We start from the raw sequence: 72,089 nt of genomic DNA on the forward strand, positions 1-72,089 counted from the left end.
GATTTGATGAATCTCTAATATGAATGGATCTATCTCACATTGATGAATGAGATGATTGATTAATTCTTGTAACTGCTTGTTTTGTTTTTGCTTCAAAGAGTTTAGCTGCAAAACTCAAACAGTCAGTCCTACCAAGTGGTGAATTGCATGTATGTTTCAAAAAAAACACTTGTAGGCGTAGATATTAGATATATTTTTTTAGACCAAAAGGTTAAGTATATAAAGTAAAATAAAAAAAAGATACTATAAAAATTTGAGAACAATAGACCAAACTCAGATACAACCAAATCAGAAATACATCGTGATAATATAAATGGAGTGGACCAGTCCTAATCAATCATAACAAAATAAGCACTTCTTACACGCACAACCTAACAAACTTGTGTACAAGCGTGAAACCAAGTTATAACAAAAGATGGAGAGGGAGCATCCGTGCAAATCAAAATGGATTAAAGTTGACGAATGGATCAACCGTCAATACGATATCTAGATCCACGAACCTTCTGAACAAAACATCAGGCATATTAGCTCTTTCAAGCAAGCATATAACTAGTTATTATATAAGTTGTACTCATAAGACAATCCTTAATTTTATTTTTTAAGGTGAAGAATTTGGATACATATGAATCTCCCCTTTGTTACAAAAATAACATCATAAAATCAAGGCTAAAATATGGTATTGGTCCCTGCAAAATAGGCCAGTTTTGGTTTTTAGTCCCTACAATTTTTTTTTATAGTTTTTGGTCCCTGGAAAAATAGGCCAGTTTTGGTTTTAGTCCCTGCAATTTTTTTTTTTATAGTTTTTGGTCCCTGCAAAAAATTTTGTTTTTGGAAATAGCCCCTGACCCCAGTTATGTGATGATTTGTCACTTTTATAAATTAAAAAAATAATTATTGTATCTGTTTTATTATCATTTTTAATTAAAAAATAATTATTGCTATATAAATTATAAAAAATAATATTCTTTGTATTAAGTAAGCACATATGCCACATATGCACAAAAGTGACAAATCATCACATAATTGGGGTAAGGGACTATTTCCAAAAACAAAAATTTTGCAGGGACGAAAAACTATAAAAAAAAAAATTTGCAGGGACTAAAACCAAAACTGACCTATTTTTGCAGGGACCAAAAACTATAAAAAAAATTTGCAGGGATTAAAACCAAAACTGACCTATTTTTGCAGGGACCAAAAACTATAAAAAAAAAAATTGCAGGGACTAAAACCAAAACTGACCTATTTTGCAGGGACCAATACCATATTTTAGCCTAAAATCAATTACTAACCCAAACACTCATCTAAAGAAAATGTCATTATTACGTCACTAATTCATAGAAAACGATGGAATTTGATGCAAACACATGATTTTGCACTGGTTGCAAGCCAAATATGATGCTACCACTTGAGTAAAGTTGGTGGTTAATTATGTGTTGTGTATGATTAACTTTTACTAACATTCTCTCATCACTTTTAGTCATCTTCTTTTTGTAAAGCCAATCATTTGAATTAGCAAATTAATGCAAAGAATGTTTGTAGGGAAATGGAAAACAAAATAACATAACAATAATTATTACTAATAATTAGTCATTGTCAGTCCAATTAAGTTGCCTACATGACACTTGTCAAGTTAGGAACAACTCTTGACTAAAAACAGAAATAAACCAACTACATTAATTTTTACATTCAATAAAATATACTATAACCTTAACACATACCCTAAATTCATTATATATATGTAGCATACTATTATATATATAAGATAAGATAAATTAAGCTTGATCTTCAAATCTTCAAACTTAGCAAATTTAATTAGCATAATCTGGTGACCTACAACCGTAAGAGTTGAGGCTAAGTTCCAAGGAAGTAGTACGAGAACCATACATGAATCCTGCATCTTCAGCTTGATACCAACCACCATAGTTAGATGAATTTGATTTGAGGTTACAATAGCCACCATGAATGTCTTCAGCATGCATAGGGAATAAAGGGAGGGTTTCAATTTCAGGTGAACCATTTTCTTGTCCTTGTTCATATTCTTCCATGATTTCTTCATTTGGTCTTATTTTTTCAAATAAGTTTGCATAAGCTGAAGAATATGGATCAACATGATGATGGCCAATCCATCCTAAGTGAGGGTTTATGGTACTTCCAACTTGACTACTGCTACATCCAGCTGATATTGTGCACTCCTAAGAAGAAGACGAAAAAAATCAAAACTTTTAAATTAAAATTAAAATGGTTCAACATTTTGCAGAAGAAAATAAATATATGTGACATGTCTAAAGCTATACCTAAAAAAAGTAGAGTTTTAATAATCTATAAAAGCATTAACTCTCTTGTTGGTGGATTCAATACAAGTGTTACTTTCACTTCATAAATTAAAGTTTTATTTTTAATTCTTAGTTTATGAGGTTGTTCTTCTTATTATGGAAATTTTCTGGATTGTCCTTTTGGTTATTAAATAAAAGATCATGACTATGATCACTTGCTTGTGTATCAAATCTCACATGGATGCATGAACCATGATGGATCATGGATTGAATGCATTGCAAAGCTACATACACATTAGACAAAGGAAAAAAAACATAGATATGAAAATATTAAAGGGAAAGAAAGCTTAAAATAATATAAAGTTTTTCATGTTCATAACTTACCCTAAAACTCTTTTCCATTGGGACAGATCCATATCCATAGTTACCAATCTGGCCTACAGTAACCATCTCAGCAGAAGAACATGAAGCAGAAGAAAGCCCTACATAAACACACACACAAAAATTAATATAGGATATACTATATAATATTTAATCAATTAGTTACTTTTTTTTTCTTGTATCAAAAAGGAACTAGAATATATACCAGCAGATGAAATGTTGTAATTAGAAAGGTTTGTGTGAAGATTAATGTTTTGTTGTTGTTGTTCATGTTGATCAGGTTTCCAATTAGCAGCAGCAATAATAGTATTGTTGTTTGGTGCTCTTTGAATGATGGGAACAACATTAACATCAGAAGTGAACCTTTTCTTCTGTCTTTCTCTAGCTTTGTGATTTTGAAACCAATAAAAGACATTTTTGCCTTCAATCTTACCATACTGTCTTAACCTAGCAGAGATTCTCTGAATCTGTTCTGCACTTGGTGATCTAATTCCATTGTTGTAGTAAAGATCCTTCAATATTCTTATCTGATCTGTTGTTGGTGTCCACCTTGTACTACTTTGTCTGCTGCCCATAATCCCATTGTTTGGTGAATGTTGTTGTGTCTGCTGCTGTTGTGGTTGTTGTTGTTGAGGTTGTTCCATGTTTTTGTTGGACTGAAAACAAGAACAAAACAAAGAGAAGAAAACAAAGAAAAATATAGGGGTAGGTGAGTTTGAGGGAGAGTACTACTGCATGTAATGTATTGGTAGGTTATATATAAATAATATGAATATGATGATATAGGGCATGCACATGGTACATGGAGTGATAAAGAGAGAAAATCAGAAATGATATCTGGGAGAGAAGGACTGAAGTTGACAGAGAGATGTTCATAAAAAGGGAAGGGACAAAAGAGAGCTTAGAAAGTGACCAGGAATTTACTGGGATCAAAAGGCATTGTATGCTAGGTATATTGTAAAAAAATAATGTATTTGATACATTGATTAAATTTTAAATTAGAAAAATAAAGGGTATGTATGTAATGTATCTATATGTATGTATGAAATGATATGAAAAAAGTAGATGTTACTGAATGAATGAATGAAATAGAATGATGCTAGTGTGATTTGGGAGTTCTCAATAGGTTCTTCTTTTGATGTGGAAATCAGACATGGCCCCTACAGGAATATATCATTTTTCAATAGCTACTAAGATATTGTTGTACTAGAGAAAAAAAGTGGAGGGTAAAAATGTATTTTTCATTAGTATGAATCTCACATGTATGGGTCCCAATATATGAGCCTTGTTTTCATTAGGGTTTTAAATTTATTTTGTTCTGCATATTGGTACACATATTCTAAAGTTATATCAGGAAGTATAACTTTTCTAACTGTACTTTTGAAGCAGTGGTAGAATTGATGATACTGATGAGCAAAGAAGACTATATATTGTGGTTTTGGATGGTACAATTTCTATATATGTGTGACAAAGATTTTGAATTATACAGTTTCTTGAGTCTCTATAAGAGAATAGGTACCCTCAAAATGTCTAATTAATAATTATATCTGCACAAGACTTGATTATGATCAGTACTGGGAAATGACCAAAAACAGAAAATATAGTATGTAAATAAAGCCTTTTTTTTAGTTATACGTTCCTTTCAATTAATATTGTTTATCAAAATTCATTTTCTTGTAATTAATTGATCTTTCTTTCTCTCAGTCAAGATCATACAATAAGGTTAGGATTCTCTTTAACATGTCACATTTTTCTACATGTTGGCATAAAGTGACTGCACTTTATGTGAAGATAATAAAATAGAGAGACATGTATATGATAGGGTTGAAATGTAAAGGGAAATTCTTAAACTTTATATAGTTAGCTTTTTGAAGTGATTTAGTTACAAATTATTGGAGGGTGACAAATAAACTAACACTTTGCTTTCTCTTCGTTTTGTCTCTATGCACACGGCCACAATCTCCTATCCCAATATAAAACAAATAGTATATTCATACGGAAATGCATGATTTCATCAAATGGTATCATGTGAAAGTTTTGTATCCATCGCTCTATAAATATATTAATGAGATGAGATGAGATTCTATCAAAATTTGTGATGGAAAACCACTAAATCTACTTGTAAAAATACCCCACCAAATCAGTATAATATTTTAATGAGATGATCTATTCCTCGAGTTTTTATATAGTTTAATTTTCGTCTAAGAATTGATAAAATTAATTTATAAAAAGATTCATAAAATTAAGGGACAACAACGACTAATTTGGATTGTGTAAAAAAAACTGTTGATTTAGGTGTTGTTTTGATTAGGGGTGTTAAAACGGCCGAGCTCGTCGATCCGTCTCGTTTAACCTATTATTTTAGGCTGGATGGGTAGAGATTTTCAACATAAAACTTTTAAGTTTTCTCGTCTCGTTTAACACGTTAAAAAAGCAAGACAGGACAAACTAGTTCAATGGCTAGTTTACAATAATTGTAATTTTTTATTGTTTTCATCGACAAATTGTGAGAATAACAACACCAAATCATTAATTTGATGTTGTTAATTATGTAGTTGGAGAGTTTTCATAACAACGGCGAATTATGAACTTATATGACTCCTATATGAATGAAAAAAAATCGATTGACAGATCAGCCCACCAAAGATCGAGTGAGATAGTGGTTTAAATTTAACCACATAAGTTAGTCCGTCTAAACGGAACGAGACATCCCACTTTGTCATCCTTAGTTTGGATACCCTTCTCCCTAAAACAGTATCAACATAATTTAAAGTTACTTTACATACATACATGCATGTATGTGTATGTTAAAAATCATAAAGAAAACCATCCAATTTTTAATTAGATACGGCCATTTCTTAATTAAATTATCAATATTAGTAATTAGTTGTTAGGTTAACATTTTATCCTCTATTGAACTTGAATCTAGGCTCTTCAACTCCTTTATCTCTTAATATAAAAAAGTAGAGGTCATGTTTATTAGAAATATTGATTGATTAGTTACTTAAGAGTTAGTTACAACTATCAGTTAGAGTTTGTTAACATGTTATTACTTTCTTGGTCGATGGTTTTAGTATGTTACGTTGATTAAATATGGATTGAATATATGTGTTTATAAATGAGGACAATCATCAACTTATAAATTGATGTTAAAATTATTAAATTAGAATTTCAAAATGATATTGTAGTCTATCTAAAATTCAATGAGTTGTCTATTATCAAGTCACATTTATTTATTGGTGCAAACAATTCATAACTTGATTGACTAATATTAAGCATATGTTTAGTTTCACGTTTAGATATCTTAGAAGTGTTTTTCAAGTGTCAAAAACAATTCTAACTTTATAAATCATGTTTGCCATTTTATATATGAATTGAGAGCAAAGAATCACAAATAAGAGAAAAAGAAGAAGGAAAATATATAGGGGCATAGGATGTTGGTAGCTAGGGCTAGGGGAATGGTAGGATAGGAATGTAAATGTAAGTTGAAGACTTTTTTGATGGCAACATAACATGTCTTTATAATTTATGCGACTGAGCACGCGCCCCAAAAATTAAATGCTCTTTAGCATTAAATGCAAAGTATGTCATGGTTTCTGGATCTTTATCTTGTTGTGAGATCATAACTCGAAAGCTACATCATTTTTTTGCCACTGCTTCACCCACCACCTTTCACCGTTTTATGCTGCTATTACAACCGCCCTTGAAAGTGAGTGAACTTATAATTTAAGTCCACAGTGAATACTGAAAACATATATGTGCCCTCGCTGCATGCAATCTTCCTTCTAAAATGCTGCCCAAATTAAAACTTACATGAATTCATATGTACAAAGTTTTTATCAATTCAAGTGATCATGAGTCAGTTAATTTCATTAGGTATATAACAACTAGGCAATTTTTTTATAGCATGCATGCACATCCAACACTTAAAAATGTCCTAGTTCATTATTCATGTGCTGATAATAAAAATGTTTTACTTTTATATATGTCATATTATTATTGTCTACGGTATTACTGTTAATAGTATTAATACAAATATATTTTTTATCTTAATTGACACTTCGATTTGATTCACATAGTTGGCCTCACTTACTAGAATAAACTTTGGTGGTTGTTGTCCTAACTCTCCAATTTTTAGGGCAAAGAGGCTATTGATAAGTTCAAACTAAAACCGAAGGAATAATATGCAAAACTTTGTCAAAACACTCATCTTGATATCATTCATTGACCATTTGATCACAACCACGTACACTTGACATAATTGAATTTTTGTATAACAATTAAAGGGTCATACTAACATCATTTATTACACTCTTAAGATTTTAACTACACAAGCTCCAAAATATTTAAATTAGAGCAATGCTATATCTCTAAAAAAAAACCATCAAGAATTCTTCAAGAATAAAAAGCAACCAATCACAATGCACTATTTGCCACAATTCAAGGAGGTGTGGCTGAAAAATAGGAAGTAGACAAATAAATCATGCAATTAAAACTTGCCACATGTGTCTTGAAAAATTCTTGATGCTATTTTTCTAGATAAATAGCATTTTCCTTTAAATTATATTAATTTTCGTAACTAATGTCTTATTTTCTAAAATTAAATTATAATCACATAACCGATATTATTTGTGGACCATTGGAAGCAAATGAAGACGAATAAATAAAAAGAACATTATTTTAGCGTAAAACAAAAGAACAAAAGAACTTTGTCTTTGTATCGTGTGTGCGTACGCTACGGGTAGTACAAGTTTTACATAAAAACAAACCAATAAGGAAAACCAAGGTGGATGGAACTATTCAATCTTTCCTTTCTGAATTCAGTCTGTTGTAACAGTCTCATGGTTGATCTTGATCGATGCAAAACCAAAAAACATTGAAAATAACTATATTATTAATTCTCTCTTCGTCTACGTGTCTTTATGTTTTTCAACTTTTCAGATTACACAATTTGCTTGATTTTGACACCGCCATCATGAGATTTGCCTTTCCTTATCATGCATTTACATGCCAACCCAATATTGTTTCAAGACCTTCCCCCCTCTCTAGCTATATATCCCTTCTTTCCTAGGGTATGTTCCTTTATTTTATCCCTCCTTCTCTCTTTTTTACTCCAACAATTATAGTTTTCTATATTTTCTTCCTTTTTAATTTGGTTTTCTACTTCAATTTTCTTACAAGATTATGTTGAGGTAACATAATTAATTGTTGTGACACCAAGTTCATAATAAAAAAAAATGTAAATAAAAAAATGTCACGTGCGAGAAAATGAAATTATTACAATAGTTTCAAATTTTGAAAGTTTCGTTTCCATCCCTAAATCATCCTTTAATGATGCATGAGAGGTACTCGGGTATTGGTTAGTATCACCCATCATCATATTGATCGTGGTTGAATATCTGTAAGGAATTAGAAGAAAAGAAAGATGAATTAGCGTAATCGAAGGAAGATTGATGTTTGTGAATTGAGATTTTGGGGTGTTTTATTTAGGAGAAACTTAGTTTTAAGAACATGGAGAGTAAGCTCACTACAATTTTCGTAGATGTCACGGCAATTAATCGTGTCGCTTTAGGTGAATTTGGGGGGACACTGAGTGAACCAAATTATATAGAAAGGAAAAAAATACTTAAAGGATCAAAATAGCTTTTAAGAAAGAGGAGGACTAAAGCAAAATTAGTGATTGGGAATAATTATGCAATCACTTTTTCTTTAGCACCTTCTCATTTGACAAAAAACGACATGGATTATCTAAAAGTTCGGAAAAGAGATAGATAAAATTTAATAAAAAGGTAATCAAACCAATATTTTTTAAGAAACTAAGCGAAATTATATTAAAAAAACACCAAACAAATCCTCAAGCACAAAAAAGTAATCAAATCAATTATTAATTAGAATACTACCAAAAAAAAAATCAAATGCAATTTTTTAGTAACACTTTTTTTTTTCTTTCAAAAAAAAAAAAGTAACACTCTTTTTTTCAACCCCTGTTGTAGCATTCACTCTCTTTTTTTTTTTTTTTGAAGGAGCATTCACTCTCTTGTTGGTAAAATTAATGTGGATCTCATATTTTAGATATTGGTCTCACATAAAGTATTTTTAGTACTTCTATTTCACTGACCAAAAAATCACATTCTTTTGTTTTGAATTACCATGATTTTTTTGTGAATATTTTATTTACCTTAATTTTTAAGGGCAAGTTGTTGATCTCTCTCTCTCATCTCATCCAAAACCCTGAACTGCTTACCTCATATAAGGGAACCCTAGCTAGAGAGAGAGGCCTCACACACAGCCGCAGTGGTACACTTCCTAGTCTTACGGGTAATCATCTTGTTGCACTAATTTTCCACCCGTATCTCTAAAGATATCATTCCATATCCCTCAATCTAGCCTTCTACTTCTACTATACTGCTCTCATTTTTTTTTGCTTTCTTTCTTTCCTTCCATGCTTTTAGATCGATAGTGACTTACTTTCCAACTTACTTTCCAACCCTTACAAAAAGTATTTTCTTAGACATATATACAAACCTTATTTATTTTGGCTTTTGTTTTTATTTTCAAGGAATTTATTTATATTCAAATGGAATTTGGCATGATTTCATCGACATAATTATGGATAGACTCCCACGTAATATTTTTCACTGTTTACTTTGATTCTTTAAAGGTATTGAAGGGAAGTGTTTGTTACTTTCGTGAGTATAATGAGTTTTTTTTTTTTTTTTGTGTTGAAGTAAGTTGATTTTTACGTGACAATATATGATTCTTGGACCACATTTTGGACTATTATTTAGCTTTGGCTTGTAACTTGAGGGATAGACTCGGTTCAAAAGTGGAATCCTACTATTTTTAATAAAATATTTTATTCTCTATTTTTTTTATTATTATAAATTTATCTTTTAATAAAAATGGTAAAAAACCATCTTCAACTAATTTTTTTTTACTAAAAACCTTTAAATCAATTTTAAAAAGTTCATATCAAACACACTCATAACTTAAATAACATAAAGAATACAGCGACAACATTTATCCTAGTGTAGTCACAACCGTTTGAATTAGGTAGGATTCTCTTAATTATTAATTTATTTACACAAGGATTCTCTTCATGGTTAAAATTTGGTTAAAATTGTTTTCATCATATTCTAAATGAGGGCGACGTTTTTTTGACGTTTGAGGTTCGAACTCCAAAGTCCAGACTTTACATACACCCTCCGGTCACTAATATAAGCAAAAATCTAATTTCTAGATTCATTCAATTAATGATGTATGTAGTCTTTATTATAGGCTACATACATCATTTATTGAATGAACCTAGAAAGTGAATTTTTGCTTATATCAGTGACCAGAGGGTGTATATCATATATTGTCCTTACCAACTGAGATAAGTTCACAGAGACGACTTGTTTAAACTCTGGTTAAACGTCATATTATTTTTTTAATGAAATTTACTATTTAAATTGTTGCGAACCCTCAGTATTTCGGGTCTAATCTATTTCAAGGATATAAAGGGTTTGATTTTCATTAGGCATTTCTTAAACAAGTTGTTTAATAGACAAATCTCAGGTTTTCAAAAAAAAAAAAACTCAGGTTTTAAAATATACTACTCTACATTCCATTTCTTTTGATGTTTAACGCTGAGAAGTTTTTTTTGGGAAAAATTGAGAAGTTATTAGCTGATAATATATACATTTATTTAACTTAAAATTAAGACTCTATTTAATTCTGTGTATATTTTTTTTTTTTGAGCAAAATTCTGTGTATATTTGTAACCACTTAAGTTATATTTGAAGTATATTCGATGTAGCAGGGAGTCTGTCCTTCAGCAAAAGTTTCAATTAGGTTCTGATCAATTGTACACACTTTTGGAAATCTTTTCAAAAGCCCTATATAATTGCTTTGAGCCCTTGACCGGCAGTCTAATCATTTTCATTGGTTTGATTTTTGAGCAGAGAATGGTTAACTCATGGGTCTATGATAAAACAAATTCAAATTAGGTATACTTAATTTCATTTTGTTTGGAGGGAGAAAAATGGAGGGTTTTGAAGGGGTGAGAAATATATGAAGAAATTTTTTACACTTTTGAGAAATATATGATAAATTAATTTAAGAATATTAAATTTGAAGAATTCACGTAAATCCTCCAAATCTTCCTAAAACTTTACTAACGGGGATTGTTTCCTTGTATCAAAAGTATTACTAATAAATATGTTCATGTTGCGTGTTCAATTGATGTTGTGAGCCAACAAGTGCAAGTGTATGTGAAAAAAATTGCTTGAGAGAGCATACCGAGATGAATGGAAGAACTTACATAGGATGAGTTATTATGTGTCAAGTGTGAATTATAAATCTCACTTGTATGGAATACATGCAATATATGTGTTAGAAGTCCCACAAGGATGAACTGTTGATGATCTCTTTATTTTTTTTTTGTTGTGGTGTTTTTAGAGTCCAATCTAATTTTATTGCTTTTATGAAAAATCAAGGCAACAATATTTATTGAAAGAGAGAGGATGTTGTTGAACTTATAAGATTAGACAAGGATTTTTAAACATGAGAGTAGTCTAAAAATTCTTGGGGTGATATAGGCAATTGGATTAAATGGATTTTAGCAACATAGCAACCATGCGAGAAGAGGGCTATGTTTGTAAAGCACACCTTTGTACCTTGAAGAGAACATTAATTACTTTAGAGTTACCTCGTCCTTGGACTTGAATTCCCATAACATTTGAAAGGATTAAGACCTAAATTGTACATTGATGTAATGAACTCAATAATGTCAAGACATTTTTTATTAAATTATATATTTTCAGAAGAAATCAAGGGGAATTAGTCACTTTAGTCCCTGAATTAGAAGGGATTCGTCACTTTAGTCCCTGAATGCAGATAAATTGCAAAATAGTCCCTGAATGTAGACTTTGTTAGTCAATTTAGTCCCTGAATGCAAACTTCGTTAGTCAATTTAGTCCCTGAATGTAGACTCTGTTAGTCACTTTAGTCCCTGAAATTGACCATGCAGGGACTGTTTTGCAATTTCTCTTCATTCAGGGACTAAAGTGACGAATCCTCTCCCATTCAGGGACTAAAGTGACTAATTCCCCAGAAATCAATCATCAAACTCTCAAACATTCAAAAACATCTAGCTAAACACTTAAAAAAAAGTATCATTAATATTTACAAGTCTGTACATATTGATATTTTTATTACGACGATAAAATCGTGTACTTACAAGATTATCAACCGTGTGAGCAACTACAGTTTATTCAACACAAAGTTCCACCCTCCTAAAGCCATGGGTATGATCCAACCTCAAACCATTAAGAACCTCGCTATTACCGCATAAACACTACATGATCCCAAAAGCTATAAAAACTCATAACTCACTCTCCATTCTCATTACAATGAGCTTACAAGAAAGACTTTCGTTTGTGAAGACTTTATTGTACATAACAACAAGAATCCTGCTCTTAACTCAAACAGGTTTGCTCACTCCTAAAGTAAAATACCAAACTGCCCCTACGCATGTTAAGTTACACTAGTACAATTATTAACGTATGTTAAGTTACGTTACGAATGTTAACATGCGTTAGTGTTATTTGTTGAAAGATATTGTGCATGTTAACATGCGTTAGTGTTATTTGTAAAAAAAACACGCATGTTAACATGCGTTAGTGTAATGCAGTGCGTGAGTTAACTCACGTTGTCATTTGCACTGGCGTGAGTTAACTCACGTTCATAGCAGAAACAGAAACTGCATTAAATGCATGCAGTAACAGAACAGACTTGTGATAAGTCTAAAAAGACCCGTAATCACGCCACATTCATAACTTAACCAAATTATGCCAGTTTAAGAAGTTTATTGGATAATACGACATAATTGATCAAAATTACTTAAAAACATCGTTTTTATCACAATCACGTAATCACGTATAAACGATCCAAACGGTCCAAATTTCATAAATTCGCCGGTAATGACCCGTAATAATTTAAACACACTTAATGACACGTAAACGATCCAAAATAATTCATTTCATATATTTATATAATATTAGTTACATATTGGCCATAAATATTAAAATTACACAATAGGCCACCAAAAAATATGTCGGGGTGTAATACCACCAAAAAATAGGACGAACACCCACCGACTCAAAAGTGTCATAACATATCTAACTAGACTAGTGATAGTGCATAATCTCCATCTTCATCTATGACTTCGTTATCTTGCTTTGGCTTTTCAGGGGTGTCCAAAGTAATAGGATTGTGCTCATTTGTTGGTTTCTTTGGCGGCTTTGGCTCCTTATACATGAGCTCATCGAAGGCGGCGTTTCTATCCAAAAATTGAAAAAGCCATTGCTCCGCATCACCAATCTTGTGAGTCATCCACTCCTTAGGAGGAGGTGGTAGCGGACAATTTTCTTTCAACTTCAAATGAAGAAAGTGGTCGGGAATCAAGCAAAGGCACATTATGTTGGAATGTGCATTAAGTGGTGGAGCACTCCGGATTGGAAAATATGTCTCACATGAACCACCCAATTCGGGCAAAGTCAATAGAACAACCGCTCTATTGTAGCACCTAGCAACAATGTGACCCATATCCGGAGTGGTCAACCACTTCTCTGGAGGTGCAATACCACTTTTACTTGTTGGAGGGTGTAAACCATCCAAGATAAGTTTGTAACGGCTCTCGGTAGCATATATTGGCAAGTAGTCACTCTTGTGAGTTTTCAACTCATTAATAAGTGCATGACGAACCAAAACATGATCATCCTCATGAAATCCCATGTGCCTAGCTACAACCCGAAAACCACAATTACCATCCCCTCTAACATTCACAATGTCTTCAACGTATGGTCTCATGAGATTTGGAATTTGTGACATGTATGGTATTTGCAAATAAGGTTGCTTTTTTGAAGTAGAAGTTGAAGTTTGTGAGCGGGAGCAAGTGCCAAGACGAGAACCTTTAGTCTTATGAGACTTACTCTTGCCATGTGTGCATTGACTATCGGGATTTTGAGCATCAATAGTCTCCCACCTAGAGGGGATTCGACCGGTGGACCTCGTTTTCGGTGTAGACTTCACCCTTTTAGGTGCCCCCTTGGTGGCCACTTTTCTCGGAGGTGGCTTCAACATTGTTTCCTCCGGAAATCCTAGTTCACGTAACTTGTATTTGATGAAGAGTTTCATCTTATAAGGGGACCTCTTGATACGTTCTTGAATGGCGTCCCATTTCTCCGTAACGGAAAAATTGGCATCAACCTCTTCTCCAATTACACTTAACCTTCGCCAATGAGGGTGTATTTCTTCCAAAATAATAGGCAATTTTTGCTTTCTCTTCTCGGCAAGAATACAAGCACAAGGCAACCCGAATGTTGCCATTTGCACACAACCACAATCTTCTTTAGCAAAGCCGAATCTCCTAGAGCGTTCATATTCTTCATCGATGAAACCCAAAGCTGCCTTAGAGACATACCCCTCCAACTCGGAGAATAACTTGTTTTTTGGTATTTGTGCACCATGACGGTTTTGCTCCTCCCAAAACTCTCATGTATCTCACCGAATTGGTTTTTCAACATTTTGTCTATTTCATCCCAACATGTTGCCAAATCTCCCACACTACTCCTCAAGTATCTTTTCAATTGTGCATGAGCCGATTCAACAATGTTGGTGCTCCTACACCCTAGATGCAAGTATGTATTCGTCCATGCCCTCACAAAATGCTTCTTAAGGGGCAAAACGGTTTCCTCAACATATTTAACATACAATGGAAACAGTCCACATACCTCATCTTTGAATGTCAACCATGCAATTGCAAATGAATCCTCCGTAGGAGATTTAACCACATCTCTCCAAGCACTCACTATTTTCTTAACAAGCTCACATTGCTTGTCATCATTCGCTTCCTTTGCTTCTTTGGCAACAACTTTTCCTTTTCCTTTCGAAGGGTTGCCATTGACTTTACAATCCATGATGCACCTAGATCTTACATTCTTCTCAATATGAAAATAGCAAAGTACATGGTCCGTTTTAGGGAGAACTTCGACAACGGCTTTGATCAAAGCGGGGTCCCTATCGGTTACAATCACCTTAGGCATGTTGTGTTTTGAGGTCAAAAGACCAACCAACATCTCAAGTGTCCATATGAAGTTATTCTCTCTTTCAAAGGAAAGAAAGGCAAACGCAACCGAATAGGTCATTTTGGTAGAGGTGACACCAACAATCTCAAATAATGGCATTCGGTATGTATTGGTTTTGTAGGTGGAGTCCATGACCAAAACGGTGGGAAAAGTGTTGAGCATATCAATTGAATCCGGATGAGCAAAGAATAAATCTTCAAGAGTGGTTTCCTCGCTATTTGCTCTTGTGAAATAGACATACCGATGCTTCTCCAACTTTGTAATCAAGTATTGCAACTCGGTCTTGTCCTCTCTTTGCCCCTTGCGCCATCTAGTTCGTGCATTATACACTTGCTTGATGACTGTCAAACTTTCTTTGTTTCTTTCCTTCAAATCCGTGAGAATATTCCTAGGCTTTGCCAAGCTCTTTGTCATGTCGATAACTCTTTGCTTCTCCTCCCCTTTTAGTCGACCCGCAAGAAGGTGGCCGGATAACTTTGGCACCAACTCATGGTTGTGAACTCCACAAAGCATTGCAATCCACCATTCTTGTGTTTTTTTTTCAAAGAAGCATTTCAACCTAAACGGACTATTGCACTTCCATGATCCCGTGCCTTCAAGCTTCGGTGTCTTCCTCGTCTTAGGTGGCTTGTATTCACCACTCCTCTCACATTGCATCGTCATTTATGGCGCTATTGTACTAGATTTATCTATAGAAATAGTAAATCTCGCCCTAGCCGCTTGTCGACAAACCCAACCAAGCAATTCTTCTCGATCTTTCCATCTCTCGTTTGTTGTAAAAAATGAACCGGTGTTTACTTTAACACGAACACCGGTAGGTACCGGTTTAGGCTTCTCTTCAAAGTTACCAATAGGCACCGGTTTTGCTTGATTGTGAAGTATGTGAGCTTCAACTTGAAAAGGAATTTTCACTTTAAACTTCACGTCATTGGTTGGTTTGCCTACGCCGGAAGCTTCACCGGAAGCTTTGTTTTTGCCCGGTTTGGGCTCAACGCTTTCCTCCGCCACATTTTCAACCATTCCACTCAATGTCTACTCAATAAAAAAAAACAAACAAAAAATAAATAAATGACTTGTGCGGCAAGCAAAGCAAGAAAAATTAAGAGGTGAAAAATTTCAAAATCTGGCCAACACACTAGCGTGAGTTAACTCACGCTAGTGTTATCTTCCTACGCAAGTTAACTTGCGCAACACTTACGACTAGCGTGAGTTAACTCACGCTGAGCCCTACCCCTACTGGAAAACATGACGTGACAGGCACAAAAACCAGGAAAATAGGATGAGTTTTGGGGATAGATTACCTGTTCTTTGATGCTTGATGAGCGTAGAAACTTGTTTCCTGACAATTTGCAATGATTTGGAGTTGAGATTATGACCCAAAAATTCGCACTTTTAGGGTTTTTGGAGGTGGAGGGAAAGAAAAATGGTGTTTTGGGCTTGCATGCTGAGTTTTGAACTAAAAACGGCACTTTGCGTGACTTAACTCACGCTACGTGACTTAAGTCACGCTGCGCATGTTAAATCACGTAGCGCATGTTAAGTTGCGTAGGGCTAATTTGGTCTTTTACTTTGGGAATGAGCGATATCATTTGGGTAAAGAGCAGGATTCTAACAACAAAGAGTTGGGTGAAAAATTATGTGCTTAGATTTTGTCTAAGGCCTCTATAAATGTTGGGTCAATGGATTTATATCCTCATAATTGTAAAAATAAAATAAAATTGAGAGATATGTATGATCTTAGCATTCCTCAAAAAAAAAATGTATGATCTTAGCATTAAAATACACTGAACTTCGCTTATAATTTTTATACGTTGTAGAGTCTAATAAACTTTTTAATAACGAAATCATCCACGTAACTCTCTCAAGTTTTTTTAGAATTGAGAGGACTCAAATCCTGGGTCGGGCCCATAAAAAATATTTATTGTATGTTTGCTTTCATTTTTGGATTAACCAATATTGTTTTTAGATATATAGAATTGATTTTGACAAGTTTAGCTCTTCTAAAGTATAATTACTTGTCTATAAAATTGATTATACTCAAAGCTCTAAATTGTAGTTTCTAACTCTAAAAATGATTTTTATACTCGTTGTTCAACTCACTTATACATAGTGTATCCAAGCATGTTTCATTTTACTTTCAACTCAACTGTTGTATAAATCGATTTTACATAATTAATCTACTTAAAATCAAATTTTCTTGACATACAATCAAACACACGCTTATATTCTCAAACTTCAACAATTCTACACCACCATTATGCCTTCCTTTATTTTATTTTCCCTTTTTCTTGCCCAAAATTGATGAAATTGATCTCCTTTTCAGGGTGATTTACGATATACTATAGATCCATCAATACCACACTATCATTTTTATTATATTCTTAAAACTAGAAATCAAGATGACATATATGTATAAAAAAAATCGTTGTGTGATGCATAACATTGTATGTATAATTGTCATATAATGTATGAATTATAACCGCGCGTGAGATTTGCTTCTACTGCAGAAGTACTTGAGTTTCCATTTTTTCAATTAAATATTTGATCTTATTTTAGGATAAATTTTTGTTTTTCATATAACACCTTCTGCATATTCCTGTTCACATTGATGAAAACATTGAAAAGTCTTGTCATATATCAGATTGAGACATTTATCGAGGTGCATCCCATTGCATTGCCATTGTCTCAACTCAATGTCTCTCATCTAATGATACTCCCTCCGTCACGGAATATCTGAGCTAGTTTGGTTTTCACACAGATTAAGAAAAATGTATAAATAAAGGGGAAAGTGGAATATCTTGAATTGGGAATGATGAAAGTAATACTCCATCCGTCCCTTAATGTAACCTCCCTTTTCTTTTTTCACATTTTTTAAGAAAAGCTGACAGTGTAATTATTATGTTTGTTTTGTGTGTTAATATTACCATATTGTCCTTTGTTTGTATATGTATTAAATTTGACTTTTTAAATTTCAAAATAAGTCAGTAGTATTAATTAAGGGTACGTTTTGGAAAAAAATAATAAATGCATCTAGTAATTTGAAAAGGGGTTTAGATTTAGGGACAAAAATAAAGTCAAATGGGTGGTTAGATATATGGACAGAGGGAGTATTAATTAAAGTTATATTGTATTGGAAATGATGAAAGTTGTATTGAAAATTGAAATGACTCAATTATTTTGGGACACTTTTTTTTAGTAAATGAGTCAGATATTCCGGAACGGAGGGAGTAATAATTGTCTAATTCTGTATCACATTATTAGGATTTTGGCACAGTATTTATCAATCAACAAATCATATACTGACATTATATCAATCAAATGGAATATGGAAGCACGATTTTGTAGTATCTTACAAGTACATTGTCAGAGTTTAAAAACAAAATACTCTAAAGCGTACTATTTAGTACTCCCTCCGTCCCGTAATAGATGACTTATTTGAAAATATGCAATTTTGATCTAACTTACTTTGACCTTATTTTTCTACTAACATACAAAAATAAATAATATCATATAAGATGTCATTATATTCTTCTCAACGGGTATTTTCACTATATCAAATTTTTATAGTTTTTTCTAATATATTATTCAAAATATTTAAGCTCAAAATTATGCATTGATATGCGTAATAGGGTCAACTGTGTCAAGTATTATGGAACGGAGGGAGTAGTATTTTTCAGTAAAATAAAATTGTACTATTTAGTATTTTTATTTATAAAGTAAATAACAAATACTTATTTTTGAAATTTTAGATATTATGATCACCATCATTTTAAACTATAATAAATATGTTAAATGGATTTGGATCTCATTTCAAAAATTAAATTAAAAGATGGAGCTGATCAAACACAATTATACACCAAAGGATCATGAATCTAAGTAATGTAAGATTTAAACTCCAAACAATTTCAATACCCACTCTCACACTTAGGCATGAATCTAAGTTCAACTGTCACATTGCAATCATAACCCGTTCTAATACTATTTTAACAGTACAAAGAGAAGATAGATGAACAAATTGATAGAAGAACATTCGACAAAAGATAAACTAAGATAATCATACCAAACAACAAACAAAAGAATAAACAAATATGTGTGCAAATATTTCAAATTTCTTTACCTTTGTAGAAAATCGTAGAATTATAGAGATAAAGATCATAGATGTATGCAAGAGAACAAGCATAAGTGTACTTATGTGAGAGATACTCAAAGAAACTCATTATAAAAATGAATAGATTTGATAAAAGATGATGAATGAGTACAATAGTGTTTCTATATATAGAGATTAGCTTGAGTAACTAACTCTAACTAACTTCTAACCAAGCTACTAACTCTAGTCTAACTACCTTAAGTAACTCCACATAACTTCCAACTATTTTAACAACCTTCCACAAGGAAAATGAAAGTGTTGATTTATTTTAGAAACTTTATGTCCGATTTAAGGACCGGACTAAATTCCATATCAAAGCTTCGCCTCACGATTTCGAGTTTAGGTATTAAGTATTGACTGAACTGATTTTTACGAACGATTTCACATTGTTTCATGTGTTTTTTTATTAGTGAAATTATGTTTCTCCACTCTTCTCACGCGTCCTATTATTTTTTAAAATTATCATTGTTCGAAATTTATAATCTAAATCGTGATTGTGATTTTGTTGTATTTCATAATCCAAAATCAATTAGAACATAGAACATCATAAACTTTTCCATTAAATCCAATTATACAACATGATTAAACTACATCAACATAAAAAATATTTGTGTCAAATAAAAAAACAGAAATAAAAAATATTTTTCTTTTAACTATACAATTCAATAATATAGTTTCATAACTTTTCATTCATTTAATTAACAAAATTATTTTGCTTGTATTTTTAAATATTTCATATCGTCTGATTTGAATAAAAAGTAGTATTAACTACAAATGAAGAAAAACATAAACTGGTTAAAAGTAAAAGCAATAATAGGCATATATAATTTTCTCGCAACTCAATTTATTAGTCCTTAAAAAACTCAAATTAATCCATGACATTTTTATATGGGACTCAAATTATTCGCTATATTGATTTTGACTCATTACAACATAGAGAGTCATTTGTCCATATATATGAAAATATTATGAACTAATTTGAGTTTTTTTTTTCGATGGACTAAATTTTGAACCGGAAAAAAATTACGAGAGACCAAAATTTAGTCTTAATTCAAATTTATATAATTTTTATGTCAAAAGGGAAGTTGAAGTTGCTGAGAAACAGATATTGAAAAAAAGAAGCGAAACAAAATAACTTAAGCGAAAAATATTAAGAATGAAATTGATGAAATGGTAAGTCAAAAGAGAAAGTGAAATGATTTTTTACTTGTTTTGTTGGAGAGAAATTGAAAAGAATAAAATATAAAACTTTCTATTCGAAGTAGAAAGTGGGAGAAAGTAAAAATATATACTTCTAAGACTACAATTAAATGGTGTTGTAACATGCATAAGTATATTTTTTATTATTAGATTAATGAATTCCATCATATATTATTTGATTTAATGATGTAATTTATTGATTTAATGATAAAAACTAATTTTATATGATGTAAGATTTGTCTCACTTATGCATTATAAAAATAAACGAACTATTTTAAAATAAAATAAAAAACACAATTCAAACTTTCTTTCTTACCTTTTTCTCACCTTCATTTTTCTTTGTAAAATGCAATCTAACCAAATAAATTTGTTATTGGCGGCTTTTTAGTTTGAACATCAAGGCATCAAATATTTATTACCGACAAGTCTAGGCTGCGAGTTACTCTCAATGACCATTGGATGTGTCTCATAAATTGGATAACTCCTTGTTCACGTCAACTTCAAGTATAACAAATGAAATGGTTCAAGAGGGATGATGAAGAGGGATGATGAAGGGGATTTAATCATTGTTGGTTGGGTAAAGGAAGATGACCTCTTTAAGACGTGGTTTGAATTGGGTGTTGATGAGCTAGTGTTTTGAGGAAGAAGACTAGGCAGTTGGGGAAGAGGAGGTGATGAGTAATTAAACTAAAAAGTTGAGATTTTTAGTTATTTTCATAAACGTATTGTCATGATACATATTCCCAAGTGATATTAGAAACTATTCATGTAAGATGACTACATATACGTTTAAAAATGTGGGATTTTTTTTTGAGAGAACCATGCAATTGCAACTGAGGATAAACTTATAGAATTTAATTTGCTCATTTAAAAGTGGTAATCAAAATTGCCAAGTTCCTTAAAAAAAATTGCCAAGTTATCTTGTCAAAAGAAGAAAAAAACCAAATTATGATTTGTGAATGATTAAAAGCGGATTTAAGCATATTCCTAAAATATAGTATAATGGATTTTTTTTTTTTTTTTACATGATAGTGTGTCATTAGGTTCCTATTTTGATAAGCTAACTCAAGCAAATGTTTATAGCATAGGCGTTTATGTGCATGGTATTCTTAAAACAAAAGTTAAAAGGTGTTACCTTAATGGTAATTCTGGTTTGACTTTGTAATTTCAATGAACAAAGTTCAAATTTCTTCGATAATAGTTGTAAAATGGTTATTAGTGACTTTTTTTATAATAATTTCTTTCTCCATTTTTTTTGACAAAATAAAAGATATTCATTCATTCAAATTGAAAGAGTACATCGACATAATGCAAATTCGCTAAAAACAAAAATGATGAATCTGCGAACAAGCTCACAACATCCATGTTAATAACATAAAACGGCAAAGTATAAATGCCTACACATATGACTATATTTAAATATCCGGAATAATCATGTTTCCGGATCTGCAACGTGGATGACGCCAAAGTCATTGATTGGATATGCACTGGATCGAAGCTGATCTGACAATCTGAAGCGATCAAATACCTGAGAGAAACAAGAAAAACAAACAACGTCGCACAAAGACGACGAACAACCAACGTCGCACGAAGACGATGAAATCACAAAATAAAACGAAATAGATGTGAAAATCACTTATTTCAATAAAAGGGAAATAGAAAAACGAGTTAGAGGGGTGATTTTGGGTCAAAAATTGACCCTAAATCACCCCCACTTTGGTGGATGAAGGAGAAGAAACTAGAGTTTTTGTGACGGCTAACGAGAGAGAAAGGAAAATAAGTTGAAATATGACCATTTTATTAGTGATCTTTGTCCATTGAAATATGACCTCAATAAATTGTTTTCAACGCTATCATAAAAAGCTATTAAAAATAAGTTGAAACAACTTATGAACTTGTGATAAGTTTTGTACTAAGTAAGTTATCCTAAACATTCTTGCATATACTTATGCTAGTAGGTTACGGTGCCGGACTTTGGGGTGTGCAAACAGCTCAATGGAGCTGGGCCTCTCTAAGGTATGAGCTTAAAAAAAAAAAATTATAGTCCATAATACTACTAAGTGTTAGGTAGGTGTTTTTTTGGAAGGTGGTTTGAGGTTTCTTATGTATATAGTAGTAATTTTTACCTTTGGATGTACCGCATATATACGACACCTTGTATTTATCTTTTAAAAAATTAAAATAAAACATTGTTCTTTTAAAAAAAATACATTTTTATTTTATTACGGGCCTCTTTTCACTTGCAGAACCGAGTCTCTGGATTTGTAGGAACAACTCTAATACGTTAGCTCAAGTTACTCGATTCAATCATAATCTATCTTGAATGAGGTTCAAATATCTTAAATACATTTCAAACCACTCAAAAATTTGATAATGGAGAAAAGAAATAGAGAAGATCTTATCTTCCTTAAAATCAAAGTTATTTAAATAGTATAATTTCACAAGTCTAAATATTCGTTTTGAGTTGAATCGATTATAAACTCGAATTTAGTAATTTGTATAGACTCATGGTAAATTGGGCAAACTCAAATTGAAATCAGATAACTCTTGTGTGGGTCCTTCCATTTTGTCACATAGCCAGCCACGTCAGCCATAAAGTACATCATTACATTACCATAACTTCAGAACATTTTTTGTCTTAAGAAAATGCAATAATAAAAAAAAACAACCACTAAGGAATCAAAAAACAAACACACAAAACGCAAAGCAATTATCTTTCAGAGCTACAAAAGAAGCGCGCCCAATTTCTCTCCAAAACCCTAAACCCTAAATCCCCAATTTCTTCTTCATTTCTCAATCAATCAACCAAATGTCTCAATCTCAAACGTTACCACTCAAGAGACAGCAAGATGAAAATCCCACTGATGATGATTCCTCTGCTATCAAACCTACTCGTCTCAAAATTTCATTATCCTCTGAAGATTCCGACAAAAAGGTAAAAACCCTAATTCTGTTTTCACTTTTTTTATTATTCTTCATTATTTGGTTTTTAATAAAGATTGTATTTTTGGTTCAGATTGTGATCAAGAGGGTTAAGGATGTTGAAATTTGTGTTCCTATTGTTTATGGGACTATTGCATTTTATCTGGGTAGGAAGGCTAGTGAGTAAGTTCTGATTTTTATTTTCTCAGTGTTTTGGATTATTGATTTTAGATTGAAGACCCAATTTGGTCCCTTGCAATTTTCTCGCAGCTCAATTTGGTCTCCGGCAAAAAATTAGTCCGGGGACAAGTCCCTGGCTCATTATAACAGATGTTTTAATTTATCTCGATTATGAAAATGTCAAGGACTGGTTTGAGTATTATTGGAAATTTAATTGGGTCACGAGAAAATTGTGAGGGACCAAATTGGGTCTTTACTCTTGATTGTATTTAATCATTTGATGTTACTAGGTCTCAATCTCATAAATGGACTGTTTATGTGCGTGGAGCTTCTAATGAGGATCTTAGCGCTGTTGTTAAGAGGGTTGTGTTTCAGTTGCATCCTAGTTTCAACAACCCAACAAGAGTTGTTGAATCACCCCCTTTTGAGATATCTGAATGTGGTTGGGGTGAATTTGAGATAGCTATCACTCTCTTTTTCCACAGTGATGCCTGTGAAAAACAGTTGGATCTGTAAGCTTCGGTTGCTTACTCTTTCGTATTTGTTTTTGACTCGTTACTTGGAGATTGTATTTTTTGAATGACTTTTGTTTGTTTTCATAGGTATCATCATTTGAAGTTGTATCCTGAAGATGAATCTGGTCCGCAGAATACAAAGAAACCTGTTGTCATTGAATCTTACAATGAGGTTGTTTTTCCTGAACCTTCTGAGGCTTTTCTCGCACGCGTGCAGAATCATCCTGCTGTTGTTGTTCCTAAGCTTCCGGATGGCTTGAATTTACCAAGCCCGGGTACATTCCTTTTAGTGATTTTTCGATTGTACTTATTATATGACTATTACGTTTCCCCTTTCAAAAGCTTTTCTTTATAATCCCTTCTGTTGGTTTCTGCAGTACCGGTCGAACCTATGAATGACAAGGGGAGAGGTGACACCAAAGATCATCCACTGAGCCACTGGTTCCTGAACTTCTCAGAGGCAGACGAGCTCTTAAAACTAGCGGCCGCTCGCCAACAGGTTCTGCATGCTTTGTTCTATTATGCATTTTCTATTTGAATAGGCTGTTTTATGACTAGAGAATTGTTAGCGGCATTTATTTTTTTTCTGCATTAGTTGTCTCTTTTCTTCCTTAAAGTAACATTATTATATGCAGTTATGGGGACTACATTCTGAAAATAAATACAATCAATTTTGGGGTTGTTAAATCGCATCTATATCAGTGATATAGTGCTATAGCATTGTTGCATAGGCGAATTTGAACAAACCACTATTTTCTGCGACCTGCAATTGACAATACTGATTGATTCCCTGATTCATTCCTAATGTGCAATTAATCAAGATTGTCTTTTCACAAACAAGATACATATGTATTTGTCTGCATTCTTCTTCTTTGATGTCGAAGAGTGTTTTATTGGCTAGTGAAACTTATTGGAGTAGTTTTTTTTTTTTCTTTCCTTTTTTGCTTTTTGTATTTGTCTGCATTCTTCTTGTTTTTAGTGTACGAGGCCTTTATTGGATGGTGAACCTTAATGGATTAGTTTGTTTTTTTCGCTGAATGTTTTATTTGTTTTGCACTGGTTTGGAGTTTCGCCGAATGTTTTATTTGTTTTGCACTGGTTTGGATGCATATGACCACAAAATCAACTGTTTCCTTTGTGCACATGTGGATTTCTCTTAATTGTGGAAAGAACTTTTGTCTTGTACTCGTGTATTGTGAATTAGTCAAAGTCTTTTTAAACATATTGCAGATTTCTGTGCTAACTGTGTTTGCAATGTCTTAGGTGCAAGCTCACATTGTTAAGCTGCGAAGACAATTAACTTTGTTGGAAGGATTGCCTCAGTCAAAACAGCCATCTGATTAGGGATGTACATGATTCTGATATCTTGATAGATATTTTTTGGAGGATTTCCCTTTAGGGTCAAACTTGGAAGATTAGTGATGAATGATTATGTATATATATGCATATCATCTTCCCCGTAGATTGTTTTGGATATATTTCTATCTGTGTAGAAGCCAGTTGTTTGGAGGTTTAGAAGAATAGACATGGTTCTTGGCGCATTTATGCCAAAATATTTTATATGGTGATAGATATTTTTGTATTAATTGTACTCTGAAGTTTAATGCTTTATCTTAAACTTAGATTTCTGACTAAATATCCTTACTTTTAATCATCTATTCATTAACACTTGTGTTAATAACTTTTGCGCTTAAATTGACAATATTAATGACTGGTGTCATCCATATGTTTTCATATGAAGTTACATGTACAAATGAAAATATAGATGTTGTAACAATGAATAAAATAGTTTTAGAAACTTATAATCAATGAATTCACAGGCTAGTAGGAATATCTTAACGTGTTTGTTGTGTCATGGCACGTTTCAAAACATGTTAACATAAAAGGAAGATATTTCTAGTTTGTTTAGATTGACATAATGACATCCAATAGTTCATGCTGCATCTTTTGATATTAGAAGCAACAAACAAGATACATTTGAGTGAATTTCAGTTTAAGTGTAGAGGGCATTATTCTGTAGAAACAGATACCACATTCTTAACCAAAATTAGCAAGGGTATGCGCTCATTGGTTTGCCTTCTATAGCAGTACTGAATGGGTGGAATTTTTTACCATCAAAGTCACTTGAGAAGTAAGTACATATTGGAGTTAATTTAGCACCATCACCACGCCTTACATTGATGATGTTGGTTTTTGAGTTCAGAAATCAATGTTGTCAGAAGTGGACGATTGAATCGGTGGGACTTTCGGGTCATGGTTCAAATATGCAATTCAACCCAATCCGACCGTTCCTACGTGCCTCTGAATTTACCATGGTTGAACCAATTGCTAGGCTGACGACCATCTCTCAGTTCGGTTTGATTTTCACAACAATATGTTCGGACTCTCAATTTTTATTCGTGGGAAGGGAAAAAATGAGTAATATTGTTCAAATCTTCGATCTATTTTGTTATGGGATTAAATTTCTAAAAACAGAACTTTAGAATTTCAGAAATTAATTTCCGGTATCCTTTTATGTTGCAAAAACAACATTCCAAAGATTTATTTCTTGTAACAAGTGTTTTTGGGGGAAATTAAAAATGGGAAAGAGATGTATAAGCAAATAATTGGGGTACAAATAGAAATTCTCTAATCTAACGTGCCTTAGCCCATGCAGACACTACCCACAACAAGCGCAAAGGAACAACTCACTTTAACAGAAGAAAAAATAGAAATTCTCTAATGATTTCTGTGTTATTAGCCAAAACAAAATAAACAGAAGAAAAAATTCCTCAGCTATAGAATATTTGAGTGGCAAAGTATATTACAGTATACATACACTATATAGTAATAGTATACACCTGCACAAAATAACTTTATTCATTTTCTCACTTTCTATTTCACACGGTTCCAATATCTCTCTTGCTACTAAACAGACTCCAAAGCAACCAAATTAAGGAGCTAGGAGTCACAAATTTACAAAATCTGAGAGTGAGAAACTCTTTCCTACATTGTTTCAAAACAAGAACTTGGCAAGGAAAACAAAGAAAAGTAACAACAGAGAATTATTAATCAGAACATGCAAGTTGGTAGACACATTTCATGAATGAGGAAATCTTAATTGAAGCATGTTAGCTAGCTAATTATCTGAAGACTCCTTAAGCTTTTGGAGAGTCAACTTCATAACTTCCCTTCTTACTTTTTGAGAAAAGCCATCCTATCAAAGGCATCATTGTCTTCTTCTTACCTTTCTTAACTGAATTAGGTCTCACAAGTAACTCATCCTTATTAGGAATAACTTGAGCTAATACATGAGGGCTAGCAAATTTCACATATCTTCTTTTTTGAATTGTTTCCTCATCATCAATATCATCATCATTTTGTGTTTTGATTTCCACATTGGTTCCGTTCGCAATGAACTTGATGTCTTCGTTTGTCTCTGGAATATCACGTCGTTGAAGCAACTTCAACTCTCTTGCCTTTGTTTCTTCCAATTCTTTCTTTGTTTGATCAAGTTCTTTCTGGAGGGATTTGATGCATTGAGCTAAGAAGTTGGCTTCTTCTTTTGATCCTTCAAGTTTTTGCTTGGTTTCTTCTAGCTCAGCTGCTAATGCTCCAGATTTGGATTGTGCATGACCAGCCTCCCTTGCTTCATTTTGCATCTTAATCATTTCACATGCATAATCATAAGAAAATTAATCAAACTATATATATACTCTCTTCAATTTCAAACCTCATTGATGAGTTGCCATGCATTCTTATGTTTATAAAGCTAGCACATTAGCAAGTGAATCATGGTTCTAAAATTGACAAAAGTCTGAAAATGATTCATAAAATTGAAAATCTTCAATCATTTTGTTAGAAACATTCTAACTCCTGAATTAATCAATTTAAGACTATTGTGGCTTATAAAAAAATTGTACCCTCTTTTCCGCATTTAATATGTTTGAGTTTCACCAGTAGACTATTTGACAAAAATAATATCAAATTCAAAACTTACTTTAAAATTTCATTGATTTAAAAATCAAATTGTTTGACATTTACAAAATTTTGTGAACATCGTGATGAACTATAAAATTATATACTACAAACACGAGTAACTAAAGCTCATTGATAGTTCAGCTCAATCACTCGGTGCATGTTTGGATGAATAGTGAGTTCGACAAAACTGTAGTGACATGGTGATTTTGTTAAAGCTCTGAAGTGTAACTTTATTCCAAAATTGTGATGTCTCGCTTTGATTCTGTCAATATCACCGTGAATCCAAACATGCAATTAGTTACATAACAATAACAATATAACTTGATGAATAGAGGCATGAATAGAAAGAGAAAAATGAGAACCTCTTTGAGCTTGTTGGCATAAATTTCTCCAACTAAGACTCTTTCTCCAAACAAAAGAACAGCTTCTTTAACAGACTTGAATGGAGCTCCAGTGTCAATCTCTGCACGTCCCATGATCAATGTACCATTTTCACCTCTGTCCATATTGAGCTATATAGTTACAAACTTTACTTAAAATTCAAGCTCAACAAATTAAAACTATGATACAATTAATAGCAAAACGTGTATGAGTGAATATATGAAGAGAAACAAAAAGAGCTCCATTTAATACAAGTAACAAACATAGGAACTATGTAGTACTATAGTTCTTAGTAATGGATATTGGTGGTGTAATAATTGGTTAACATAAAGAAACTTGGTAGAATGTACAAATTAAGAATTTCTTTTCTTTGCGTCCACTTCACTAGTATTTTGTTAATTGAAGTTGACATGTTAGTTAGTTAGTTCAATCTATTTCAAATCAAGATTTTTGAAAGCACTCTTTTGCTGCATTGATTGAGACTTGTCTCCTTTCAATTAGAGATTCTATAATAATAATTAATAATTTATGTGGGTTCTGATTTTAGGCATGTAAACTTTTAGAAAGATATTTAAAATGGGGTTTTTTCTTGTACTTAAGAAGAAATTATTTTTGTATTCGGTACTTCGTCCAAATTGCTAATTAAATAAGGTAGCCATTGGCCAACTCCCTCTTGTTAGACCTACTTCACTTGTACAAAATTTTATTACATTTTTTTTCAAAGTTGAATTAAAAAAAAAAGGAGGAAGAGAAATTCAAACTATACTTTAATGTTTATTGAATTTGTTTGAACTCGTGATTATTAAAGAAGATACTCCATCCATTTCAAAATATAAGCAAAATTCATTTTTTAGGTTCATTCATTTAATGATGTATGTGGTTCATAATATAGATCACATACATCATTAAATGAATGAACCTAAAAAATGAATTTTGCTCATATTTTGAAACGGAGGGAGTAATAGATCTTGCGATGATCTTGTAACAAAAAAAACATTGATGTCACAATGATAGTAGATTTCGAGGAAGAAATGTTATGTGAATGAGAGATTTTTAGTTGGAGTCTATGGCTGAAATGATGTCCGACGGAGGAGTGTGCCCATGGACGGATGCACGTATATCCAATTGGGGGCAGCCACCCTGATTGGATAATTTTATTTTTCCAATATTCTACGAATAATTTTCCTATATTCTATGTTAATTAGTAGAAAACTAGAAATAACAAACAAGTATATAAAACAGATTCCACGTAAGGTTCATGGGATTATTAGAAGTGATGTTACAATTAAATCATATTGTGTCGTGCAACATTTAATTTATTCTAATATTGCATTTCGTTTGTGATGTATTTACTTTTTAAAGAAATAGAGATATTTAAATTGATGAGTCAAATATGAGATAATCAAGTGTGATTTGTGGTCTAAGATTATAGGGATGTGTAATAGTATAAACATTATCACAAGAATATAAAGTTGAGAAGCTTTTTAGTGTGTGTTTGGTTCTGTGAATTGATTTTAACAGAATTGATTTATGTTTGGATGCAATAATGCAGAATTGATTAAACAGAATAATTGTTGTTTGGATAGTTTTGATCAAAATTGTTTTCGAATGTATAATTACTAAAATAGACATAGTTAAATAGAAATTACTAAATTAGGATAATTAAGTGCAATATAGTCTTAAAATATAAGTTATTGCAATACTAATAGCATGAAAATAAAAATTACAAATAGATAATAGAATTTAAAGTGCAACAGAGTACTAAAATATTATTACAAAACTAATTTAAAGTGTATTATAGTACTAAAATATTGATATAATTATTTAAAGTACAATACTAAATATTTTGTATGTGCTCAATAATTTCATTGCGGATTATGTTTTGAATGTGATCCATCTCTGACGACGAAACTACATTTGAAACATGTGATTGATCCAAGTTAGATGAGCTATCATCATGGTGAATGGATGTGCTTTCATCTTCATTAACATTAAAATCAATATCAATTTCTGCCTTCCTTCGGATAAAGTTGTGTATAGCCATTGTTGCGACAACTATTTGAACTTGTGTCTCAAATTTAAACTTAGGCATACGACGTAGCATTGCAAATCTGTTCTTCCATACCCCAAAAGTTCTTTCTATTGTGCACCTTAAACTTGAGTGATAATAATTAAATACTTCATTATGATTTGTGAACTTGTTAGAACGCCTACATTGAGGAAGATGATATTGTTCACATATGTATGGACCAATGTACCCTATTGATGTTGGATAGCCAGAATCTACTAAATAATACTTACCTAGAAAGAAAGAAAAAAAATATTTAAACTTAAGTTAAATTTAGAGGATTTTCCTGCATCTCATAACCATCATCATGTAATTAACATGCTAAATATAAATCTAAGTATTACTAAGCAACATATTTGTGTTTTCACATGTCAATTGTTTGTTCTCCCACCACTCATCTGGTGCATCAAAGGTATTCCTCTCATTATCCCATTATGGTAACTTTTTCAAATAGGTTAAACCATACTCTCCATTCCTTTTTCAAGGTATCATACATATTCTTCAATTTAATCTTGTCATAATTTCTCCTGGTTGATTCATGAAATTGGCAAACAATGTTTTTCCACCCTTTCTTAGTAAAGCTAGTGCCAATGCGTTCACCCTTGACAACTTAATCCAAACATGTTTGGATGAATATTTCATTCACTTTAAGATTCTACCAATCCGCATAAACTTTCCTTTGTGTAGCCATAATGCTATGTACACAAAGTATGATAGGAAAAGTAAAAGATAAAATGAGCCAACACTACCTCTATAGATTCATAACAAGTATTCCCTCAAAAAACTAGTGTATAAATTTTACTTCATGGCATAAATATATAAATTTTACAAAACTAGTGTTCATTCTACTAATTTTACATAACACCAAGCAAGGGTCTAAAACTAGTGTTTAATATTACATTTAAACACTTTAACATAAATATTTAAATTACTAACTGCATAATTTGCATATCCACATGATCAAACACTTTAACATAACTTTCATATCCATAAAAAAAAAACACTTTAAACTCTAAGAGACATTTTATCAAACACATATAATGCAAAAATTTTCCTCTGTAGAAATTGATAAGAGATGTTAATTTATTCAACCAAACAAATTTTATAAGCATTGCAACAAGGAACAAAAGTTAAATTTGATACACCAAGTAAGCAAATCAAAGTTAAAATCAATCAAAAATGTCAAATTACCTTGTTGTTGTTGATTTTTGTTGTTATCTTTTGAGCAGAATTTTTCCTTTTTGTTGTTCTCTTGAGCACAATATTTCCTTGTAGGAGATGATGTTGTTATATAACGTAATGGTAATAAATTTTCAGATTAAATTTAGGAAGGGTGGTTGAGTCCTAGCTAGAGAAAAATGGACAGTGAAGTGAATGAAATTAACGTTCCAGGTGGAAAAAAGCAGATTTGGTTGGAGAAAGGGTGAGAGAAATTGATGATAATTAAGATGGCAGTTATGGAATTGATAACAGTTTAATGTAGAATTGCTTTTGGAGGATAGAAGCAATTATGAAAAGTCAAACCAAACATTATTCAAAACTCAATTTTCACTTTTGAGGTTTGCAGAAGCGCTTCTTGATGCTGAAAACAAAAATAAACAGATACTTAGTAGGTTTATGTATTTTAAAATGAAATTATTGAGTATCTCTTATGGTTCAAATGCTACATATTGATTAAAGAAAGAGAGTTATTTTTTTTTTTGAAGGAATTAAAGAAGGAAAGTTGTTATTTGTATTTTGATGCTTAATAAATTTTGTGACTATTTCATTGAAATTTATTTGTTGATCCTTCAACAATTATACATATGTGTCCCATAGAAAAAGTAAACATATTTGTGTCTCATAAATAATTAATAGTAAATATAAAGTAAGAATTTTTATTTCATGTGTCGTTTCCACATTTATTCTCAGTATTTTTTTTAAACTATTTTTTAAATTTAACATAAATATCCCAACAAACATTTTATTTTAGTTTTTCATTTTTTTTTCAAAATTGATTTTTTCATTTGGCATAAATATCTTGGCAAACGAAGGTAAAGGCTGGAATGCGAATTGGCATAAAGTAACTTTTAAAACAAAAATACCTTTTCCCTAAAAAAACAAAAAGACCTTTTCCTCATTTATATTACTTTTAACCATTTCCTTCAAAAAATTACTTTTAACCACACCACATTTATATTACTTTTTATGCATATGTGCTACTAATACATTGAGAGTGTTTTCAAATAAAAAGACCAATTTCTTTCTATAAGATAAATATCTTAATAAATCTTACATATAGAATCTTATTTTAAATCTTAATTAGCTATATTTTTTTGGCGTTGCGCGGGTTATATATATAATATTATTATTTATGTTATGTGTCATATTCATTAAAAATTCATATATTTCAAAAATTAAAAAAAAAATGACTCATATCATAACCCATAATTTATTAAATGAACTAGGCTAAAGTGCACTTTTCCCCCCTTAACTTTCAAAGACTTGCAATTTTGACCCCATAAGTACAAAAACTACAATTTTGGCCCCCTAAGATTTAGCCCCTTCGCCCAAATATGTCCTCATGTTTTTCTGTTATAAACAAATATTATTTATGCTATTTATAAAAATGTCCTTATAATTAAAATAAAGTTTAATAGAGACAAAAGGGTGTTTTAGTAAAGTACAAGTAGGTGCAGCTTGTTAACTTGCACCTTAGTGTTTTTAGGTGGGTGCAAGTTAACAGCCCCCATATATATATATATATATATATATATGGTCTTACTACCTGGACCACACACTAAGATACAGCAAGGATAAAGTTCAGGGTCACAAAGATTTAGATGAGAAAAACTTGTAAGAAAACTAATATAGTTGTAAGAAATTAAACTAATTTCAAACAGTATCAGGCTCTGATACCAATTACAGCGGAAAGCTTAAGTATGAAACTACTCTTTGTTCTTCGGGAAAAATAAGAATAGAAACATGCATATGTTGAATGCTAGTAATCAGAGTATTAGTTTCGATTTCAAAACTGAAATTATTTCTAGGTACAAAATTAATGATATGAATACTGAAACTTAACAACATGATTTTATTTATGGTAAAAGCTTTAAAACTTACAAGAGTTTTAAAGATGATAATACTTAAAACTTACAAGAGTTTTCAAAGCTCAGGGATCTCAGAATGCTTGCAGTAGAAAATGCGTGCAAACTGCGAATGCCTAAACATATGAAAGCTTCACCTACTTATAGCAAAAGCTTGAAGTCCGGACTTCAAAAATAATACACCGGATTTGATATGGCCGACAAAGACAAATGGCCTACAGTAAAAGCAAATAAGGTGGCCGACAAAGACAAAAGGCCTTAACAGTAAAAGTAAAAGTAATGGTCGACATGACCTTTAATTAATACAAAACGACAACTAACTTTTAATAAAGAAAAGTAATATTCGCAGAGATGATTGAGATCCACTGTTAATCAATGATTCCATAACAGTCGTCTTCATTGTCTTGTAATTGTTCTTCTGTAGCTGATTCACTGTCGCTTGCCGAAACAGTAGATATTGCCTCATGTAATTTTTCTAAAAATTTATTTGGATCTGAGGTGGATGATAATGAAGCAATTAATTTTGATTTAGTAGCTAGGAATGCAGATTCATCTGGAATAGAAACTCCTCTACATTTACTGGGGTTAGCTTTAAACCAATCATCTAATACCTGGGTACTTAAAAGGGCTGGATTAAATTTAACCCACCATTTAATTCTTATTTTCTTCACTAATTCTTGTCCCGTACATTCAGGCCAAATTTGCTGGGTGGCAAAAGACCATGCAGTAATCCAGGTAATTCCAAAAACAGCACAAAATGCCAACAGACTTTTATGCTTAGGGCAAGTAGTTGTTTGAGAAAATCGTTCATAGGCTGCTAAAGCATAATCAGGTAATATGGTTTTGTTAAGACCATAAACTTCAAACCATTGTACAAACCAGTTTGGAAAGGATAATGAGATATTCTTGTTAAACCAGATGAACCAGGTGTGTTCAAATGGTAGTAAATGTAAGAAGGAGCTCCAGGCATCCATGTAGTCAAAGTAATTATAATGTTGTGGAGAAAAAACCCTAGAAAAGGATTTTTTAGTATAAGGAGCCATTCCCCAGTCAGATGGAGATAAGACTTTGTTAATTTTGAATTTTGAAAATTTAATAGATGAATTCTCTTTTTGATGAGTCAGAATAATAGAGTCTGAATCAACCAAGATGAATTCATAATATTCTCTAGTTTTTAATAAATCTTTTGGTAGAAACCAAAAGCCTGGTGGAAAGATTTTCGAAGTAATTTGCAGTAACGATGACCCTTCTGGGCAGTAATGAGATTCCAGGGGAATAATTGGCAGTGCAATATCTTTAGTAATAAAGTTAGTCCTCTCCAAAGGAGGAGGAGAATAATAAGCTAATGGGGAACCAGTTGACCTCTGAGAGGTCGTAATTCTCTGATTAAACTGTGATGGTGAAACCATCACAGCTTGGGCTCTAGTTCCGGAGGAGGAACTAGGAGAAGAAATTTTTGATATGTAAGTAGGAGAGGATCCTACTACAATCTGTTTCTCTGTAATGGGTAATGGAGGGCCATAAGAATCTTTTCTGGAGGTTTTGTCATTTGAACTCATATTTTTCCCTGCAAGAATTCTCTTGTTAAGAAATCTGGTAAAGAGTTTTTAATGCCTTCAATATGCATAATTTCAAAATCAAAACATGCAAGTAATGCCTGCCATCGGGCAAAAATATGTTTTGAAACTAAATTTTTAACATCCTTTTGTAAAACACTTTTTGCTGATTTACAATCAGTTTTTAAAACAAATGATTTTGAGAATAAATCATCTTGAAATTTCATAATGCATAAAACAATAGCTAAAATTTCCTTTTTAATAGTACTATAATTTATTTGAGGTCCAGTCCAAGTTCCGGAATAAAATCTAACAACCTGTTCTTTATCTGACCCTGGTAAAACTTGTTTTAATATCCCTCCAAATCCTAGATCTGAAGCATCAGTTTCTACTATTAGGCTGGCCGTAGGACAAGGAATTCCTAGACAAGGTAATTTTTTAACAATTTTCTTAAGATTAATAATACTAGTAGTCATGGTATCATCCCAAGATGGAGGGTTTTTCTTAAGTCTTTTAAACAAGGGGGCGCAAATGACTCTAAGATTTGGAATGAAATCAGACACATAATTTAGACATCCTAAAAACCTTTGTAATTGAGTTTTATCAGTGATTTTATCAGGAAATTTACTGACAAATTCTAAAGATCGACTAATAGGAGTGTACATTCCTTGACTTATATCAAATCCTAAGAATCTAATCTTTGATTGAAAATTTTTTAATTTCTTTTCTGACAAGGCCAATCCATTAGATTTAATAATTTCGAAGAATTTATTCATGTGATATACATGTTGATTAATTGAATCGGAAAAGACTAATATGTCATCCAAATAGACTATAACAAAATCAGAATATTTATTAAATATGTCATTCATGGTATTTTGAAATTCTGAGGGTGCATTTTTTAATCCTAAGGGCATAACATTCCATTCGAAATGTCCAAATGGTACTACAAAGCCGGTTTTATATTTATCTTCTTCTTTTAATTGAATCTGATAATATCCAGATTTAAGGTCGAATTTAGAAAAGACACTTTTATTTTGTAATCTATTAATTAAATTTCTTTTATTAGGAATTGGATATCTAATCCATTGTAAAGCAGTGTTTAAGGGTTTATAATTTATAACAAGGCGAGGACTTCCTCTTTCTAATTCAGCAGCGTTAACTACATAGAAAGCTGAGCAACTCCAGGGGGATTTGCTATGCCTAATTAGTCCCTTATCTAGGTACTCTTGTATTTCTTTTTTACAATAGTTTAATTGTTGTTCACTCATATGTATTGGTCTCGCTTTAGTAGGTATATTAGTTTCTTTAAAGTTGGGTTCATAAGGTAGAGATACCGTATGCACCTTTCTTCTCCAAAAAGCGTTAGGCTGTTCTGAACAAAGGTCTTTAATAAAGTTATCTTGTATATTTTTAATTATTTCTTGTATCTTTTTAGATTGTAATTGCTCATCTATTCTTTTATAATGTATTTCTTTATTAATGAAATTAATTTGTTTTCTCTTTAAATCTATTTGATTTATAATAGAAATATTATTTCTTTTTACTGAATTAATATCTCTTATTTTAGGTTGATGTATAAACTCAAACTTTACAGTTCTTCCTAAAGCTTCAGTAATTATTTCTTTATCATTAACCATAAATGGATATAATAGCGTTAAAAAAGGCGTTCCTAAGATTATATTTTCTTTCATGTCTTTTACTAATAAGAACGAAGTTTTATAACATACTTGATCTTTACAAATTTTTGCATTGGATAATTTATAAGCTACCTGTAACCTAGCTACATTGGCTCCTGCAAGGACCTCTTTAGTTTTTTTCATAATATTGGGTAGGAATTAATCCTTCTTGAATACAGTTTAGATCTGCTCCCGAGTCTATTAATGCGTCTAATACGTATGTATGATCATGTACAATTAATTCAATTTTAACATGCCATTTATGAGATATAATTCTAGCAATATTGGCTATGTAACCTTCTTCATTATTATTATTTTGTATGTTTGAAGATTCTATTTTCTCTTGTTGAGATATTATAAAATTTCCTTGTAATTCTAAAAATTTTAATTCTAAATTATCACTTCTTTGGGTTAAATGGATACCTACTTCTTTTAGTTGTTTAATTTCATTTTTTAAAATTTTTATTTCTTCATTTAAATCCTTAACGATAACCTCCTTAGGGGATTCAAACATTTTCATAATATCTTTAAATTCTATTTTATGAACATCATTTTTATGAATATTATTATCTTCTATAATATCTTTTATTTGTTTCATAAAAGCGGTTTTATTTTCAGAATCTTCCATTTTATCTAAAATAGTGATTAGTTTATCAGCTTGACTATTAGTAATTACATTAATAGTTTTAATACAATTATTACAATTACAAAAGTCTAATCCCGAACATTCTTCTTCTGGTCTATCTTGGATATGGTCTTCCCAATTTTCTAATTGATTTAGATCGTCGTATTCTGATGTATAATTATTAGAATCTTCCCCTGAAGATTGCTCCTTAACTGATTCTCCCTCATCAGTTTCTAACATAAATTTTTGTAATGTATTAACCAAACTTTCTTTTAATTCTTCTGAAATATCTAAACTACTAATTTGCTTAATTTCTTTAACTCTACATTTGTTAGAGTAATGTCCGAATTTTCCACATTTATAACATTGAATATTTTTACTATCTTTTAATGTTTTATGAGGTTTTTTATAATTTTTTGTTGGACTTTTCTTATTAGATTTATAATATTCTTGATTGCCTTTATCTTTAATAATTTTATAATGCTTATGCTTATGCGAACTCTTTTTATTTGGGTTAGAATTTTCTCTAGCTTTCTTACTACTAGGGGCTCGTAAAGGGGGTGCCCCGTATTGTTCGCAAAAAGATCCCATTTCCCTTCTATTACTCCCTAATTCGCTTTTAATTTTTCTTTGTATTTTAAAGTCGGTACAAACCTGCATACCCGTTTCTATAACATAATTAGAAAGTTCTCCTAGGGTTAAAGAATCATATGGGATAGTCCCATTATACACTCTTTTAAGATTTTCTTTTACCTTATCTGCAAATAATTTAGGTAATCCTCCTATAAATCTTTCTTTCCAATAAGACATTCCTCCGTCTGCCCTAAGACATAATTTTGAAAGGAACATGTCTCTATACCAACGATAATCTGACATAGTTGGGCAGTAAAGATTCATTAATTGATCAGACGCTCTTTGTTGGAGCTTTAGAGGTTCTCCTATAAAGAATTTTGTAATCGAATAAAGGAGGGTAGTAACACAATTTTCTTCATTAATTCCATTCTCAGATTTAACAGCAGTGTCAATTAAGATTTTATCTTGTGGGGACACAATATTATCCCACCAACCTTTTAATTGTCCAGTAAAACCCATAATTAGCATATCTTTAGTTTGCTTATCCGAATTATTTTTAATTTTTAATGCGGTTGCCGCCATTGTCATTTGTTGAATTACATCCAAAACATGCTGTTCAGATGCGCCATCTATATTCCATTCTGATATAGCTTGACCGGTATAAGAGTTTTCAACAAAATTAAATCTCTCTTCAAATTGCACATCTGCAAATGAAGGACGAGGATAAAAGTTTCTAGTTCTAGGCCTAGGTCCAGGACCTAGCTTATTAATACTATTTTCATATTCTTGAGAAAGCATATTGATTGAGGAGGTAGAGGCTAGATTCATTTTACTTAATTTTTCAATTAATTGGTTAATCTTTTCTTCTGACTTTTCTGGTCCTAATTTCATTTTGTTTGCTATATTTTTTGAAGGGACATCATATTTATATATAGGTCTTTTAGGATCAAGTTCAGTTTTAATTTCCTTTTGAGTAATAGGAAAGGTTTCTTCAATTCTTCCTAATTGGGTTGCTATGGTACTTAATGTCTGATTTGTGTAATTTAACTGAGTATGTATATGATAAAAATCTTTTCTAGTTGTAAGAGCAGGTGGTTCATCAGGATGTTTAATTGTTTTAAATGGGGCTGCTTCTAATTCCATATTTTCAACCTTTATTAAAATAGGTTCTAAAGGTGGATGTATTGAACTAATTATTTGTTTATTAGTTGTTTTCCACTGCGTGGTCATTCTAGTATTTGTATCTAAAAACATTTTATCCGCATAAGGATTAGGTATTTCGTATTCTAAACAATATAATTCAAACCAAGTAAAGAAATTTATATTAATCTCATGATGCGTCAAAAAATCATAGAATTCTTTTAAATAATAATCTGTTAATTCTTTATTAAACGTAGAGAAATACCAATCTCTTTTTTGTTTATTATGTTCTCCCATAAAATTAATTTTAATCCAATTTTTATCTATCTCAAAGGGTTCTTCTCTAGTTAATGTATTACAGACTTGAGATCTAGTAGGTGAAGGTGATCTAGATGGAGATCTAGGCCTTGGTTGCTGGTATAAAGGAACTGGAACTGCAGGTTGGAAATTGACACCTGACAATCCTACTCTAATAGTTGAATCTACAGACCTTCTAGACGCTGAGGGTTGCGTACTTGAAGATGAACTAATACTACTAGTTCTGTAATATCTATTTGACTGACTTCTATTCATTCTAATAATAACAGACCCATCTATATCTTGAATAGTATGACTAATAGATCTAGATTCTGGGTTTTCATTTTTAACAACATTTTGTATAACCCATTCCTCAGGTAATTTTTCTATTATTTCAGAAGCAGTTAATATCTTAGGGGTAACTACCATGGATTTATTTAGATTAGCTTCTATAATACAAGTTTCATTCTTAGGGGTTGCTTTTAATGATTTAAAGTCATAATTAACCTTGGATACCTTATAAGTAATTCGACTTATAACATCGAGGTTAGCAACTCCGGGGATGAAGGTTTCTCCCTGAGTTACTACACAAATGGCTAATGAGTGGGTAGTAAAAGGGTTAGATAAGCTCATACTGAAATTGGGATGACAATTAAAGTATGCTGGTCCACTATTTAAATTCGACTCTAACGTAGCTATTACTGATTCATGGAAATCTTTAATTCTAGTATCACGTAATACTAAGAGTAAAGGAGTATTTAATCCTAGTCGATGTAATGGTTTCAAAACCATTACATCGACTAGGATTAAATACTCCTTTACTCTTAGTATTACGTGATACTAGAATTAAAGATTTCCATGAATCAGTAATAGCTACGTTAGAGTCGAATTTAAATAGTGGACCAGCATACTTTAATTGTCATCCCAATTTCAGTATGAGCTTATCTAACCCTTTTACTACCCACTCATTAGCCATTTGTGTAGTAACTCAGGGAGAAACCTTCATCCCCGGAGTTGCTAACCTCGATGTTATAAGTCGAATTACTTATAAGGTATCCAAGGTTAATTATGACTTTAAATCATTAAAAGCAACCCCTAAGAATGAAACTTGTATTATAGAAGCTAATCTAAATAAATCCATGGTAGTTACCCCTAAGATATTAACTGCTTCTGAAATAATAGAAAAATTACCTGAGGAATGGGTTATACAAAATGTTGTTAAAAATGAAAACCCAGAATCTAGATCTATTAGTCATACTATTCAAGATATAGATGGGTCTGTTATTATTAGAATGAATAGAAGTCAGTCAAATAGATATTACAGAACTAGTAGTATTAGTTCATCTTCAAGTACGCAACCCTCAGCGTCTAGAAGGTCTGTAGATTCAACTATTAGAGTAGGATTGTCAGGTGTCAATTTCCAACCTGCAGTTCCAGTTCCTTTATACCAGCAACCAAGGCCTAGATCTCCATCTAGATCACCTTCACCTACTAGATCTCAAGTCTGTAATACATTAACTAGAGAAGAACCCTTTGAGATAGATAAAAATTGGATTAAAATTAATTTTATGGGAGAACATAATAAACAAAAAAGAGATTGGTATTTCTCTACGTTTAATAAAGAATTAACAGATTATTATTTAAAAGAATTCTATGATTTTTTGACGCATCATGAGATTAATATAAATTTCTTTACTTGGTTTGAATTATATTGTTTAGAATACGAAATACCTAATCCTTATGCGGATAAAATGTTTTTAGATACAAATACTAGAATGACCACGCAGTGGAAAACAACTAATAAACAAATAATTAGTTCAATACATCCACCTTTAGAACCTATTTTAATAAAGGTTGAAAATATGGAATTAGAAGCAGCCCCATTTAAAACAATTAAACATCCTGATGAACCACCTGCTCTTACAACTAGAAAAGATTTTTATCATATACATACTCAGTTAAATTACACAAATCAGACATTAAGTACCATAGCAACCCAATTAGGAAGAATTGAAGAAACCTTTCCTATTACTCAAAAGGAAATTAAAACTGAACTTGATCCTAAAAGACCTATATATAAATATGATGTCCCTTCAAAAAATATAGCAAACAAAATGAAATTAGGACCAGAAAAGTCAGAAGAAAAGATTAACCAATTAATTGAAAAATTAAGTAAAATGAATCTAGCCTCTACCTCCTCAATCAATATGCTTTCTCAAGAATATGAAAATAGTATTAATAAGCTAGGTCCTGGACCTAGGCCTAGAACTAGAAACTTTTATCCTCGTCCTTCATTTGCAGATGTGCAATTTGAAGAGAGATTTAATTTTGTTGAAAACTCTTATACCGGTCAAGCTATATCAGAATGGAATATAGATGGCGCATCTGAACAGCATGTTTTGGATGTAATTCAACAAATGACAATGGCGGCAACCGCATTAAAAATTAAAAATAATTCGGATAAGCAAACTAAAGATATGCTAATTATGGGTTTTACTGGACAATTAAAAGGTTGGTGGGATAATATTGTGTCCCCACAAGATAAAATCTTAATTGACACTGCTGTTAAATCTGAGAATGGAATTAATGAAGAAAATTGTGTTACTACCCTCCTTTATTCGATTACAAAATTCTTTATAGGAGAACCTCTAAAGCTCCAACAAAGAGCGTCTGATCAATTAATGAATCTTTACTGCCCAACTATGTCAGATTATCGTTGGTATAGAGACATGTTCCTTTCAAAATTATGTCTTAGGGCAGACGGAGGAATGTCTTATTGGAAAGAAAGATTTATAGGAGGATTACCTAAATTATTTGCAGATAAGGTAAAAGAAAATCTTAAAAGAGTGTATAATGGGACTATCCCATATGATTCTTTAACCCTAGGAGAACTTTCTAATTATGTTATAGAAACGGGTATGCAGGTTTGTACCGACTTTAAAATACAAAGAAAAATTAAAAGCGAATTAGGGAGTAATAGAAGGGAAATGGGATCTTTTTGCGAACAATACGGGGCACCCCCTTTACGAGCCCCTAGTAGTAAGAAAGCTAGAGAAAATTCTAACCCAAAGAAAAAGAGTTCGCATAAGCATAAGCATTATAAAATTATTAAAGATAAAGGCAATCAAGAATATTATAAATCTAATAAGAAAAGTCCAACAAAAAATTATAAAAAAACCTCATAAAACATTAAAAGATAGTAAAAATATTCAATGTTATAAATGTGGAAAATTCGGACATTACTCTAACAAATGTAGAGTTAAAGAAATTAAGCAAATTAGTAGTTTAGATATTTCAGAAGAATTAAAAGAAAGTTTGGTTAATACATTACAAAAATTTATGTTAGAAACTGATGAGGGAGAATCAGTTAAGGAGCAATCTTCAGGGGAAGATTCTAATAATTATACATCAGAATACGACGATCTAAATCAATTAGAAAATTGGGAAGACCATATCCAAGATAGACCAGAAGAAGAATGTTCGGGATTAGACTTTTGTAATTGTAATAATTGTATTAAAACTATTAATGTAATTACTAATAGTCAAGCTGATAAACTAATCACTATTTTAGATAAAATGGAAGATTCTGAAAATAAAACCGCTTTTATGAAACAAATAAAAGATATTATAGAAGATAATAATATTCATAAAAATGATGTTCATAAAATAGAATTTAAAGATATTATGAAAATGTTTGAATCCCCTAAGGAGGTTACCGTTAAGGATTTAAATGAAGAAATAAAAATTTTAAAAAATGAAATTAAACAACTAAAAGAAGTAGGTATCCATTTAACCCAAAGAAGTGATAATTTAGAATTAAAATTTTTAGAATTACAAGGAAATTTTATAATATCTCAACAAGAGAAAATAGAATCTTCAAACATACAAAATAATAATAATGAAGAAGGTTACATAGCCAATATTGCTAGAATTATATCTCATAAATGGCATGTTAAAATTGAATTAATTGTACATGATCATACATACGTATTAGACGCATTAATAGACTCGGGAGCAGATCTAAACTGTATTCAAGAAGGATTAATTCCTACCCAATATTATGAAAAAACTAAAGAGGTCCTTGCAGGAGCCAATGGAGCTAGGTTACAGGTAGCTTATAAATTATCCAATGCAAAAATTTGTAAAGATCAAGTATGTTATAAAACTTCGTTCTTATTAGTGAAAGACATGAAAGAAAATATAATCTTAGGAACGCCTTTTTTAACGCTATTATATCCATTTATGGTTAATGATAAAGAAATAATTACTGAAGCTTTAGGAAGAACTGTAAAGTTTGAGTTTATACATCAACCTAAAATAAGAGATATTAATTCAGTAAAAAGAAATAATATTTCTATTATAAATCAAATAGATTTAAAGAGAAAACAAATTAATTTCATTAATAAAGAAATACATTATAAAAGAATAGATGAGCAATTACAATCTAAAAAGATACAAGAAATAATTAAAAATATACAAGATAACTTTATTAAAGACCTTTGTTCAGAACAGCCTAACGCTTTTTGGAGAAGAAAGGTGCATACGGTATCTCTACCTTATGAACCCAACTTTAAAGAAACTAATATACCTACTAAAGCGAGACCAATACATATGAGTGAACAACAATTAAACTATTGTAAAAAAGAAATACAAGAGTACCTAGATAAGGGACTAATTAGGCATAGCAAATCCCCCTGGAGTTGCTCAGCTTTCTAAGTAGTTAACGCTGCTGAATTAGAAAGAGGAAGTCCTCGCCTTGTTATAAATTATAAACCCTTAAACACTGCTTTACAATGGATTAGATATCCAATTCCTAATAAAAGAAATTTAATTAATAGATTACAAAATAAAAGTGTCTTTTCTAAATTCGACCTTAAATCTGGATATTATCAGATTCAATTAAAAGAAGAAGATAAATATAAAACCGGCTTTGTAGTACCATTTGGACATTTCGAATGGAATGTTATGCCCTTAGGATTAAAAAATGCACCCTCAGAATTTCAAAATACCATGAATGACATATTTAATAAATATTCTGATTTTGTTATAGTCTATTTGGATGACATATTAGTCTTTTCCGATTCAATTAATCAACATGTATATCACATGAATAAATTCTTCGAAATTATTAAATCTAATGGATTGGCCTTGTCAGAAAAGAAATTAAAAATTTTTCAATCAAAGATTAGATTCTTAGGATTTGATATAAGTCAAGGAATGTACACTCCTATTAGTCGATCTTTAGAATTTGTCAGTAAATTTCCTGATAAAATCACTGATAAAACTCAATTACAAAGGTTTTTAGGATGTCTAAATTATGTGTCTGATTTCATTCCAAATCTTAGAGTCATTTGCGCCCCCTTGTTTAAAAGACTTAAGAAAAACCCTCCATCTTGGGATGATACCATGACTACTAGTATTATTAATCTTAAGAAAATTGTTAAAAAATTACCTTGTCTAGGAATTCCTTGTCCTACGGCCAGCCTAATAGTAGAAACTGATGCTTCAGATCTAGGATTTGGAGGGATATTAAAACAAGTTTTACCAGGGTCAGATAAAGAACAGGTTGTTAGATTTTATTCCGGAACTTGGACTGGACCTCAAATAAATTATAGTACTATTAAAAAGGAAATTTTAGCTATTGTTTTATGCATTATGAAATTTCAAGATGATTTATTCTCAAAATCATTTGTTTTAAAAACTGATTGTAAATCAGCAAAAAGTGTTTTACAAAAGGATGTTAAAAATTTAGTTTCAAAACATATTTTTGCCCGATGGCAGGCATTACTTGCATGTTTTGATTTTGAAATTATGCATATTGAAGGCATTAAAAACTCTTTACCAGATTTCTTAACAAGAGAATTCTTGCAGGGAAAAATATGAGTTCAAATGACAAAACCTCCAGAAAAGATTCTTATGGCCCTCCATTACCCATTACAGAGAAACAGATTGTAGTAGGATCCTCTCCTACTTACATATCAAAAATTTCTTCTCCTAGTTCCTCCTCCGGAACTAGAGCCCAAGCTGTGATGGTTTCACCATCACAGTTTAATCAGAGAATTACGACCTCTCAGAGGTCAACTGGTTCCCCATTAGCTTATTATTCTCCTCCTCCTTTGGAGAGGACTAACTTTATTACTAAAGATATTGCACTGCCAATTATTCCCCTGGAATCTCATTACTGCCCAGAAGGGTCATCGTTACTGCAAATTACTTCGAAAATCTTTCCACCAGGCTTTTGGTTTCTACCAAAAGATTTATTAAAAACTAGAGAATATTATGAATTCATCTTGGTTGATTCAGACTCTATTATTCTGACTCATCAAAAAGAGAATTCATCTATTAAATTTTCAAAATTCAAAATTAACAAAGTCTTATCTCCATCTGACTGGGGAATGGCTCCTTATACTAAAAAATCCTTTTCTAGGGTTTTTTCTCCACAACATTATAATTACTTTGACTACATGGATGCCTGGAGCTCCTTCTTACATTTACTACCATTTGAACACACCTGGTTCATCTGGTTTAACAAGAATATCTCATTATCCTTTCCAAACTGGTTTGTACAATGGTTTGAAGTTTATGGTCTTAACAAAACCATATTACCTGATTATGCTTTAGCAGCCTATGAACGATTTTCTCAAACAACTACTTGCCCTAAGCATAAAAGTCTGTTGGCATTTTGTGCTGTTTTTGGAATTACCTGGATTACTGCATGGTCTTTTGCCACCCAGCAAATTTGGCCTGAATGTACGGGACAAGAATTAGTGAAGAAAATAAGAATTAAATGGTGGGTTAAATTTAATCCAGCCCTTTTAAGTACCCAGGTATTAGATGATTGGTTTAAAGCTAACCCCAGTAAATGTAGAGGAGTTTCTATTCCAGATGAATCTGCATTCCTAGCTACTAAATCAAAATTAATTGCTTCATTATCATCCACCTCAGATCCAAATAAATTTTTAGAAAAATTACATGAGGCAATGTCTACTGTTTCGGCAAGCGACAGTGAATCAGCTACAGAAGAACAATTACAAGACAATGAAGACGACTGTTATGGAATCATTGATTAACAGTGGATCTCAATCATCTCTGCGAATATTACTTTTCTTTATTAAAAGTTAGTTGTCGTTTTGTATTAATTAAAGGTCATGTCGACCATTATTTTTACTTTTACTGTTAAGGCCTTTTGTCTTTGTCGGCCACCTTATTTGCTTTTACTGTAGGCCATTTTGTCTTTGTCGGCCATATCAAATCCGGTGTATTATTTTTGAAGTCCGGACTTCAAGCTTTTGCTATAAGTAGGTGAAGCTTTCATATGTTTAGGCATTCGCAGTTTGCACGCATTTTCTACTGCAAGCATTCTGAGATCCCTGAGCTTTGAAAACTCTTGTAAGTTTTAAGTATTATCATCTTTAAAACTCTTGTAAGTTTTAAAGCTTTTACCATAAATAAAATCATGTTGTTAAGTTTCAGTATTCATATCATTAATTTTGTACCTAGAAATAATTTCAGTTTTGAAATCGAAACTAATACTCTGATTACTAGCATTCAACATATGCATGTTTCTATTCTTATTTTTCCCAAAGAACAAAGAGTAGTTTCATACTTAAGCTTTCCGCTGTAATTAATTATATATATATATATATATATATATATATATATATATATATATATATATATATATATATATATATATATGGGGCTGATAGAACACCCACTAGTTTTTACGTGGAAGTGTTTTAGCAAGCTACACCTTAGGGTGCATTTAACCACTTTTTAGTTATTCACTTGCTAAAATACCCCTTCTAAAAAATAAGTGGGTGTATTCTAGCAAATGCAAGAGTTGCTAACATACACCCCACTTACTACCAAATAAGTCGCACTCCAAAAAAAGATGATTGATCATTTTCTCTTTCCTGCACCCCGCTTGAGCACATAAACAAATCAGATGGAATTAGTTCTCTTCAAATTTAGTTGTTCTTTCTGGGAATTATCTTATTAATTGTTTTTCATGCAAAGCGTGACACATTGAGAGACACTACTTCATAAAGATTAATTATCATAGAAAAATAATGTAAAATCATGTTAGTTTCTAAAATTTATTAAAGAATAAAGAAATTGATGCATGCTCGTTCACTCATGAAAATCATATCGATTAAATCAATTCGGTCTCGATCTTTGATGTTCGGTATACTTCACATCCTAATCTTGAATCTCTGCACTTTGTATTTATTATTGATGATTACCTAATCTTGAATCTCTGCACTTTGTATTTATTATTGATGATTAATCTATAAATGATGTCAAATTTTGTAGCCATAAGTTCGGCATGCTCCACGTTCTAATGATCCTAATCTTGATTTTCCACACTTCATATTCATTCTCAATATTTGACATATAAAGTAAGGTTTTTATGCCACATGCCCCTTTCATATTACAAAATCATCCAAGGCTTTTCATATCAATTTTTTTCAAAATCCAACCCCAATACACACCTACCCGAACACATATTAATAGACAACCAAAACGTAAAAGCAAAATTTGATGAGTGAATATGCATTTTCGTCCTTCACTTTGTACACACCGGTCAATTTCGTCCTCAAACTTTTTGAAATAGCTAAAACGTCCATGAATTTTACAAACTTCGATCAATTTCGTCCCTTTGTCAAGTCTCACCGTTAACGGTGACGACACACGACGTTAAGTGATGACGTGGATTGTCAACTCAGATGCCACTTACTCCCTCCGGTCCTTATTATAAGAAACAATTATCTTTTTAGATTCATTGAATAATTAATGTAACCTATTATAAATAGAGACTAGCTACATCACATACACAATGAACCTAAAAAGTCAATTGTTTCTTGTAATAAGGACCGGAGGGAGTATTTAGGAACGAAATTGATTGAAAATTATTATTATTTTTGATTTTTTTTAAATGAAGGTCATTACAAATTGTTACACTGTCAAATCGATCCCTGAATTATTCACTAAAAATCAAGATGGTCATTGAATTATGTCACTTCCTATCAAATTGATCACTGAATTATTTATCTTAACTATCGAATTGATCCCTGATACCGTCAAATAAATTTTAAACACTGAAAGAATGTGTTTAACTCTAATTGATTACACTTTCATGTTTGAGATGAAGTTTCATGCATGTTCAATGTTGCCTCGAAGGTCTTCATACAAAAATGTTGAAAGCCACTTCAAATTCTCTGTTCTACATGCACAAGCATATGTTAATTTAAACGTATTTTTACATATACCGTAAAAGTGTAATAGAAAATTCTCAAAAGTAATAAAACCACCACCCCTGACAAACACATACCAATAAAAATCATTAAGGGGACGTTTGTTTTGGGGAAACACGAATTATTCTCAGGAATAACATACTCGGGAATGAAAATATGAAAATTTGATTCCTGTTTATTTGTTAAAAAAAGTGTTTGACAAATAACTTCACATTCCTGGGAAAATTGGAAGTTACAATTTTTATTTTTTAAATCTATGCATAATATTATGGGAATGCACATTCCCATCTCTTTACACGGGAATAAATTCATGGGAATATTGGAAGTTATGGGAAATTACTTTATTCCCAGGAACCTTTATAACCATGAATATCTTTTTCTCAACCTCATAACAAACATGGATATAGTCATTCCCTAACCATGTATTCCAAAGAATGTCATTTTAAACCTTGAAACAAACACCCCCTCAATTAATTAAGACGAACACAAGATAAAGAACAGTATCTAAAATATATTGACGTATCCTTCCCACCTTTGCCAGCCAATCTCCTTCCACTGCTCTAACGTCCACAAAGTTCTTCTTCAGGAAATGCAACCTTCCATAATGCCTTAATGGCCTCTTATAATATGTATATTAAAGTCACAAGATATAAACTAAAAGCTACTGCCTACTCCATATGACAAGCTATAGTTTTTAGTCCATATTTTTTTTGGTTACAAAGTTTTTAGTCCATATGACAAGCTATAAAACTATTATGTTTTCTTAAGTTTTTGCTGGGACGTAATAATTACCGGTATTAGAAACACTTAAAACATAATCTAAAAACTAGTTTAGTAAATTATAAAAATATTACTTGGACAAAAGTTAAATAAAAAAAAGCTAGAAGTATCATTGTCTCTTCTCTACGCACATACACAAGACAAACCTCTAGCAAGCCATGCTGCTCATCCTGCCAGAGCCTCGGCTATAATGAAACAAAAGTTTCTGTCAATGAATACTCCAAGAAATTTTATGCTAAATTTTTTGTTGTAGTATGACTCAAAATTTGATGGAGGAAGAATATTGTTGCTAAAAATATAAAAAAAATTATAAAAGATTTGTTTTAAATATATTTTGTGCTGAAAATATATTTATGGACAATAAATATATTTTTGCAAGGAAGATTTGATAGAAATATATTTTGAAATGGAATATTTGATGCAAATATTCTTTCACTGAAGGAGAGAAAAAAATGTATCTTTAGTGTGATATCCGTTCCAAATTTATGAGTTATATTTCTCTATAAATATAGACCTTGTATCAGATGAAACCTTGAGAGAGGGGGGCTGAAAACAAGGGTTTAGGAACAAACAACAAACTAGGGTTTTAGAGAGATTTCTCTAAGTGGGAGTGAGTCTCTTGGTCACGGGAAGAGATTGAGACTTTAGGTAGAATTAGGTTTGAACACTGATTCTTATAACCCTTTGACATCTCTTTTGTAAAGTTACTCATCATTATAGTGGAACGGAGGGCTGCTCTCTCCCCCAGACTAGGTCAGTATTGGACCGAACTGGGTAAACAAATTTCTTGTGTTATCTCTTTCTTTCTTTTGCTGTTTTCTACTTTTGCTTGTGTTTATAACTGTCACCCACTTTATTTTGGTTGCTTGATTATTTTGCTCCACACATCAAGTATTTTATTGGTGTGATTTTTTAACGAATTCACAACAAATTTCATCATAAGTTGATTAACGAGCAAAAGTTGCTTCACTTAGAGTATTTATTTCATCCTTAGTAAAGGATGTACCCTTCCATCTTGAAACATTATGCTTACAAGTTTTAGTAGCGAAATTAACCTAGCATAAATAAAAATTGCATAAAATGTCAAGAATAAATGAATCTTTACATATGAGTGCCCTAAAGATTCACTAGCTTCAGTCTTGGTGGTTGAGGGGTGGTTCATGATTTGGTAGCACAGAGGGAATTTTTTATATGCAAAATTATGTTTATAATATCATAAGCTTGTGGATGTAGAAAACAAAGATAATTTGAAGTGGTTTTTAACACTTTTGCGTAAAGACCTTTGAGGTTACGTTAAACATGGATGAAATTTCATTTCAAACATGAAAATGTAATAAATTAAAGTTAAAACACATTCTTTTAGTTTTTAGCGTTTATTTGACATTACCATGAATCAATTTAATAGTTAAGATAAATAATTCAGGGAGAGACATAATTCAAGGGCCATATTGATTTTTAGTGATCCCTTAATTTTTTCTTTGGGAGAATGATCATTTAAAATTTTTTTTTAAAAAATTTATAATAAATATTTACCATTTATGGAATGCTTAATATGTCTCCTAAAGACACAAGTTAGTGCTATGATCCTTTAATTTTTTTTCTTTGGGAGGATGATCATTTAAAAAACAAAAATTGAGTCAACAATAAAATAATGTTTTGAAAAACAATAAATTATTGACCTCCTCCTAAAGTGGGGTGTGTGTGTTTTTTGGGGTATAAAACAAAAACACAAGCCTCGTGTGAAGAAGTACATGATGCCTAGTAGGGCGCAATGCAAATGCAAACTTAACAAAGACTCCGGCGCTCACTCATAAAACCTCTCTTCTCTCTTCTCCCTAACCCCTAATTTCTTCTTCTTCTACTTCTTCTTTAACCTAATCAATCGCTCTCAGTTTTGGTTCGTTCACAACAAACCCTAGAAATACGATCGATCACATTCATCAATCGCCAAATTGCTTTCGTTCTTCTCTGTTAGGGTTTAGGGCTAACCCTTTCATCACAATCATGAGTCCCGTTCAGAATTTCGAGCAACATTCTCGTCATCTCGTTGAGCCTGATCTCAGTAAGTCAATTCCTCTTCATCCCCCTTACTGTTTCATAACCAAATTTTTGCATGATAGTTGAAATTTTGGTTTTCATTCTGTTTTTACCTTGTTTTGTTCCAATTTTGGACGAACTCAATTTGATTATAGAAATATTGAATTGATTTTGATATGTGTGGTTGTTCTTGAGTATAATTGATACTGTCTTTAGAATTGACTTTACACAGATAGGATGATAATTGGAAAAAATGAATTATTTGAATTTGAATGTGAACACGTGTGTACACACTTACACAGATAAAGTAAACGCAGACATCGTGACACGCCTAATTTTAGAGTTGTCTCAGAATCCTAGAATTGATTTTTACACTCAAATTTATTGTTCAACTCACTTTTACATGAATGTATCCAAATATAAATCAATTTGCATTCAATTTACTTTTAGCATCTTTAGTAGGCAATTTGAGTTCCTTAGTATGAAGGATCGGGCGTCTAGGTATATCATGTCGGAAATAGACCGATTCTATCTTACGCTTCAATTCACACAATCATTTCTTGTCACCGCAGAACCAAACATAAATTAATTTAAGTGGCTGTAGGAGAATAGATTCAACAATGTTTGTGTTGTTCAATTGTTTTTGGTTTGGGTTTTTTGGAGGTTTATTTTTTTATTGATGTGTTGCATTGGGTTAACTTGTTGTTTTTGTGTGTGGTGGAAACAGCGATACAGGCGAGATTGCAAATGGTGATGGAGGTTAGGGATAGTCTTGAGATTGCTCACACTGCTGAGTATTTGAATTTTTTAAAGTGTTATTTTCGGGCATTCTCGGCGATACTACTGCAAATTACAAAGCCACAGTTTGTGGATAATCCTGAGCATAAGCTGAGGAATATTGTGGTTGAGATATTGAATAGGCTTCCGCACAGTGAAGTTCTCCGGCCTTTTGTACAGGATCTCTTGAAGGTTGCGATGCAAGTGCTTACAACGGATAATGAAGAAAACGGGTTGATTTGTATTCGTATAATCTTTGACCTTTTGAGGAACTTTAGGCCAACTTTAGAAAATGAAGTCCAGCCTTTTCTTGACTTCGTATGCAAGATTTACCAAAATTTTAAGTTGACTGTTAGTCATTTCTTTGAGAACATGGCGATGACAGGGGAGGATGTCAAGCCGATGGATACACTTTCAGATCAAAGTATAAACCCTGCCACTGCCACTGGCTCGCAGCTCAATCCAAGTACTCGCTCGTTCAAGATAGTTACGGAGAGTCCACTGGTGGTGATGTTTCTGTTTCAACTGTATAGTCATTTCGTTCAAGCAAATATTCCTCAATTATTGCCTTTGATGGTTGCTGCTATATCGGTCCCTGGCCCTGAAAGGGTTCCTCCTTATCTGAGAACTCATTTCACTGAACTCAAGGGCGCACAGGTCAAGGTAGGTTCTTATGGTGGAAATGTAAATATGAAAAATCTATATGACAAAATCAAGAAAATATCATTTTTTTCATACGAATGTGTAATGGAGAAGCCCGTGACTCAATAAACCACAAACATTAACAATGGGATATGTAATTTTAGGAGAGAAGTTAACAAACCCAACGACTGTACGAGAGTGAAAAACAAGTGCTATTACTCTATTCATTTCAATATATTAAGACAGGCCTGTATATGTTTTTGCTTATCTCTTTGGGTTTACCACCAATGTTACAAATGTTATTCTTCAGTCATGCGCAAAGAATATGGATTTCTACTGCACTAGTAGAATTAATATTAGAAACATTAAGCCTCTTTTTAGTGGCCACAAGGAAGTGGAATCATATCCTAGTTTACGAGAATTTAGGGGAAAATTAGATTTGGCTCAAATTTTATCTGTTGATGATCAAATAATGTATTTCCGTAATCTTTCTCCTAATATTATTGCTGTTTACTTGTTTTTTTTTGTTTTGTTATTGCAGACAGTTTCATTCTTGACTTATCTGTTGAAAAGCTATGCTGATTATATAAGGCCACATGAAGAAAGTATATGTAAAAGCATCGTGAATTTGCTTGTAACATGTACCGACTCTGTAACCATTAGAAAGGTGATACCATTGTTTATTTTTCCATTTTGCCATTGAGTTTCTCTTTCTTTGATTTAAAGTCAAAAAGTGTTGGATGCAGGAGTTGTTAATATCCCTGAAACATGTCCTTGGAACTGATTTCAGGCGAGGCTTATTTCCTCTGATTGACACTTTATTGGAACAAAGGTAACAATACGATCTATTACAAGATATTGATGCAGATATTTTATTGAAGAAATTCAAATAAGGAACCCCTGTTAATAATATTTTCCATCGGTATAAATAACTAAAACAATGGTTATTGTGTAGATTATATTCGCTTTACGTGACAGTAACAGTCTCTCTGAGTGGTTATTATTATCATATTATGTCATGTAAATATTTTTTATTAATTTTTTTGTCAAGAGATCCTCCACGGTGACTCTGTATACTTTTCTGGCTGGTTGAAGTTGTATGTATTTTGAAGGCCGCTAGTGATACAATCTAGATGGTCATAAATTTAAGTGTTCAAATTTTTTTTATACAGTTATTGAGCTACAAACGATTAACTGTTAGATTATGCTTTCTTTGTTTTTGCTTACAATATTAGATATGTTTGAGAAATTGCAGAGTTGTGATTTAAATGCATGCATGCTTGTCAGGAATATAGAGAATTTAGTGTTATCTTTTTATCTAAACAGGAAGAAATATTTTTTTTAGTGTTATCAAATAGCGGCCTAGTTGCACCATGGCGGATTACGGTGGCAGATGTTTTTGTCAACCGCCATGGCCAATTTGCAAAGAATGGGGGCTTAAAATGGTGAAAATTTGGCCTTCCACCATGACCCGCTATCCACCATTGTCAACACTGGAAAGGATACAGGGAATAGTAGAACAATAAGAGGAAATTAAGCCTGACAGCATACAGCTGTATTGAGCATATTCTAATTTATAGATTTTCAAACTTTCAGGAATCTGGTTGGGACTGGGCGAGCATGCTTTGAGACGCTGAGGCCCTTGGCTTATAGTCTTCTGGCAGAAATTGTACATCATGTTCGGCAAGATCTGTCTTTATCACAGGTATGCTTTTCCTCTTAATCTCATTTTAGATTTACATGCCGCTTTTAGTGATTTATTACAGTAGTAGTAAGTGTTGGTTTTTATTTTAATATTCACTCCATTTTTTAGTTATTTATATTATTATAGAGAATAATAATAGTTATTGAACTAAGAGTACACCCACAATTTGGTTCATGAAAGATTTCTGAAACAGTTATTGAACATTTGATGATATTTAGTCATATCAGCATGACATTACTTTTGTTCCTATGACTTTTGGACAATTTTTAAGTAAAAAAGTACACATTGAGAACCAAATTGATATTTCAAAATCATTCAAACGGCTAAAGTGTTGGTGTATTCTTAAAACTAGAATTACTATCAGAAGCATACATCAATTCAACTAAACGTATTATCCAGACTCCAAAGAGAATTTATTTTATCGCCGATTTAGATATCTCATAAGGGGTTAAGACAAGGGTAATATTTTATTTGTTTCACATAGAATGGAATTAAGTGGTCTTGTGAGCTTCTTTGTAATAAATAGCTAATAGTTACTCCATAGTGGTTTCTTAGTTGATCTAGTGAAATCAATATCGCGCTATAGCCGAGTAGCAGAGAAGCCTCTGGATGCCATAGGTGCATTAGAGAGCGGTTTGATTTATCAGCCGAAATAACGGCTGTTGCGGTGAGATCGAGTCGCAATTCAGAATGAGATTGAGAACTCCAAAGAAACCATTAAGATTCAGTTGTTAGGGTTTCTCTGTTGTCAATAGCGGCCGCTACCAGCGATATCGCGGCATGGAGCGGCCAAATTAGCCAAAAAGCTATGCAGCGCTCTGGAGCGGACAAAGCGGACGCATTTGGGTGGAGCGGGGCGGGTCGAAATCGGGTCAAAGCCGGCACGTTTTGCTCCGTGTGTAAAATCTCATCGTACAACAACAAAAAATCTCATCTCTGTTCTCTCTTCATCGTCCTTTTTTTACAGTTAAAATGAAGAAGGGGAATAAGTGAAAGACTGATTAGAGATATGGGAATAAATCTCATCTCTGTTCTCTCTTCATCATCCTTTTATTCATGTGAAACAAGCAAATCGTACAAAAATATCTTGAGAAAAGTGAAGAAGGAAATCAGATCTGAAAAAAGTGTGGTGGGCTGGGAGAGAGAAAGACAGTAGGGTTAGTGTATTGCATTCTTGATTGGATTGGGTCATTTTGCTAGGCCCAATAATGACATTAGCTTACATATTTTATATAAGTAAATAAGTAAATAACAATGGTATTAATACTAAATATGAATACAAAATAAAATTTTCATTTATATTAATAAATTAATAATAAATATATGCTTCATTTATATTGATAGTAATTATTAAATACATTTTATAATAGTTTTTAATACTAAAAAAAATTAATCATCTTTAATTTTTCATTTATATTAATATTAAACATATTTTTTCATACTTTCTTAGTCCTTAATTAATAATATTATTTTTAGTTTTATTGTCCGCGTCGCTGAAATAGCGCCCGCTCCGCTCCAATTTTTGGGTTGGCCGCGCCGCATTTCCGCATTGACAATAGAGTAGGGTTTTTGGTTAGGGTATTTTAGGAACTTTGCAATTAAAAACACCAAAACAATGTTACAACTTTATCTCTCTCACCCTTGCTGTTTTTTTTCACCCTCCTCACCGTTCAGTCACAGTTAGTTTTTGTGCTTATATGTATATAGTGTAAATGATTTGTCATATAAATTATATAAAAATTTAAACAGTGTCCATCCCGCCACTTTCCTTCTCTAGAGTTTTGGGGTTGGCCACAATGCTACGCTCTGCTCTATCCAGGATTGGTAACACTGGTTGAATATAATGGAAGATTTGTTATTTCATTTTTATTATTCTTCAATTTATGAATTTCATTTAAGATTATATAATATATGTTGCTTCAATGAATCAGTGCTCCATTTTTTTCTCTCATCTAAGAAAATTTCTACCTTTACAGCAAAAAAAAAAATTGCAGCACAAAAGGGCAGGTTACTAGGGTTTTGAAATATTAAATAGCATCTTGAATTGATTTATTTATTTTTTAATATGAGTAGAAGTTTAAACATTTGACGGAACAAAGATGATCACTGATATTTATATGTGCATTCTATGAATATTAATTTTGAATACGGGGACATAATTTTTCTCCCATTATATTGCTGCAAATATCTTTAATCGCCAGTGTTTCCTTTGCACACAACCTTGCTAATTTGAATTTAATATGGTTGCAGTTGTCGCGGATAATTTACTTATTTTCAAGTAATATGCACGATGCTTCTTTATCATTGAGCATCCACACCACTTGTGCTCGCTTGATGTTGAATCTGGTACCTACCTTACTCTTCTTAATATATTTAATATTATTTTCTGTTTTCATTTTTGAATTTCTATCTCCATTACGTCAATTTTTAGTTCCAGGTATTTATAGAAAAATACTGAGAATGTTGTTCAAATTGATTTTGTGCTATTATTAGCTTATAGTGCCGTTGCCTCACTAGCTTTTGAATTGTAATTTATTTGTTTACTTGTCCTCTCCATGGTGTTTTGCTTGTATTTAATTCGGGGTTTGACATTGTATTTTATAGACTGGAGGGTGGTATAGTTGTATTATTTTATTATCCTCTCTCTCTTTTTTGTTGTTTTCGCAGTTCTTTTCACTTTCTGGAGTTATTTTTTGTTGTCTCTTAATCTCTTCTCGGTCAACAACTGAACTTTTCTTATCCATTTTCTGTCTTCCTCTTATCCCTGAAGAGAAAGATTTAAGTTGTGGTGACTGATTAAATTCTTCTAGCTTTCTTATGTTGTGCCTTTCCATTGGATCCAGGTGGAACCAATTTTTGAGAAAGGGGTTGATCAGCAGTCTACAGATGAAGCTAGGATCTTATTGGTCAGTTGCGCAATTTCTGTTAGGTTTTTGCAATTTGGTATTGTACTAAATCTTTTTTCTTGGATTGACATAATGATGTTGCTTTTTAGGGCCGCATTTTGGATGCTTTTGTTGGGAAATTCAGTACTTTCAAACGGACAATACCGCAGGTTATTTGGGAATAATTTTAAGTTTCATATAATTGTGTGAATGTAGTTTCATTAACACAAATTGTTTGCAGCCTCTCTTTTGGGGATTGTCATTGTTAGAATATACGACAAATATAATTTTTTTTTTTGACAAAGCGAAAAGTATCATATAAAGCTATAATATCCGGATCATATCTCAGGCTATTTTGGAATTGATGAAAAGAAGTGGATAGGAGGGAATGGAATGAAATACCATTAGTTGTCATTGTTTGGATGTCCTAAAATATGTTGGAATTAACTGGAATACGAAGGAACCCATTCCATTTCACTCCAGTCCATCCATTTCCCCTATTTCTCCCCTAGGCTGTTTTGGAAGGGTATCACTCTTTTTTTTATTTTATTTTATTTTTTTTATATTTTTTTATATAATATCAACCATTTCTTTACTAATATACATATATAACTCTTTTTTTTATTTTTTTTATTTTTTTTATATAATATCAACCATTTCTTTACTAATATACATATATAATATAGTTATAAAATGACTTTATTACTTAAACCCACTAAGGATGCTTCTAAAGTTCCACTTTGTTTTGGTCTTTTGAGGGGTTTGAACCTGATTCCCTATTTGTTAAGGAGAGTTGGGTTACTTAGTAAGCTCTTCGCTCAGATTGCTGATAAATTTCCCCCAATTGGCCTTGCAGTGTGTACAATATAGTGGTTTACTTCCATTGATTTACTTTTTACTTGTTTGTGCTGTCACATTTGTTCTTAACTTGTTAATGTTATTATTATTTTTATAGCTATTGGAGGAAGGCGAGGAAGGAAAGGATCGTTCTACCTTGAGATCAAAGCTTGAACTCCCTGTGCAGGTTGTTAGAAAACTCGAGAATTTTTTTCCGGCTAAATATTGGCACTGCTATGTTTATCCTCACATCTAAATTTGTTTCAGACTGTCATTATTTGCTTAACTACATACCGGAAACAGATTTATAAGTTTAAACTCACTGGTAAAGGAAGGAAAGGAATGAGGAATTGTAAACAATTCTCTGGAATGAATTGCTTTTAAGAAAAATAAGAGTAATTGCTTATTCATGGTTTGCAATTCTAGTAGAAACCGAGGACATTGCATTCGAGAACTCATCATTATTCCCCATGCATCTAATTATTAGGAACAGATCATCATTTTAGAAAAGGGTTGTGAATTTACTGATTAACTAAGAGGAGGGAATGATGGAGAACATACGAAAGCATACTCCAAAACTAGATAGTAAACATATATCTTTATTTGAGAACTATTTAGGTTATTTTCTCAATTGAGAATAAGGTCATATTGTTTAATTATTAAATGCCCTTTTGTCAATAAGTTGGACATTTTTGCGCAACTGCGTAGTGTGATAGGATTGGACCAGACAGAAGTGAATAACAATGAACACAAATAATTGAATGAAAAGAATCTTCAGGTAATCAAGAGACCCGAACTCTCCCATTATATTGATGGTTATTACAGCCTCCTTCTCACCTTTTCATTCCTTTTCTAACTCTCCCACCAAGTAGCTAACAACCATTACAAGTCAGTTATATGTTGCACACTACTAGAGGTTTAATCCCCTGTTTCTCTCCTATTTCTCCAAACCCAAACCTTCTAAATCGGGGGTTGTTGCTTATGGTAATGTTGCTTAAGAGTGAAGGTTGTTTTTGGCTAACTGTTACTATAATATGTGTGTTTCTGGAAGTATGCTTTATTGGGATTTTAGTTTATTTCCATTTTGTGTTCATATGTTTTTACTAAATTTGAATAAATTAACTTCTTTTTTCCATTTTCAGTTTTTGTTATTTATTTTGCTTTCTTCCTCTCTTTTTCTTCAGTTGTAAACACAATGCCAAGTTCTAATTTTAATTTTTACCATCTTCAATAGTAAGTCTTGGATTTTGGCACAGCACACACTGAACACACACTTTTGTGGTTCACACACTTGAGACAAGAGAGAATTTTTAGAGAGATAGTAATAAGTGGATAAAACGCACTTGTATTATTATTCAGTGAATCACAAGTTTATACACAAGTTGATAACACACTTGGGTTAGATATCTTCACTCCAAGACCTAAAACATATGAACTAATCAAAACCTGAAACGTCATGACCTAATCAAAACATAATTGATAAGGATGAAGGATGAAAATTGACAACTTGTAACTTGTAATTTTTTTCCGATTTGCACACTATGTATGTCTTAAGTAAAAATACTACTACTGTTGTTTTTTAATTCTTCATTGTTAAGGTACTATTTTATATACCGTTAACTTGAGTTTTGCTTGGAATGATTCTGTCCTATGTTCTCCTTGCAGGCAGTTTTCAATATTGTGGGCCCTCCTGAATATTCGAAGGAAGTAAATGATTACAAGCATCTGATTAAGACATTAGTGATGGGTAATTTATTTCTTTAAATTTTCCGAACTTCCTTATCTTGGGTTTTTAGAGTGTCAAGCTGTCAACTAGTTTTATGGATTTTATGACTGGTAAACATACCCATTTTTATCATATGATCAGAGATGTTTTTTTTCCTCTCTTTATAAATATGACTTTCAGGAATGAAGACCATCATATGGAGCATCACTCATGCACATTCTCCTAGGTCCCAGGTAATAAAATCTTCGGTATAATGTTTTTCCATATAATGTTTTTCCATATATAATTGCCGTCTGTGGATTCACCACCTCTGTCCTCCCATATAATGTTTTTCATGTGAGATATTTTCCTTATTCATGGAACATTACAGGTGCTTGTCTCACCTTCGTCTAATTTGCCACCACCTCAAGCATCTAGGGGCATGAGAGAAGATGAGGTACATTAGATAAATTTTGGTTGAATGTTGGTGTTTTTAAGCGTAAGTATTTAAGTTGACTTAAGAGTCTTGTGTAGGTTTACAAAGCCTCTGGTGTTTTGAAAAGTGGTGTTCATTGCTTAGCACTCTTTAAGGAGAAGGATGAGGAAAGGGAAATGCTTCATCTCTTCTCACAAATTTTGGCCATCATGGAACCTCGAGATCTTATGGATATGTTCTCTCTGTGTATGCCTGAGCTTTTTGAGTGCATGATCTCCAACACGCAACTTGTCCATATATTCTCCACACTTCTTGCGGCCCCTAAAGTGTACCGGCCATTTGCTGATGTGCTTGTTAATTTTCTTGTAAACAGCAAACTTGATGTGTTGAAAACCCCAGATTCACCTGCAGCAAAACTGGTCTTGCATCTCTTTCGGTTTATATTTGGTGCTGTTGCTAAAGCACCTTCAGATTTTGAACGGATTTTGCAGCCTCATGTGCCTGTCATAATGGAATATTGCATGAAAAATTCTACTGAAGTTGAAAGACCTCTTGGTTACATGCAGTTGCTTCGAACAATGTTCCGAGCACTTTCAGGCTGCAAGTTTGAACTTTTGCTGCGGGACTTGATCCCCATGTTGCAGCCGTGCCTCAATCTGCTATTGGCTATGTTGGAAGGGCCAACAGTGGAAGATATGAGAGATCTTCTATTAGAGCTCTGCATGACCTTGCCTGCCCGTTTGAGCTCTCTGTTACCATACCTGTCTCGTCTTATGAAGCCTCTGGTATTATGTCTTAAGGGAAGTGATGAGCTAGTAAGTCTTGGTTTACGGACACTGGAGTTTTGGGTCGATAGTTTAAATCCTGACTTCCTAGAGCCGAGTATGGCCAATGTCATGTCTGATGTGATTCTGGCCTTATGGTCCCACTTAAGACCAGCTCCTTATCCTTGGGGTGCTAAAGCATTGCAGCTTCTTGGAAAATTAGGTGGGCGAAACAGGCGATTCCTCAAAGAGCCTCTGGCACTTGAGTGTAAAGAGAACCCTGAGCACGGGCTTCGCCTGATTTTGACATTTGAGCCTGCCACCCCATTCTTGGTGCCACTTGATCGATGCATAAATCTTGCTGTAGAGGCTGTAATGAACAGGAATTGTGGCATGGATGCTTTCTATCGAAAGCAGGCTCTCAGGTTCCTTCGTGTTTGCTTATCATCTCAGTTGAATTTGCCTGGAACTGTTGCTGATGAGGGATGCACATCCAAGCAGCTGTCTGCAATGTTGGCTTCTACGGTTGATCAACCATCACGCAGGTCTGAGTCAATGGATGCAAAGGTTAGTTTGTTACTATTATTATAGTGCTTCACAAATTCTCCAAAACACTGTACCAACACTTCTGATTAATATGGAGAAATATATAATATTCTGCTCACCACATTTCATAGATCACTCCTAGTCCTACATGAACAATATAATAAATTGATTAATAATTCTGCCACAGTTCAGTCCCATTATGTTTCTTTTGCCGAATTCACTGCCTTAACTTGATATACTTCCTCTCTAATATTTTACATTTAATTACAGTATATTTTAATTGGGTCTGTGTTGTGGTTTATTTATTGTTGCTGTCATATAATATATTGCATGTCATTTGCAGGCTGACTTAGGAGTAAAGACAAAGACTCAACTTATGGCTGAGAAATCTGTTTTCAAGATTCTTTTAATGACTATCATTGCTGCCAATGGTGAGCCAGATCTCACGGATTCTGCAGATGATTTTGTTGTCAATATATGTCGCCATTTTGCGATGATATTTCATATGGATTCTTCATTCAGTAGTGTATCAGTAGCTGCAATTGGGGGTTCATCACTATCTGTTCATGTTGGTTCTAGGACTAAATCTAGTATTTGTTCAAATCTGAAGGAGCTGGATCCTTTGGTATTCTTGGATGCTTTAGTTGATGTATTAGCAGATGAAAACAGGCTCCATGCCAAAGCTGCTCTTGATGCTTTAAATATGTTTGCAGAAACACTTGTATTTCTTGCTCGTTCAAAACATACTGATTTCATAATGTCCAGAGGGCCTGGTACACCTATGATTGTCTCTAGTCCATCAATGAACCCTGTGTATTCTCCTCCCCCTAGTGTTCGTGTTCCTGTATTTGAGCAACTATTGCCCCGTCTTCTGCATTGTTGCTATGGACTTAAATGGCAAGCACAAATAGGTGGTGTGATGGGACTTGGTGCCTTGGTTGGAAAGGTCACTGTTGAGACCCTCTGCCTTTTCCAAGTAAGAATTGTGCGTGGTCTAATATATGTCCTTAAAAAGCTTCCCATTTATGCTAGCAAGGAGCAGGAAGAGACAAGTCAAGTACTCACTCAGGTTCTTCGAGTAGTGAATAATGCTGATGAAGCAAACAGTGAGGCGCGGAGGCAAAGCTTTCAAGGAGTAGTAGATTTTCTTGCTCAAGAGTTATTCAACCAGAATGCCTCTATCATTGTGAGAAAGAATGTACAATCATGCTTGGCACTTTTAGCTAGCAGGACTGGTAGTGAGGTGTCTGAATTACTAGAGCCATTGTATCAGCAATTTCTCCAGCCTCTCATAATGCGGCCACTTAAGTTAAAGACCGTTGATCAACAGGTACCCTTAAATTATTATTTCCTGATGGTTATTGATTTGATCCTTCTTTGAGCTTTTATCCATTCACCAGTTTACTTTATTATATCTTGTGTAGGTTGGAACAGTTACAGCATTGAATTTTTGTCTAGCCTTGAGGCCACCTCTTCTCAAGTTGACTCCAGAGTTAGTTAATTTCCTCCAAGACGCATTACAAATAGCAGAGTCTGATGACAATGCATGGGTTGCCAAGTTTATCAACCCCAAAGTTGTGACATCCTTGACTAAACTTCGGACAGCTTGCATTGAACTGCTCTGCACCACAATGGCATGGGCTGATTTCAAGACTCCAAATCATTCTGAATTGCGTGCAAAGATCATCGCAATGTTTTTTAAGTCTTTAACCTGTCGGACTCCAGATATTGTTGCTGTTGCAAAGGAAGGCCTACGGCAGGTATACTTAGCTTTTATGTTGCATACTTTAAGCTTCTTTGTTGGCTTGATTGCAATGCATGTGCAGATATATCCCTAATGATGTACTTTCAGGAATGTGATTTCCTATAGATGATAAATACGTAGTAGTTTATTCTGGGATCATTTGAACCTAATTATATGTTCAGTAATGTGACTTGATTGCAATGCATGTGCAGATATATCTCTAATGATGTACTTTCAGGAATGTGACTGCCTATAGATGATAAATACGTAGTAGTTTATTCTGGGATCATTTGAACCTAATTATATGTTCCATTCCATTTCAGTATTTTCATAATTCCACTGTTCTGGTGGTATTGTTAAATAAACAAATGATATTGTTACTATAATCTTATCGGTGCATGTTTTTAGTTTAGAGATGCATTTTTATGTCATGAAACTTTGGCAAGATTTTACATCCATAGATGATTACCTAACACAACCTTCTTTTTTGGGGTGTGGGACTAGCTAAGTAATTCACCCTGACAGAGATACAGATGCAGATACTTTTAGTGTACTTGAAATAATTTTTTAATCCTTAAATACTGCTTTCTGTCTGTATCACGTAGGTTATAAATCAAAGGATGCCCAAGGAACTTTTACAAAGCAGCCTTAGGCCTATATTGGTCAATTTAGCTCACACAAAAAATCTCAGCATGCCTCTTCTGCTAGGCCTTGCCCGCTTGCTTGAGCTATTATCCAATTGGTTCAATGTTACCTTGGGCGGCAAACTTTTAGAGCATCTAAGGAGGTGGCTGGAGCCCGAAAAATTGGCACAGTGTCAGAAGTCATGGAAGGCTGGTGAAGAACCGAAGATAGCTGCAGGTTACACATCTATGGTCTAACCTATTAAATGCAAATATTTCTAATGCAGTTCCTCATCTTATTCTTGCACTGATGACATTATTCTCTACTGTTGCAGCTATAATTGACCTGTTTCACTTGCTTCCTCCCGCTGCTTCAAAATTCCTCGATGAACTTGTAACCTTGACTATTGATTTGGAAGGAGCTCTTCCCCCTGGACAAGTATACAGTGAAATAAATAGTCCATACCGCCTCCCAATTACAAAGTTTTTAAATCGATATGCACCCGTTGCAGTTGATTATTTTCTTACTCGATTAAGTGAACCAAAATATTTCAGGCGGTAAGTTTTTCGAATGTTGAATATTAATTATATTAGTTTTTAGAATGTTCAAAGCTGAATTTTTATTATATAACTAATAATTTAGAATGCTGACATTGTTTCTTTGTTTTGTGTGTACTGTGAATTCAGTTTTATGTATATAATTTGTTCAGAAGCCGGTCAGCCGTTGAGAGACGAACTTTCAAAATCACCACAGAAGATACTTTCAAGTGCATTCTCCGAATTTATGCCCAAATCTGAAGTGGCAATGGCTTCATCATCCACAATTGCAAATGCTACTTTGTCAGGTGAAGAAAACCATGTCTCTGCATCGACCGATGGCTCCAATGTTCTTGTTTCTACTCCAAATGCAACTTCCGATGCTTACTTTCAGGGTCTAGCACTTATTAAAACCCTGGTCAAATTAATGCCTGGCTGGTTACAAAGTAATCGTGCCGTGTTTGATACATTAGTATTAGTATGGAAGTCACCTGCCAGAATATCCCGGCTTCAAAATGAGCAGGAACTGAACCTAGTGCAAGTAAGTGTTGCAAAGCTCAATTTATTTAGTGCTCTGTCATCATTGTTGATTTTAGATGCGTAACCCAGTCATCTTCATGGATTTGCAGATTAAGGAAAGTAAATGGCTTATCAAGTGCTTCCTGAATTACTTAAGACATGACAAAAATGAAGTAAATGTTCTGTTTGATATACTTACCATATTCTTATTTCATAGTCGAATTGACTATACATTCCTGAAGGAGTTTTACATCATCGAGGTACTTCATAACTGGATCTGTATTTTCTGTTTAGATCAAACTTCATTCTTGTATTTCATCATTCACATATGAACTATCTTGGTGCCTTTTAGGTTGCAGAAGGTTATCCTTCGAGCATGAAAAAGGCCCTCCTGTTACATTTTCTCAACCTTTTCCAATCAAAACAACTTGGTCACGACCACTTGGTGATTGTAATGCAAATGCTCATTCTTCCGATGCTTGCACATGCCTTTCAAAATGGCCAAAGTTGGGAAGTGGTTGATCCTGCAATTATAAAAACAATCGTTGACAAACTTCTGGATCCTCCAGAAGAGGTATATCCTGCTATGTTTTATTTCTTACACGACCCTTCCTTTAAATCTTATAACTCGGTGTCTGTGATACAACTTTTGAAGCTCACACGTGTCTCTCAATGCATCATGTCTTTCTTTTGTAGATTTCTGCAGAATATGACGAGCCTTTACGAATAGAACTATTGCAGCTTGCAACTTTGCTTCTTAAGTATCTTCAGAATGATCTTGTCCATCATAGGAAGGAACTAATAAAGTTCGGCTGGAACCATCTTAAGCGTGAAGATACTGCAAGCAAACAATGGGCATTTGTGAATGTTTGCCATTTCTTGGAGGCATATCAAGCTCCTGAAAAAATAATACTTCAGGTATGGAAACATTGACTTCTGTTTAAACATTCCTTGGAATAATATATTGTCAACATGTGGATTACTTCAACTAGTTATTATTTGGATGACTTGGGGATATTTTTCTTATGGAAATACAGTTTTGTCTAATCGTTTGGCTTTACTTCCTATTGTTTTTAAATTTTCATTCCTATTTTGAAAGTGTAACCATGAAGGGGAGCTTTGACCCTCTTATGTATTCAAAGCTTGCAGCATTAATTGGGAAATACCTACATTAGTAGTTATAGCGATTGGATATTTTCTTGCAAAATTTGGTTTCCTTTGGGCTATGGCTATTCTTTCTACAGCCGTTTCTTTTTTAGTCAGTAGACAACATTGTACAAGGTTTTTGTTTTATTACTTTTACATAAAAATGTTTGACATATATCTTTCATGATTATCTCTTTCAGGAACAAGCAATTTAAATCATGTAAACCTCCCAGAGTTTCTTTCCCTTTTTGAGTTGTTTTTTGGGCTTGATATAGAAGTTAGAGATAGTCTTTATTTGTGTTTTGTGATGTCTTTGATACGAGTGGATGCCTCTAGATTGAAAACTTTTGAGCCTATATCATAGGAAACATTATCGTTTTTTTTTTTTTTTTGAAATATGTGCTTTGAAAACCTGTCTTTTGTTATTTGTACCTAACTCAATTTCATATGCATAACATAAGCGTGTCTGGAAAGTTGACATCTATCCAGACGATGTACCAGTACCCAAATACTGATTTTTGACTGCAGGTTTTTGTAGCTCTTCTTAGGACCTGCCAACCAGAAAATAGAATGTTGGTCAGGCAGGCTCTTGACATTCTAATGCCAGCACTGCCAAAACGTTTGCCGCTTGGCGATTCTCGGATGCCCATATGGATAAGATACACTAAGAAAATACTTGTTGAAGAAGGGCACTCAATTCCGAATCTTATTCACATTTTCCAACTTATAGTCCGGCATTCGGACCTCTTCTACAGCTGCAGAGCGCAGTTTGTTCCTCAGATGGTGAATTCTCTGAGTCGCCTTGGATTGCCATATAATACCACAACAGAGAACAGACGTCTTGCCATTGAACTTGCTGGATTAGTTGTTAACTGGGAGAGGCAAAGACAAAATGAGATGAAAGTTGTTACTGATTCTGATGCTCCGAACCAAATCAGTGATGTCTTTAATCCTAGCTCAGCCGAGTCTAAGCGATCTGTGGAAGGGTCCACATTTCCTGATGATACAACTAAGCGAGTAAAAGCAGAACCTGGTCTTCAACCCCTTTGTGTCATGTCACCTGGTGGTCCATCATCAATCCCTAACATTGAAACTCCGGGATCTTCTAGTCAACCTGATGAAGAATTTAAACCAAATGCTGCAATGGAGGAAATGATTATAAATTTTCTTATCAGAGTAAGGCTTACTTCTAATATGTTTTTTTTAGCTTTTCGATAATATTGGTGTTGGCAGATTAGTTCATAGAAAGCTTTGTTCATTTGTGAAGAGGCTATATACAATATTTTATTTACACTCTGACTGCATAAATTGCTGTTGCTTTCCCCAGAATACTGTCATTTCTTTATTCTAATCTCACTACATAGCTTGTGTAGCTAAGGTTTGCATATGTATTGGATACATAGTTATTTAATTTGGTATTACAATTCACCATCCTTTTGAGGTATAGAGATGACAAGTATGCATGTGTGGAAGTGTGGGCACTTCTATTTTGAGGCAAAAGTTTAATCAGTTAATTAAAAGTTCCTCGTATATTCAACATCTCCTCGCAAATCATTTTGTTTATGAAGATTTCATTGATGGTTAACTCTGATTTCTGGAATTAGGTTGCTCTGGTTATAGAACCCAAGGACAAAGAAGCAAGTGCCATGTATAAACAAGCTTTGGAGCTACTTTCACAAGCTTTAGAGGTGTGGCCGAATGCAAATGTAAAATTTAATTATTTGGAGAAGTTGTTGAGCAGTATACAACCATCTCAGGCAAAGGACCCTTCCACTGCGCTGGCACAGGGTTTGGATGTCATGAACAAAGTTTTAGAGAAACAACCTCACATGTTCATAAGAAACAACATAAACCAGATTTCTCAAGTAGGCCTAATATCATGCTGTATGTTTTTATTTTATTTTCCAAATTCTTCAATTTTTGTAGTGATGTAATTTCTTTCCCTCCAGATTCTTGAACCATGTTTCAAGCATAAACTTTTAGATGCTGGCAAGTCTTTCTGTTCACTGTTGAGGATGATTTGTGTTGCTTTTCCCCAAGAAGCAGCTTCAACACCTGCTGACGTTAAGTTGTTGTACCAGAAGGTTGATGATTTGATACAAAAGCATGTTACCACCGTCACAGCTCCTCAAACATCTAGTGATGATAATAATGCCGGTGCAATTAGTTTCTTATTGCTTGTCATTAAAACCTTGACTGAGGTACAGAGGAATTTCATTGATCCTTTAGTTTTGGTTCGCCTTCTTCAGCGCCTGCAGCGTGATATGGGTTCATCCGCAGGTTCTCATATAAGACAAGTAAGTTGGATTTTCCCTCTCATTTTATATATATATATATATATATATATATATATATATATATAATTTGTGGCCTAAAATGCAGTTTTGATTTTGGAGTCAAAAGTCTAGTCTAGAGGAAAAATGTATGGCTACTCAATACAGAGGCATATATTTATAGTACAAGAAGTTGAGATTTTGGAGTATTTGCTTAGATACTATCCTCTTTTTAATTGATTCCATTCCCTAATTTTAGGGATTGAATAGGTTAAACCTTACGTATATACTGCAGATTGTATACTCCTGTCTCCTTCACACAAGAAATACGAATTTAATATTATGTCAAGGATTAATATAATAATATAAATTATCTCATAGTTTGGAGCTTATCACTGATCAGTAGACTAGGTACTAATCACCCGAGTCTAGAACAGTTAATAAACCACCCTCGTCATGTCATTCCAATTTTCCTCTTCACAATACATGCCAATTTTGTTTTATATTTTTTAAATACTACTTGAATATAAAATTCTGTGGTTCATTTTTGTAATTCCTGCCCTGCGACCTGGCTTTCATAGGTAAAGCTTGAAAATGTGACCTGGACATTGGTTTCAAACTAAGACGTATTGAATCTGTTAACTGTAAGATTATACTCCCTTGAGTCTTAAATATACACAAAAAGTCAAATGGATTTAATCTAAATTTAGACCAAATACATTTGTCTTTTTGCTTATATTTAAGGCCGGAGGGAGTATATGGTTATTCTTTATGGTAATGCACCCCTCAATGTGTTTTTGTTTGACACACAGTAATGTACAACATGTTAAATCAAGTCTACTGATGCCATTCCATTGTGATCTAGAGCATATCTTGCCTTACACAATTTCTTTTTGGTTTTCAATTGTAATCTAAACCAACATTGCTTGATACTTTGTGTTCCAAATTTATTTATTTAAGAATTTTGTCCAATATAGGGTCAAAGAACTGATCCAGATTCAGCAGTCACGTCTTCTCGTCAAGGTGTTGATGTTGGAGCAGTTATTTCAAATGTAAAATCAATCTTAAAACTTGTTACAGAAAGAGTGATGGTTGTTCCTGAGTGCAAGCGGTCTGTATCTCAAATATTGAATGCTTTGCTCTCAGAGAAAGGTATCGATGCTAGTGTACTTCTCTGCATACTTGATGTGATTAAAGGGTGGATTGAAGATGATTCTAAACAAGGAACTTCCGTCACATCAAGTGCCTTTCTCAGTCCAAAGGAGATAGTTTCTTTTCTTCAGAAGCTCTCACAAGTTGACAAACAACATTTCTCACCAACTAATCTGGATGAGTGGGACCAGAAATACCTTGAACTTCTTTTTGGGATTTGTGCTGATTCAAATAAGTAAGTAAAGCATCTTGAGTCTATTATGTTATGCTTAGATTATATCGTGTTTGATTATTTTTTATTGGTTTCCCCAGATACCCTTTAACCTTGCGTCAAGAGGTTTTCCTGAAGGTAGAAAGGACGTTTATGCTTGGTTTAAGAGCTAGGGATCCTGAAATTAGGATGAAGTTCTTCTCTCTGTATCACGAATCTCTTGCGAAAACTCTTTTCACCAGGCTTCAATTCATCATCCAAGTTCAAGACTGGGCAGCTTTGAGTGATGTCTTCTGGCTCAAACAAGGCCTTGATCTTCTCTTGGCAATATTAGTTGATGATAAACCTATCACACTAGCTCCAAATTCTGCCAGGGTTCAACCACTTCTGGTATCAAGCTCTCTTCTGGAAACGTCTGGAATGCAGCACAAGGTTAATGATGCATCTGAAGGAGCTGAGGATGCTCCGCTAACTTTCGAGACTCTTGTGCTTAAGCATACTCAGTTTCTTAACAACATGAGCAAACTTGAGGTAAGCCTAAAGTGTTTTCTTTTCAGTTTAATGATTGTATGTCATATTTGAGGTTATTATGTTACATTAATAATGTGTCAACATATGTCGGTGGCAGACTTGTACTATATGGAGAACATGCTTTATTTATAAATATTTTAGGGTCTTGCTAACAAGTGCCCTAATGACACTCGTTAAGGATTCAAAAATGGAAACAATTGATAATTTTCATGTAGAAAAAGTTGCTTTTTGATGTTTCAATGTGTTGAAAATCCACAAATCCCAAGATAAAATTTCTACTTTAAATTTCTTATCAAATGACACTTGTTAGCATTTACCAATATTTTATTGATAGGTAAATCGTAATATTGTAACCTATTCACAGTAAGACTCTACATATATATTTCTGAAGAGAGCAAAGTCGAAACACATGCTTTAGGATTGAATCAGGAACTGCCTAAACCTATCTATGTAAACTATCAAAACACCAAAAGGAATAAAAGGAAATAATATATTCCAATAAAAAAGTCAAACTTTTTCCTTCGAGTTTGACAAATTGTTGGTAAGTTCTATGCATTTTACAGTTTTGTACTTATACTCCGATAACAAATTTGGCAGGTGGCTGATCTATTAATTCCATTAAGAGAGTTGGCCCATACAGATGCTAATGTTGCATACCATTTGTGGGTTCTGGTATTTCCAATTGTCTGGGTTACATTACATAAAGAAGAACAAGTAACACTTGCTAAACCTATGATTACACTTCTTTCTAAAGATTACCATAAGAGGCAGCAAGCCAGCAGGCCAAATGTAGTGCAAGCACTATTAGAAGGGCTTCAGTTGAGCCATCCTCAACCTAGAATGCCAAGTGAGCTCATTAAATATATTGGGAAAACGTATAATGCATGGCACATTGCATTGGCTTTGCTGGAAAGTCATGTTATGTTGTTTCCAAATGATTCCAAATGCTGCGAGTCTTTGGCTGAGCTCTATCGATTGCTCAATGAAGAGGATATGAGATGTGGGCTTTGGAAGAAGAGATCAATCACTGCTGAAACCAGGGCAGGGCTTTCTCTTGTTCAGCACGGTTACTGGCACCGTGCTCAAAGTCTCTTTTATCAAGCCATGGTGAAGGCAACTCAAGGAACATATAACAACACTGTACCCAAGGCCGAGATGTGTCTATGGGAAGAGCAATGGCTATACTGTGCCAGTCAACTTAGTCAATGGGATGCACTGGCAGATTTTGGCAAGAGTGTTGAGAATTATGAAATTCTGCTCGATAGTTTATGGAAATTGCCTGATTGGACATATATGAAGGAACATGTTATTCCGAAAGCTCAAGTGGAAGAAACTCCAAAACTACGTTTGATCAAAGCATACTTTGCTCTTCATGAAAAAAATACAAATGGCGTGGGGGATGCTGAGAACATGGTGGTTAAAGGGATCGATCTTGCTCTAGAACAATGGTGGCAGCTGCCAGAAATGTCTGTTCATTCCAGGATTCCCCTTCTGCAGCAATTCCAACAGTTAGTTGAAGTTCAAGAGTCAGCTAAGGTGCTAATAGACATTTCCAATGGAAATAAACTCTCTGGGAATGCAGCAGTTGGCGTGCAAGGAAACCTTTATGCTGATCTAAAGGATATCCTTGAGACATGGAGGCTAAGAACTCCAAATGAATGGGATAATATGTCTGTTTGGTATGATTTGCTGCAGTGGAGGAATGACACGTACAATTCTGTAATCGAAGCTTTCAAAGATTTCGGCTCCACAAATTCAGCGCTTCATCATCTTGGATACCGTGACAAAGCTTGGACTGTTAACAGGCTTGCTCATATTGCTCGCAAACAAGGCCTATTTGATGTCTGTGTCAACGTACTCGAAAAATTATA

General features: G+C 32.9%; 5 protein-coding genes and 1 pseudogene across 5 annotated transcripts in view; 2 read left to right on the forward strand and 4 right to left on the reverse strand.

Moving 5' to 3' along the window:
• Positions 1–1,544: 1,544 nt before the first annotated feature.
• WUS (Homeodomain-like superfamily protein) lies at positions 1,545–3,397 on the reverse strand. Its single transcript, XM_085710704.1, has 3 exons — positions 2,860–3,397; positions 2,658–2,755; positions 1,545–2,192 (listed from the first exon to the last, which is right to left on the reverse strand). The coding sequence occupies exons 1-3, from the start codon at positions 3,296–3,298 to the stop codon at positions 1,809–1,811; spliced, it is 921 nt and encodes a 306-aa protein (XP_085566830.1). The 5' UTR covers positions 3,299–3,397; the 3' UTR covers positions 1,545–1,808.
• A 9,421-nt stretch (positions 3,398–12,818) lies between these two features.
• Positions 12,819–15,991, reverse strand: LOC146920118 (PKS-NRPS hybrid synthetase cheA-like; annotated as a pseudogene).
• A 6,778-nt stretch (positions 15,992–22,769) lies between these two features.
• Positions 22,770–25,382, forward strand: LOC146920119 (transcription initiation factor TFIID subunit 14b-like). Its single transcript, XM_085713498.1, has 6 exons — positions 22,770–23,064; positions 23,146–23,234; positions 23,522–23,743; positions 23,834–24,021; positions 24,124–24,245; positions 25,010–25,382. Exons 1-6 carry the CDS (start codon positions 22,939–22,941, stop codon positions 25,088–25,090), a joined length of 828 nt encoding a protein of 275 aa, XP_085569624.1. The 5' UTR covers positions 22,770–22,938; the 3' UTR covers positions 25,091–25,382.
• Positions 25,383–26,531: 1,149 nt separating this feature from the next.
• Positions 26,532–28,410, reverse strand: LOC146920120 (WEB family protein At3g51220-like). Its single transcript, XM_085713499.1, has 2 exons — positions 28,069–28,410; positions 26,532–27,387 (listed from the first exon to the last, which is right to left on the reverse strand). The coding sequence occupies exons 1-2, from the start codon at positions 28,210–28,212 to the stop codon at positions 26,884–26,886; spliced, it is 648 nt and encodes a 215-aa protein (XP_085569625.1). The 5' UTR covers positions 28,213–28,410; the 3' UTR covers positions 26,532–26,883.
• Positions 28,411–29,761: 1,351 nt separating this feature from the next.
• On the reverse strand, positions 29,762–30,903 carry LOC146920121 (uncharacterized). Its single transcript, XM_085711110.1, has 2 exons — positions 30,662–30,903; positions 29,762–30,388 (listed from the first exon to the last, which is right to left on the reverse strand). Exons 1-2 carry the CDS (start codon positions 30,795–30,797, stop codon positions 29,925–29,927), a joined length of 600 nt encoding a protein of 199 aa, XP_085567236.1. The 5' UTR covers positions 30,798–30,903; the 3' UTR covers positions 29,762–29,924.
• A 19,942-nt stretch (positions 30,904–50,845) lies between these two features.
• Positions 50,846–72,089, forward strand: part of LOC146920122 (Phosphatidylinositol 3- and 4-kinase family protein with FAT domain-containing protein) — a 26,142-nt gene continuing 4,898 nt past the window's right edge. The window contains exons 1-27 of the mRNA XM_085713503.1: positions 50,846–51,210; positions 51,913–52,625; positions 53,146–53,271; positions 53,351–53,436; positions 54,201–54,309; positions 56,560–56,655; positions 57,153–57,215; positions 57,305–57,364; positions 58,150–58,218; positions 59,697–59,778; positions 59,938–59,990; positions 60,128–60,193; positions 60,271–61,503; positions 61,826–62,812; positions 62,907–63,242; positions 63,832–64,087; positions 64,185–64,407; positions 64,537–64,927; positions 65,016–65,165; positions 65,258–65,479; positions 65,602–65,823; positions 66,580–67,227; positions 67,656–67,916; positions 68,001–68,348; positions 69,302–69,711; positions 69,789–70,218; positions 70,816–72,089. The exon at positions 70,816–72,089 is cut by the window's right edge and continues 25 nt beyond it. Of these exons, the coding sequence (XP_085569629.1) occupies positions 51,153–51,210; positions 51,913–52,625; positions 53,146–53,271; positions 53,351–53,436; positions 54,201–54,309; positions 56,560–56,655; positions 57,153–57,215; positions 57,305–57,364; positions 58,150–58,218; positions 59,697–59,778; positions 59,938–59,990; positions 60,128–60,193; positions 60,271–61,503; positions 61,826–62,812; positions 62,907–63,242; positions 63,832–64,087; positions 64,185–64,407; positions 64,537–64,927; positions 65,016–65,165; positions 65,258–65,479; positions 65,602–65,823; positions 66,580–67,227; positions 67,656–67,916; positions 68,001–68,348; positions 69,302–69,711; positions 69,789–70,218; positions 70,816–72,089 (8,972 nt within the window). The 5' untranslated portion in view covers positions 50,846–51,152. The remainder of the gene's footprint in view (positions 51,211–51,912; positions 52,626–53,145; positions 53,272–53,350; positions 53,437–54,200; positions 54,310–56,559; positions 56,656–57,152; positions 57,216–57,304; positions 57,365–58,149; positions 58,219–59,696; positions 59,779–59,937; positions 59,991–60,127; positions 60,194–60,270; positions 61,504–61,825; positions 62,813–62,906; positions 63,243–63,831; positions 64,088–64,184; positions 64,408–64,536; positions 64,928–65,015; positions 65,166–65,257; positions 65,480–65,601; positions 65,824–66,579; positions 67,228–67,655; positions 67,917–68,000; positions 68,349–69,301; positions 69,712–69,788; positions 70,219–70,815) is intronic.

Source organism: Medicago sativa, chromosome 5, assembly GCF_051527215.1.
Source record: "Medicago sativa cultivar Bolivia chromosome 5, Bolivia_mono, whole genome shotgun sequence".
In the NCBI taxonomy this organism is placed as follows: domain Eukaryota; kingdom Viridiplantae; phylum Streptophyta; class Magnoliopsida; order Fabales; family Fabaceae; genus Medicago; species Medicago sativa.

Coding starts and splice junctions, on each gene's coding strand:
- WUS (XM_085710704.1), bottom strand. CDS start 3,298: ATGGAACAACCTCAACAACAACAACCACAACAGCAGCAGACACAACAA. Junction 2,756..2,859: donor TTACAACATTTCATCTGCTG/GTATATATTCTA, acceptor GTGTTTATGTAG/GGCTTTCTTCTGCTTCATGT. Junction 2,193..2,657: donor CAATGGAAAAGAGTTTTAGG/GTAAGTTATGAA, acceptor TCTTCTTCTTAG/GAGTGCACAATATCAGCTGG.
- LOC146920119 (XM_085713498.1), top strand. CDS start 22,939: ATGTCTCAATCTCAAACGTTACCACTCAAGAGACAGCAAGATGAAAAT. Junction 24,022..24,123: donor CTTGAATTTACCAAGCCCGG/GTACATTCCTTT, acceptor TGGTTTCTGCAG/TACCGGTCGAACCTATGAAT. Junction 24,246..25,009: donor TAGCGGCCGCTCGCCAACAG/GTTCTGCATGCT, acceptor GCAATGTCTTAG/GTGCAAGCTCACATTGTTAA.
- LOC146920120 (XM_085713499.1), bottom strand. CDS start 28,212: ATGGACAGAGGTGAAAATGGTACATTGATCATGGGACGTGCAGAGATT. Junction 27,388..28,068: donor ATGCCAACAAGCTCAAAGAG/GTTCTCATTTTT, acceptor GAAATGATTAAG/ATGCAAAATGAAGCAAGGGA.
- LOC146920121 (XM_085711110.1), bottom strand. CDS start 30,797: ATGAAATATTCATCCAAACATGTTTGGATTAAGTTGTCAAGGGTGAAC. Junction 30,389..30,661: donor AGAAATTATGACAAGATTAA/ATTGAAGAATAT, acceptor CTTTCTTTCTAG/GTAAGTATTATTTAGTAGAT.